General features: G+C 39.5%; 2 protein-coding genes and 1 non-coding gene across 3 annotated transcripts; all 3 read left to right on the forward strand.

Moving 5' to 3' along the window:
• The first annotated feature begins 5,953 nt into the window (after positions 1–5,953).
• rps20 (ribosomal protein S20) lies at positions 5,954–11,112 on the forward strand. The gene is made up of 4 exons (XM_072254778.1): positions 5,954–6,096; positions 7,839–7,938; positions 8,478–8,551; positions 10,890–11,112. The coding sequence occupies exons 1-4, from the start codon at positions 6,094–6,096 to the stop codon at positions 11,070–11,072; spliced, it is 360 nt and encodes a 119-aa protein (XP_072110879.1). The 5' UTR covers positions 5,954–6,093; the 3' UTR covers positions 11,073–11,112.
• LOC140206761 (small nucleolar RNA U54) lies at positions 8,346–8,409 on the forward strand. The gene has a single exon (XR_011888383.1). It is a non-coding gene; the product is annotated as a small nucleolar RNA U54 (small nucleolar RNA).
• Positions 11,113–17,478: 6,366 nt separating the features above from the next.
• Positions 17,479–55,220, forward strand: LOC140197261 (kinesin-like protein KIF20A). Its single transcript, XM_072257221.1, has 18 exons — positions 17,479–17,580; positions 17,676–17,780; positions 23,491–23,610; positions 24,532–24,670; positions 26,883–27,067; positions 29,194–29,302; positions 30,191–30,394; positions 31,476–31,587; positions 31,754–31,825; positions 35,332–35,478; positions 37,185–37,350; positions 37,659–37,850; positions 39,441–39,580; positions 45,962–46,127; positions 47,008–47,185; positions 51,834–51,916; positions 52,097–52,216; positions 54,927–55,220. The coding sequence occupies exons 1-18, from the start codon at positions 17,479–17,481 to the stop codon at positions 55,218–55,220; spliced, it is 2,634 nt and encodes an 877-aa protein (XP_072113322.1).
• The last annotated feature ends 16,869 nt before the right edge of the window (positions 55,221–72,089 follow it).

A 72,089-nucleotide genomic window follows, 5' to 3' on the forward strand; every position in this document is an offset into this window, starting at 1 on the left:
TTATTGTGCCTTTCACTGTGGTCCTAAACAATAACTACATATCAGCATTGGATGCATCAGCTGCCTATTTCTCTGGAGGTATCTAGTTAGTTCTTTTCAGATGGGAATGGATGTCTTAATTTTACTGGTTGGTAGCTCCTTAAGGAGGTTAGATGCATTGATCTTAAGAAAAGCAACTCTACAGAACTGACCATGACACTTGGAGGTTTCTTTTTGGGCAACATGACATCTAATTTCACAGGATCTCTACAGGATGAACAAAGGCCATTTGGTCTGAAAAGTCTTTACTAGCTTGTTCCATTTCCCTGTTCTCCCTCCAGTCCCATTAATCCTTTCTTTTCAAATACTTATCCAGCTCCCTTTTGAACACTGTATTTAAATCTGCCATCATTACTAATGGCACAATTTTTTTTGTCTCTAACTGTATGTAGTTTAAAATAGTTGACAATGGTCTGCAGCGGAGATCACTGCAATTGGTCAAATGGGGAGCTGATAGATCTTCACAATGGAGCAACTGTTATTGAAGGGAAGGTCCAAGCAGTCCAAGTCATTTTTTAAAATGTATTTGGATGTGCATGTGTGTCCTTAATTGTGATATTACTCTTAATAACTGTTGGACAACATAACCAAAGTCTCAGTGAATTTATTATCAAAGTACATGTATCTCATCATAAACTACCTTGAGATCTTTTTCTTTTCTTGCAGGCATTGACAGGAAATGAAGTAATACATACAATAGAAATTAGAACAGGGATGAGGAGGAATTTCTTCAGCCAGAGGGTGATGAATTTGTGGAGTTTGTTGCACGGGCAGCTGTGGAGGCCAAGTTATTGAGTATATTTAAAGCAGAGGTTGATTAGACAGGGTGTCAAAGGTTATGGAGAGGAGGCAGGAAAATGCATTTGAGTGGGATGGTAAATCAGCCATGATGGAATGGAGAAGTAGGTTCAATGGGCTGATTGGCCTAATTCTGCTCCTTGTCTTGTGGTCTAATTTATTTAAAACTATGCATAAAGACTTTCAAATAACCAATATGCAAAAGACAAGTTGTGCAAGTGAAATAATGGTGCTCTGTTTCATGATAAGCTCTTCACGGTGCTCAGACATAGCTTGCAGCAATCTTGTTTACCCCCATTCGGGAATGTCTAATGATTAAATGCCAACCATTCTACTTGCCAAAAGAGTTCTCTTCCAAGATCCTGATTGCACTTTACATAGTGCTAAATGCTGATGTTAAGCAATCACTCGAGGTATTGATTGCAGTGATTAGCAAGCAAACAAACAGCCACCAATGTCTTTCAAAACATGGTCGGGGACTTTAGTCAGACTTGTTTGAAGAAACCTTTTCCCAGTTATCATCATGTCTGAAACACATGGCCTCAACAGACTTGACCAAGATGATTAGGAATGCCTATGTTTCATCCTTTGATTATATTTCAGGAAATCTGATCATCTGGCTGTCTTCCTCCTACCTACATGCAGATCAAGACTGTAGAAATAAGGACAGCAAAGAGGTGGTTGTGGGAGGCAGAGGAATAGCTATGGTATTGCTTTGAGTTGGTAGACTGGGCCATGTTCAAGGATTCATTGGAGGATCTCAATGAATACACCATGACTGTCACAGACTTTATAAAAACTGCTGTAGATGAGTGTCCCCACAAAATCATTTGGTCTTCCCCGATCAGAAGTCCTGGATAAACCTCATTCTGCTGAGGGCTAGATCAGTGGCAGTTAGGTCTGCTGACCAAGAAAGATACAAGGCCCTGGAATGTCCTCCAGAAAGCTATTTCATGAATTGTCAATTCTGGACCAAACCTGAATCACAGAAGAATGCTCAACAACTGTGACATAGCTTGACTGCAATCACCAACTGACATTGATGATAACAAAGTTTTGATCCTAGATGAGTTCAAAGGCTTTACGCTCATTTTGACCATCGAAACACGGAGGCACCTTTGGGAACACCTACAGTCCTTGACAATGCTGTGATTTCAGTCTCTGAGGTTGATGTGAGAGCATCCTTCAGGAGAGTGAGCCCACAGAAATCAACCTGCGAAGATGGGATACCTGTCTCAGTACTAAAGACCAGTGCTGATCAACTGGTTGGAGTGATCACTGATATCTTTAACCTCTCACTTTGGCACTGAGGTACCTACCTGCTTCAAGCAGGCTTCAATTATACTGGTGCCTAAGAATGTGGAAGCCTCAATGACTATCATCCAGTAGCACTTAATCTATTGTGCTTAAGTGCTTTAAGAGTATGGTGATGAAATGTATTAACTACAGTCTGAGGATCAACTTGTATCCACTCCAATTTGCCTTCTGGCACAACAGGTCAACAGCAGATGCCATTTCATTGAACAGCACGATGGCACAGGTGAACCATGGTGTCATTTTGTCAGCTGCAGGCAGTACTTCTAAATATATTTTTAAACATGCCTCTTTTGAATTATTCTCACTGCAATCTGTAGCATGTAATTTCCCTCTAAGCAATGTGCTCTTAAATCAACTTGGTCTACAGAGTCTGTGGTTATCTGAAGGTCTTGGTGGGATAGCCAGGTACAGCACATTTACGCAGAGGAAGATTCATTGCCATGGCTGGAAGTGAAGCAGGAGGGGAGGATTCCAGCTGTGCTGAAATGCAGAGCGATGAGGCCACCTCTACACAGCATCTTGTTAGCAAATGAGAAGCTGCTGGAGAACAAAACGAGGACCTGAGGGCAAGAATACTGTATCACAGGGGAAAAAAGTGTCTGTTATATTCTGTATGAGCGAAACTTTACTGTCTCCCAGCACACCAGATACAGTGGTCAAACCAGAGGGCTTCTTGATTTTACTGAATAGGTCAAACCACTGATTCAGAAAAGGCAAAAGGAGGAGGTGTGTTTTTCATGATAAACTGTTCATGGTGCTCCAATGTGGAGGTTTTGTCGAACTCGTGTTCTCCCCACGACCCGCTATCAAGTGCTCTCTGTTTTACTTGCCCAAGGAGTTCTCCATAATTCTGACCAACTTGCATACCACCAGCAGTCAACTCTAATCAATCATGTGGGATAATTGCAGGTAAGAAATAGTTCATCCTGTGCATTTCAAATTGTAGTCAGGGAATTCAACCAGGCTTGTTGAAGAAAATCCTGCCCAATTACATAACCTGTAGCCCCAGAGGTCCTAAAGCACTAGACCATTGCTATACTAAAATAAGGAAAACCTATTGTTCTGTGCCCAGACCACTTTTCAGTAGATTGGATCATTTGGCTATCCTTCCACCTGCGTACAAGTAGAGCAAAGCTCCAGAGATTGGGACAGCAAAGTGGTGTTTATAGCAGGCAGAGGAATGGCTACGGGATTGTATCGAGTCAGTGGACTGGGCAGTGTTCAAGAACTCATCTGTAGATCTAAGTGAATATACCATGGTTGTAATTGACTTTATTAAAACAATTCTAGATGAGTGCATCCCCACAAAATCATTCAGTCTTCCCCAATCAGAAGCCCTGGATGAACCATGGCATCTGCAGTCTGCTGAGGGCCAGATCAGAGGCTTTTAAGTCTGGTGACCAAGAAAGTTACATGAGGTCTGGGTACAATCTCTGGAAAGCTATCTCATGGGTAAAGTGACAACTCTGAACTAAACTTGAATCAACAAAGGAAGCTCAACAGTTGTGGCAGTGCTTGAATACTATCGTGACTTGTAAAGTTATCATGGGTGACAGCAGGGTTTCACTTATAGATGAGGTCAAAGACTTCTATTCTCATTTTGACCAAAGCATGGAGGAACTATCAGAGACTCCCACATCCCATGCGCCTTCAGGAAGGTAACCCATGAAAAACATCCAGCCCAAGAAGAGTGTAGTGACCTGCCTCAAATGACTATCACCCTGTAGGACTTGTTGTACTTCTATAGTGAAGTGTTTTGAGAGGTTTGTGATGGAACATATAAACTCCTGCCTGAGGAGTGACATAAATCTACTCCAATTTGTCTACCAGAGCAATGAGTTCACAGCAGATGCCATCTCATTGGCTCTTCACTCAACCCTAGAAAATCTGGACAGCAAAGATGCATGCATCAGGGTGTTCTTTATTGACTACAGCTCAGCATTCAATACCAACACCCCCTCAAAACTAATCAATAAGCTTCAAGACCTCCATCAGTACAGGTGCACCACAAGGCTGTGTGTGTAGCCCTCTGCTCTATTTTACTCTATCACTTGTGGCTAAGTACAGCTCTAATGCCATATTTAAGTTTTCTGATGACACCAGTCATAGGCCAAATCAAAGATGGTGATGAATCAGTATGTAGAAGGGAGATTGAGAATATAGCCTAGTGGCACCATACTCAATGTCAGCAAGACCACGAAGCTGATTATTGACTGCAGGAACAGAATACAGAGGTTTATGAGCCAATCCTCATCAGGGGATTAGAGGTGGTGAGGGTTAGTAACTTTAAGTTCCTTAGTATATTATTTCAGAGGACCTCTCGTTGTCCCAGCATGCAAGTGCAATTATGAAGATAGTCATATATATAGCCCAGTCCATTATAGGTAAAGCACTTGCCTATTATTGAAATGTGCCTACAACCAATGGACTCACTTTCAAGGACTATTCATCTTGTGTTTTCAATATTTATTGCTTATTTATTATTTCTTTTTGTATTTGCACAGTTTTTTTCTTCTGCATTCTGGTTGAGCACCCAAGATGAGTGCTCCTCCATTGATTCTGTATGGCTATTATTCCATAGATTTATTAAAATACAAATTTACTTTGAAGTCTGAACTTTCTTCACTCAACCCAGAAACAATTGGACATTAAAGATGCACACATAAGCATGCTCTTCATTGACTATATTCAATAACGTAATCCCCTTAAAGCTAATCAATAAGCTCCAAGATCTAGGCCTCGATATTTCCTTGTGTAACAGGATCCTCTGTTCCTCACTTGTAGACCCCAGTCAGTTCAGAATGCCAATACTCCTCTACAATCACCATTAGTACAGGTTATGTGCTGAGACCCCTGCTGTACTCCTTCATACTTATGGCTGTGAAGGTAAGTACAATTCCAATGCCATCTTTGAGTTAGCTGAGACCACTACTGTCATCTAAGTCCATCATCCAGGTCATGCTTTCTTCAGGAAAGGAGGCACAGAAGCCTCAGGACGCTCACCGGCAGGTTCAGGAACAGTTATTACCCTTCAACCGTCTTGAACCAGAGGGATTAACTTCACTCATCCCAACACTTACCTGTTCCCACAATCTATGCACTCACTTTCAAGGACACGTTCTCAGTATTTATTGCTTACGTATTCATTATTTTGTGTCTTTTTTATGGTCTGTGAAGGACTAGATTGATCACGGAGTATAGTTTTAGATAGGTGCTAATGTCAGAGCACTATTCTGCTCTATTATCCGTAAGGTTTTGAGTGGCTAAGGGAGCCTCGGAGAACAGCTCTTTATTCACTGGGTCACTATTTTGGCGATAAAAGCTTTCGACCTAACCCTGTGCAGGCAGGAGCCCCAGCCGTGATAAACACGCTCCTGCGAGCGAATCCAATGAAAACACACATTCACACATATGCAATAGTTATCCTGAAAAAAAATCTGCGTCAACTTGTGTTAAATGTGGGATCTGACAAATGCTTTTTGCAGCATTAAGATCAGTTTTGGTGTCATTCTAACTAAAATCTCGGTCCGCTGAATCAGGCTTTTGCATAGCTCCCCTCCTAAAGTACCCATTGCTCCTGAGAATAAGGCCGTGCGCTGAGCCAAGATTGCCTTCGGGGTTAACTCAGGACACGGGTACATTTCCAAAGAGTGGAGTGTTGCCACGGCCTCCACAGCTCCATCAACCCCGGCCGTCCCGTCCCGTCCCATCCCACCCCACCCCGCTGGCTGGCGGCTCCACCCCACAGCTTGTTTCCTTCCGGGGCGGCTGCTGGAGCCCGATTTAAGCGGCGCCGAGGCAGCGCTACTTCCTCTTTAGCTGTGACCGAGGGTTCGGGCTGATCTGCTCGCTGACTCCTGACTCACCGCTGTTCGCTCACTTTCAGAGTTCCCACCGGGGAGGAGAAAAGTCGACGGATAAGTCGGTCAGGAAGTCACCATGGTGAGCAGCGCCGGAGGGGATCGCGGGTACCCGCTGGTTGGTGTGGGCCCGGGCCCGGGCCCGCGCCTGCGCCTGGATTTGTCCACGTGCCGCCCGAGCTGGTCCGCTGCCGGCGCCCCACTCCCGTCGCTGCTGTTGCTCTTGAGTTTGTTAGGGAAACGGGCCCTTTGGCCTACCGAATCCATGCTGATCATCAAGCTCCAACCTGTACTGGTCCCTTTGATATTCTCCTCCCAAAGTTCCAAAAACATCGCCCGGACTTTACCTTTCATCCACTACACCAGTGGTAATTTTACAGGTTAATGTGTTACCTTGGACAGTTCTGGGATGTAGATGAGATCTAGAGCACAGTGTGAATTACATGGTTATAGGAAGCACTGCAATTTGTACCTTTAGTTCAACTGATAGAAATATACGTGAGTAAAGATAAGTTGAAGGGTAAATATGCTTGATAATGGCAGTTAGTCTTCAAAAAATCCAGTGGGTTTTTATTTCTAGTTACTTGGGCCTTGTTTGACTTTAGGTTTTATTTCTAAATGGTGCGGACGATGCTAGTAGAAATTGCGTATATAGGTTTATCAGTTACGCAAAGATGGGTGGCACTGTGTACCGTTGACGGACACGTAGAAAAGGATGCTGATACATGAAGCACACGAAAAAAAGATGTTGAGTCTGACTAATGATTTTTCATGCCTTTGAACAGTTAGTAAGCATGGGACAGTGCAGCACAGGAACAGACAGGCCCCTTGAATTCTGTTAAATTAAGCTCGGTCTCTTCTGTCTCTACATGATCTATATCCCTCCACTTCCTTGCACATTCGTGTGCATGTTTAACTGTCCTAAAGTGCCATCACCATTACTCCTGTCTGATCATTCCAGGCATCTACCACTCTTTAAAATAAGCTCTGACCTACACGTTTACTTCAAATTCCCGACCCCTCTCCCCCCCCCCCCCGTTTTAAATGCATGTTTGCATGTCCTGCAGTACTTGATATTTGTATCCCTGGGCAAAAGATTCTGTCTACCTTGTCTATAGCTCTCGTAACTGAATAAACTCTACCAGATCTCCCTTTGTTACTTCAGAGAAAACAACATTAGCTTGTAAAGCCTTACCTTGTATCTCATTCCTTCTAACTCAGATCCTGGTAAACCACTTCAGCACCTTTTCCAAAGCCTCCACGTCTGTCCTGTGTTGAACAGAATTAAAAATAAACAGCTAAGTTCAATTGAGGGATATTTAAATACTAGAAATAAAATCTCATCTAAATTTACTCTAGAGAAGAGCACAGACAAGGGGTTTATTCATTTGAATGTCTTTCATTTAAGTAAGTAAAACTCCGTGCACTTCCCTGGAGTAATGTTGAATGGCCCATGTCAGTGAGACACTGTTTTCAAGCTTCAAGCTGAATCCTGAATCTAGTGGCAGAAAGAAATGGTTACCTCACCTCCAGCAAGTTGGACCTTGTTTGGCTATGTGGCCATAAGTTATCGTGAGGCGCAGATGATTGTCAGAGCATAATTCATATCATGTTTCTCTCAGACAGTAACTGAGTATTTCTAGCATTTCTTAAATGTATAGGTATGCAACAACTTGAATCAGTTAACTTTTTTATAATTGACTTTAATATGGTATCAAACGTTATAACTAAATCATTTTTAACGTTACTCAGGAGGCGAAAAATACAAGCTATGTTCTTTGAGAATCTAATTTTAATTTGCATCTCTACTTTCCACTCATAAAGGCATTTAAAGACGCTAGCAAAGCACCTGTAGAACAGGAGGTTGCAATCCATCGCATTAGAATTACTTTGACCAGCCGAAATGTAAAATCACTTGAGAAAGGTAAGCATATGTACAAAGTGGACTTAAAAAATTTTTTGTAAATATTGAGAGAAAAAACTTTAAAGTTCTTGATCAGTCAGTGGTAGATGTGCACACTTGAGTAATTGGATCAATGCATCAATGAGCAGCAAGGACATGTAGCTGGACAGTTTGGACTTGTATGGAAATTTAAATATAACCAAGCAAACTTAGTTAAATTGTTCTTGCTTCGAATTGTTTGAAAGCTTCAGTTTGATTTTTTTGATTATCAATGCAAATTTTCTCATTTGGAGGCTCAGTTTTTGAGTTTACAAGCATAAGATTTGTTTAAAAAGGTTGTACTTTTAAACAAAAGTGCTTCCTTAATAATAAATTTGTATAAGTAAAAACTTGTTTGTTCTATTGAAATTACAGGGTTTTGTATGTACTGGCAAGGAGGATATTCTGTAAATGAAACTACATGATTGATTTATACGCTATTCTGAGCCAGTTCTGAAGCTGACTGTAAATTCTGGCAATGTTTGTTTTTCTTCGTAACTACTTTGTTCCTCTATCTGCAGTTTGTGCAGATCTAATTCGTGGTGCCAAAGAGAAGAACCTAAAAGTCAAGGGACCTGTTCGTATGCCCACCAAGGTATGCTGCTTTATATGGATAAAGACAATTTTGTGCATTGATTTTATTTGCTGTGATCTTGTATTTGCAGCTTAAAGTTACAGCAAATCAGAAATTAGAATTTAGATTGGATATATAATTCAGACTAGCACTTGCTATGTTATGCAGAGACAGGTGATTTGAAAGAGATTGATGAGTGTTTATTGATCTTATGTAATATATAAATGAGCGTATCTGGTTACTACATTAGCCTCAACTTTCACAAGAAACTGGTCAGTTACTTCATTGTTACACCAAGATCACTGTATCACTTTAAATAATAATATATATAATAGCTGTGAACTAATCTGGGATGTGACAATTTCTTCATATCTGATCTGAAGGTCATATGTCCATATTCTATATTTAATACATGCAACACGCACAAAATGCTGGAGGGTATCTGTATTCTTTACTTTGGTTGCCAAGTATTTTCCACTGAACCACGAATTTGGCCAGCAGTTACTGGCAGGCAGGTGTGTAGCTTCAATTTAAATCTTTTATGGCAAGGACAATCAAAATTAGTATAGTTGTAGTACTTTGTAATTTGTGTGCATTTTAAAAATATTGAGATGTTTTTAGGATATAAACCAGGACAATTCTACCAGAGAGCCAGGACATAAAATTCAAAAGCAATAAAATGCAGAAAGTTAACATGCAGATAAAAGGAAGATTTGCTTGAATTGCAAGGGGAAATATCAGGTATAAGAATAAGAAAACTGTATAGTAATTGTGATGCTTTTGTGAGCTCATATGGAACATGTTTCTGTTCCGTGATCTATGAAGATATCTACTGAGAGGAAGTGCGACAAAAGTACAGAAAGTAATCTTACAAATGTCATGAAAGTTACAAAAATGTATTGCTCTTGAATTCGAAGAATGGGTGAGTTCTAAATATCAAGTGATTTTTAGAATGAATTTTCAGATGGGTTAGAATTGTTCAGATCTCTTCCGGCAGGAGAAGCAGTGTTGGCGTTGAATTCAGAGATTTGACCATCGAGGACTGGGGAAGTTCGGCTTGATCCTGAGTTGGTGGTGGAGGAGACAGGAGTTGTATCAGTAGATCCCATTATTACTATTGTTACTAGGAACCAGATTTGAAAATATACCATAACTACATTATAACTGAGTATTCTAAGAACATTGGAATTGGGGTTTGAGAGTATCCCAGTGCAGTGGAAGGTTCTGAATAGATGCGCTTCTTTTAATAGGTAATGTTTCGGGTAAACAAATTATTAATTTAAAAGGTAGTAGTTTGATTAATTGGTAACTAATTTAAGAATCTTGGTAACTAGGAATTGAACTTGGATTTTAAGTATGTTACTATACATTGCTTCAAAAATTTGGTAAATGCAATACTGACTACCAAAAACCTGAAACTGACATTAGGCAACAAAATCACAACTGATGTGACCATGCATATACAGGTTCAAATATGGCTGTATCGTTAGGCCTGTTTTGTTGCATAATATTGGGAAAAATTTATGTTATGTATGTATCTTGGTGCTCTCAGGCAGGTACTAACAGTGAGAGTTGATGCTGTCTTATTTGACAATTTTAAGTATCTGCATTAACACCTTTGACATTGTCACTGATATTTATACAACCAATGCTAGCATCTGATTCTTTTTTTTTGTATGGAATGGATGATGAAATTCCAGCTGCAATAAATTCTTCAGTAGTTCCACAAACTACTCTTCTCTCATTCACCTGCCCTGCATTTCACCTAGGGAAATGTGGAATTTTCACTGTTCGATGAATATACCACTATCAAAATGCACTTGGGACTTTCCTTACAATTAATTGCAAGTAGAATTTAGTGTCTTGTGGCATTACATGCTACTACATGCATTCAGAGACTGTCAGAAATATCATTACACTGTCAATGACCACCAAGAGACGTACTGAATTTCTCACACTCTTTAACAAATGCTAGAATACATCAGTTTCCTTAGTGTTGCACTGGGTTATTATTTTAGTTCTTGCTATTCTGCTTGCTGCTTCAACCTTGCAATGTTACTGGCTTCAGCTGTGAAAACTCACATTTTTTTTAGCATAGTATCATACTGCAGTTCAAAACCTCTTGGGGAAGTGAATTGCAGATCAATGGATCAATTAGTTAATTGATATTTCAGCATGAGAATATATCCAAACGTATTGGTAAATCATTCTTGAACATTTTGTACTTTTAATCAATCTGATGTAGCTCAGTTTACAGTTTTTCCTTTGTTAGTTCACTTTGTATGGTCATTAGTTAAAATTAACTAACTGTCTTGCAGGAGTTAATTTTAAATTCATGAGTTTATGTACTTTGTTTCAGACACTGCGTATCACAACAAGAAAGACCCCTTGTGGTGAGGGTTCCAAAACCTGGGATCGTTTCCAAATGAGGATCCATAAGCGCCTAATTGACTTGCACAGCCCTTCAGAAATTGTGAAACAGATCACCTCCATCAGCATCGAACCTGGTGTTGAAGTAGAGGTTACTATTGCTGATGCTTAAATCTTACGGAAATGAAATAAAAATTAAAATTCCACAGTGATTTTTCTTAATCTGAATTTATTTTTATTAACACAACCAAATAGATGTTTTATCCTCTAGTGTGACCAATGAAATTAAAACACTTTATAGATTGAGGATGCTTCAGCAAATTGCACTTATATTGTTGTAAAGGCATTCAAGATGCTCTCGCCAGTCTAGCAAACTAGAAATGGTAAATTAGGGACACCCCTGTGAACAAATTTTGAGCAGGACTTCCATGAACCACATACTCCTCAGTGACTGATTAAACACTGTGAAGTCTTTTATATTACATACCAGATATTAACCAGTTTGGAATAGTGGCTTCTAGTTAATTGAGATGCATCAGGACCAGTACATTTTGGCCCTATTAAGCAGCTGCCCTAAGTCAAAATTTCATGGAAATAGTTTAAAAAAGTATATTAAAAAAAACCAAGTGAGTAACAGATTATGTATTTAAATGTAATAGAACAGAACAAATTAGAACATAGCCACTGTAAAACTAATTATTGATGGAGGAATTCATCTGTTTTAGTGATGAAGAAAATCTGCTGACACCTAGTGCAGGTAATGGACTGCCTTCATACAATGCTGTCAATGATTGCATCCTCCAGATGATCATTTTTATTGCAACATTCAAGATGGTTGTTGATACCCTCAAATTTTTGATAGTTCCTTACTTAATGAAGCAGTGAAATAGTTTTTTACTCTCCCAGTTGTTTCTGGCATCTCCTAGCCTGAATGCTTGAAATCACAGTGAGCAAAACAGTTCTGAATTTCCTTACTGTTTATTTCTTGCCAACTATCTAACACAAACCACTTGAACACAAACACATAATTGATGCTATTTTAAAAACTTTGTTCTAAACAGTGTAGCATTTAATGGCCACAAAAGTGTGCATGGCTGACATTAATTAGAATTTGGCAAGTCTACCCCAATTAATATTGTGTCCCCAATGAGGAAATTCTCTAGATTCATTTTTTGCTGTAAGAGTTGTCCCAAATAAGTGGCTGCCCTGATTAATTGATAGCCCAATTAACTAGAATCCACTGTCTTCCTTAATTTAAAGCAGAGCCTTTTGATTTTTTTTTGTGTGAATATAAGAGGGTGTAACTTATTTAAATCAACTAGGACAATATATAGAACTAGGCATTTCCTTTATCTGACTCAATTAGAAATTCTGCTCCTAGAAATTAAATCACTTTTGTAATACAAACAGTAATTAGATTTTTTATAATTAGTTTGACATTTTTTCCATCAACCTCTAATGATTAAAGCAATGTTATGTACAGCTAATTGGCTTTTTTTTAAAAAAACAACAACTTGTGTTGAAAGTGCAGACTAATTGCTGCAAAGGCCTGTCTTGGGTGGACCCTGCAGGCATTTTTGAATAATTATACTCAGAATGTTGATCTTAAAGCTGTGTAACTTACAATATTTTAGTTTAACAGACTAAGTGCCCTTTTTTGAAGCACCTGTCATCCAAAGGCAATTAAACACATTTTGAAGTTTTACTTCTGGAAATGTTAAGTAGATGGAAGTCAATAGGAGAAACAACCCTAGTTATTGACCTACCATCAGAACTTAAAGTAGTTAATTTCAGAACTTGTATGTACCAGAATACCAGTGGCACAAATCCTTGGGGCACTATTACCTGAACCATGATTCTACTTGGAATGGCCAGGAGTGGGGCTGATAGTGGCAAATTGATCCTTTCTTAATTCAACTTCAGTGGAGCACACATGGATGACATCTAGGCTTGGGTTTACATGAGGCCAAAACTAAATGTATTAAGACTTTAAAAGTAATGGAATGTATTGTCATTAGGTATTATAAATAAAAATTGCCTAAGATATAATTGACTGCAAGGAGGAGGTAATAGAGTTAGGATGTGCATTGGAAGAGGTAAGTGGAAGGCAAGATAAATATTGGTGTTCCAAGCTAAAAAATGGACAATAGTGGATAGTTTGGCTGAAGTAATGAGTAAGGAGTATTAGGTATCAATGAAAATTAAACTTGGAGAAAAGAATTGATGGAGTGGAGTTTTGATGTGAAATGAGAGGAGTATTAACACTTTTGCAAAGCGCATGTTTATTTTGTGGGATTGGCTGAAGAATGAATTTAAAGTGGAACCAAGTGATCAGAAAAGGATGTGGGATTGGAAATAGATCAAAGAGACTTGGCCAGCGATTGGATTTGTCAAGGGTTTGTGGCAGGAATAGAGACTGTCTGGCTTAGTGAGATCATCTTCAGTAAGATGCAGCCAATCATCATTTTGAACAGAGAAACACACAACTGCCCCCTATTGACATTTGCTTCACCGCTTTAGTGCTGTCATGGGCCCATTGCTACACCTTAACCACAGACAGGCAAGTTATGCTACCATGTAGAACTCTGGAAGGTATTATCTCAAAGTATAGGTATGTGCAGAAATAAGACGGACAAATCAGGTGTGAAATATGTGGCATGATCACTCCAGGTCAATGCTATCTCTATGCTGTAGACTATGGTTGTATAGTAAGCTAATGATAGGATAATCATTGTTCTGGATTGGTGCAGATGTACCAAAGTCTGTGAAATTTCACTGGTAAGAGGAAATAGTCTGCTGAATTAGTATGCTCAATTAATTCAATTTCTACCTTTACGGTGAATAGTTGCAATATGCATAAATGGATTACACCAGGTAAATTATCTAGATTAACAACCCCTCCAAGCAAATTTTCCTGAAGTACTAGAACTATAATGCCATTTGAAACACTATCACAGACTGGTGTGGACATATGATTTCATTGCCATTCGCTCAGAAAATCATGAAACTTCATGATACCATCAAAGTCCTGAAACTGCAAGGACAAGCAGATCTGGGGCACAGACTCAGCACAGCTGGTGAAATTTAGCATTGTGAGTTGTGCCCATGTTCTAAAAACTACATATGTTTGCACTTATACAATTTGCTTCCAAGTAGGCAAATATAATTGCACCTAATCATGTCTTCACTTTTCCTTAATATTACAGTATTTTTAAAAAAATCCTGTTTTCAATGAGTTCACATCTTTATAGTCTTAGAAATAACCTTGCATGTGGACTTGAGAATTTGAGTGTTATTGATAGAGCTTGTAAGAATTGTTCATAATTTTAGTCCCTTTCACTCTCAAATTAGTTTCTGATTTTAAATTACATCCTGACTACAATTCAAATGTGTTTCATTAGCTCTAAAAACATTTTAGGGCCCTGAAAAAAAGAAAAAGTTGCTTTCAAAATGCAAGTGTCCAGTTTTACAAAACAAGACACTGAAATATATTAAATTTGTGTTGGGCAAAATGCTCTAGTTTTCTTTTTATCTAAGTGATCTAGTTAGTCTTTTACAATCACAGGCCCATGAAATAAATTGAGCATTAATAATTCAAGCTCCCACGTTAAGATGTTAACTCATTTCAAAGTAGACTTGACAAAATTGCCTGATTTTGCTTGAAGTTTGACCATTGTAAAATAATTTATGGAATGCAAATCCATACATTTTAATTTTTTAATATTCTTTCAAAATAAAATTTATTCATAAAAATACAGAAACATTACAGGTCTACTTTTCTATTTGCTTAGTCCAGTAGTTCACACTTATATTTCTAGGCATTAGTGGTGTGCGTATGTTCCGTGTGCAGAGCACCAATACCACCTACATGCCCCTCCTTTAGCAATACAAAACTAGCCCCTAGTGGCTGAAATGCATCAGAATGCAGTTCTTCCCCACATGCCTTCACTGCATTCCTCAGCAAGTACATCAGCTTGGAAAGTACCCATCGGCAGCATACTCTCAGATATCTCGTGCCCAATTGGAGGACAGGGCTGCCTGTGTTAGATTAGGTACAAATTGAATGAGCCATGGCCAAAGTTATCTAAAATTATCTGTAATTAAATTCAACACTTTTATTTGCTAGGTAGCTGATAAGAAAGGTCGATAACAGTTTTAAGGGATTGTGAAATAAACGAATGGACATTGAAAAGGAAGTATAATTTAGAAAGTGAACTTGATGTCACTACACAAAGGGTAGGAAGACTGGATTAATAAAAAGGAGAACAATAAGAACAATTAAACTACAAATTTAAAAATTCCACTTAAATAGCATCTAGAATGAATAAGCTCTGATGCGTTAGTTCACTTTCAACCGAAGTGGTTTCTCAGTATATAACATAATTAAAAGGGTATTTATTTATTGAGAAGGTGCAGAACAGGCTCTTCAGGCCCTTCGAGCTGCGCCGCCCAGCCATGATTTAACCTTAGCCTAATCACAGGACAATTTACTATGACCAATTAACCTATCATCTGGCACATCTTTGAAACGTGGAAGGAAACCAGAGCACCTGCAGGAGACCCAAGTGGTCATGGAGAGAATGTACAAACTCCTTACAGTCAATGGTGGGATTTGAACCTGGATCACCGGTACTGTAAAGTGTTCTGCTATCTACTACACTACCATGGACCCCTAACTGGACATGGAAACTCAAAACAATGTTGTGGAACCTTCATATCCATCACTCAATTATAGCAACACACACACACAATGCTGGAGGAACTCAGCAAGTCAAAGAGCAACTATGGGGGGGGGGGAGGTGGGGGGGAAGTTAAACAGTCTACATTTCAGGCCAAATCCCTTTATTATGCTTCAAATACAGCACCTTCATGCTATTTAATACATTTATCTCACTGCTTTCTCATGTTCAAGCATGCAGTAGTGTAGTGCATTTTAGACTATTTTATATATTTGCATTTAACTGCAAAATTGCCTCTCATCTGTGATTGCTTCACCATTTGTAATCAATGATATCAAAACCTAGCTAAAATTCTGACAACAAATTCTGATTCTATATATCCAATATCTGTTGGGCTAAATGTCTAATCAGTAATGATGCAGAATTTGTATTTTACATATTAGAAGTATTATTGAAGAGGAATAGTTTTGAAATATCATCCAACAATAGAATATTGAAATAAAGATTAAGACCATGAGGCATAGCAGAAGAATTTTATCTATCTCAACATCTTCAAGGAGTGATGGCTTTGAAATGTGGCATCCATCATTAAGGACCCCCATCACCCAGGAGATGCCCACTTGTCATAGTTACCAGCAGGAAGAAGGTACCAGAACCTGAAGGAACACACTCAAGGATTCGGGAACCGTTTCTTCTCCTCTACCATCTGATTTCTGAATGGACATTGAACCCATAAACACCACCTCAGTACATTTTTTATTTTGCACTACTTATTTAATTTAGATAATTAAATATATACTTACTGTAATTCACAGTTTTTTCTCTTTCATTATGAATTGCATTTTACTGCTGCCACATAGACAACAGATTTCACGACATATGCCGATGATATTAAACCTGATTATGAACCCCATTCATCTGCCTTCTCCTCATACTCTTTGACAATGTTACTGATCAAGAACATATCAAAAGATTAATGCTCTTGACTGGCTGAGCATCACCCTATGCTGCTCTTAATAATAATATTTTTTTTAAATTTACACCTATGAAACTAATGCAAAAAGTGAAAATGGAAAAAATATACTATTCATATTTTTCAATAAGCATTTTTAGCTATTGTTCACTGAAGGAACAAAGAGATACTATATATTACTTAGGATGAATTTTTATTCCACCGTAATCTTCTAGGTTGTGATTTTGTTTTAACTTCCTGGTTAGCTTACAATTGCTGCATTGCTTTCAATTTGTTTTAAAGGAAAAGTTCCTTTAAGAATAATCAATAGAGGTCTCAAACAGGTGTTCCAAACTCTCAATTTAAAGGGCCTCCTTTTAAACTAATATTTTTGTCTGTTAAAGAGATAAAGGTCAATCACCATGTTTTAAATATTTCTATTTTTAGCAGATTAGGACGAATTTTGTTTGTGTACTGTGCCATGTAGAAATTTGAGAAAAAACCTTATCCACTTTTCTATCCTTGGAACAGCCATTTGCTCCAAGTCCAAACTTACCGCGGTTGGCTTCGATCAGTTTGTTTTTCGCTCGTTCCGGACATTTGCTCTTTAAAAAAAAAACGCCTTTTAAAACGAACTTTAAATCTTTCGGTTGCTTTTGCAAATTAAGTCCCGGAGTTTAATTGCCTTCTGATGTCCCGTTAATTTGAATGTTTATAAAAAATGAGAAATCTTAATTTGTTCACCGAGCTTTTTAAAAAAAAAACACACACATCCGTGGCCAATTGGAACCAAATCAATTCGGTGTTTAAATAATTCAGCTCTATTGGTAAACGCGCTAATAATGATTTTGTTCTGAGCTACATCTGTGTCAGTCTGGAAGTGTGCACTGGATGGTACAGTGGACCAGCCTAAGAGTAACTTTATTTTCCTGGACGTTGCAGAAAAGATGGCCTTTGTATCCGAAATTCCTACCTTCAATGAAGGGGAAACTCCAGAGCAGACGCCGTGCGGTCACTTGATTGAAGCTTCTAAACGAGTATGTTTTGAGGTCGGTCCATCTTGGATTTGGTCTGGGATACTCCCTGGCTCTCTTCCTGGCTGGTGTTCTATCCACTGACTTAGTGTTCTCCTTATCCTGAACAGGACTATAATCAGGCGAAACCATTAGTGGCTGAAGATCAACGCCTTAAAGTGTATTTGAGAGTAAGACCGTTTTTAAATGTGGAATTGGCAAATAACGAATCCCAGGTTAGCAAATACAACAGATATGCTAAACGATTCATTTCATGATGTTTTGTCAAGTATTAGTAATTTATTTTTTGTTTGAATATAGCTCAAAATTAAAACCTTTTGTAATATCATTCAACATTGTCAAATTCACAAATAGACCCCTTTTATGCAGATTGCTGTTTTTCAGTAGTAATAGAGAGGTCATTATTTTGATTGGAAGTAGTTCAATAGGGAAAAAAACGGCGAGAATCTTTTTCTTAAAAAAGATGCATTTCAGTACAAAACATTCAGGAGTTGCTTCATGACTTGGTGCTTGATTCCGATCAGAATATATTGGGTAATAGAACACAAAACAATTACATGCAGAATGGAGGATATAGTGGCTCATCGGAGCAAAGGTTCCGATATGCCTGACGTTATGTTTATAATTGACCGTTATGATGAGAAGAAGCTTGAGTTTTGAGAGTCCACCATTGTCTACGTGCTGCTAATGAAAGCAAGTTTGGATGAGGGGGTCTGGCATGATGTATTGATTACAGGTTGAGAGTGTGGGGTGGAGGAGTGTGCAGGACATATCTTGCCCACAAAACTTACTTAAGTCATAGAAAAGCACAACACAGAAACAGGCCATTTGGCCCATCTAGTCCATGCTGAAACCATGAATCTACTTCCATCAATCTGCATGGGGACCAAAGCCCTCCATATCCCTACCATCCATTCATCTATCCAAACTTTGCTTGAACATTGATATCTAGCTCGCATACACCACTTGTCCTGGAAGTTCATCCCACACTCTCACAACCCTCTGAGTGAAGAAGCTTCCCCTTATGTTCCCCTTAAACTTTTCACCTGTCATCCTTGACACATGATCTCAAGCTGTAGTCCCACCCAAACTCAGAGTAAATGCAAACAGGCTTTTTCCCACTATCTATAACCCTCATAATTTTGAATACTTCTATCAAATCTTCTCTCAATCTTCTACGTTCTAAAGGAATAAAGTCCTAACCTATCCAATCTTCCTTTATAACTCAGGAACGGCAGCATTCTTGTAAATTTTCTCTGTACCCTTTCAACCTTGTTTACCTCTTTCCTGGAGAATGGAAACAGTTAATAACTAATTAGTAATTGTTTAGCTACAACTATTTAAATTTTCAGAAAACATCTGTGCCCATAGACTTCCATGAAAATCATGAGTGTAATATTTTAATCTGCTGACAGGCATATGGAAAACTGAACGCTGGAATCCTTGAATGTGAGAGGCCTAATGCTTTTCTAAATGCTGAGGAGTTCTCTGTTTTTGCTAGCGTAGATATGATGTGGCTTCCCGTCTGTCTCATTCCTACTGTTGGTGCAACATTATGTTAAAGATTTAATTTTGCTCCAACAGTATGGAGTCTGCAGTTCACGTGACTGCTTGGGTTTCATGTGGGTGCTCCACTTTCCTTTTATGTATATTACCTACTTTGGATCACCCCCTCTCCCAGTGTGTCAGTGAATTGTAGAATCTGGGAGGAGGAACTGAGATAAATGTAAGGTGAACAGGCTACAGGGAAAATTTACTGGGAAGATTAGTGCCAGAAATGGCCTCTTACGGCATAAGTAGATGTGAAATATAATATGGATTTTGGGGCTAATTTGCATGCCAATTTGTTTAGCATTGAAACAGTTAACAACAGCACTTAAGTGCAGTTTTTTTTAGTTTCTTAGCTACAACTTACAAACATTCCCATGCAAATTTAATATTTGAATGGGAATATAATAAATTGCAGAATTGCCTTAAGATGTCATAAACCTTGTATTCACTCTGTTCCATGGTGCTTAGTGGTTTCTAGGGTAAATTCATATACAAAAATGTTGCATTAATACAAATCCATTCATCAAAAGTTCTACAATAATTAGACTTTTGTGTGATTATGTTCTCCATTTCAAATATTTTCCAGTTGGAAATGAGCTGTCCATTAATAATAGCAAAATACAGTCTCAAGGCAAAACTCTTCACTTGTTCCAAGAAAAATTCCTTTACAGAGGAAATGAATGCTTTAGGTAGTTTAAACAAAACTGTATCTTTTCTTTCCAACATCCAGAAACCATTTCTAGAACAACGCACACACAATTCTGGAGGAACTCCTCAGGTCAGGCAGGATCAATGGAAATGAATAAACAGTTGACTTTTCGGGCTGAGACCCTTCTTCAGGACTTGGCCTGAAATGCTGACTGTTTATTAATTTCCATAGATGCCGCCTGACCTGCTGAGTTCCTCCAGCATTTTGTGTATGTTACTTCATATTTCCAGCATCTGCAGACATTCTTGTGTTTACCGTTTCTAGAAGTTGCAAATAACTGCATTTTTTTCTGGTTACAAGACATTCTTATCAACAATACCAAGAAATGCATCGTCCCAAACGCTCAGACCCAGAGATGAAGTTGGGAACCTGTTTTTTTAAAAAAAAATTATATAAAGTTGCAGACATCTGTATTAAAAGTTGAGCAAACTAAGAATTTTGTGTTTGAACTGATAGAAGTAAATAAAACTGAGGCTCGTAGACGTGGTAGATTGTCAGTCAAGAGATTCAAGATTGTTTAACATAACTTCCATCATACAAGTGTAAATTAGAATGAAATAATTGTAACTTTGGGTCTGATGCAGCACAAAAAATGTAATGAACACAATAATAAAAAATTATATATATCTATACATAAGATAGCTTATATACATTGATTGCATGTGTGTAAAGTGATGCTAAGTACAGAAATATTTATACATAAGGTGACCAACAGGAAATGATAAAGTAGTGGTGGTGGATGGATTATTGGATGCAAGTATTGATCCACCTTCCTACTTGGGAACAGTAACTATTTTTGAGTCTAGTGGTCCTAACCAGACCATGAATACTACGTAGCCTCCTCCTAATGGAAATAGGAAAAACCTTCCGTGAATTGGGTCTTTTTCTCATTGTGGAAATATCAAATACTAGAGGATATAGCTTTAAGGTGATAGGGGAAAGCTTAAAGGAGACAGTGTGAGGAGGAGGATGGGCAGGTGATGGAGAGGGAATGTGCTCAGACCAATGGATTGAGATGTGTCTATTTTAATGCAAGGAGTCATACGAACAAAGCGGATGAGATTAGAGCGTGGATCAGTACTTGGAGCTATGATGTTGTGGCCATTACAGAGACTTGGATGGCTCAGAGGCAGGAATAGTTACTTCGAGTGCCAGGCTTTAAATGTTTCAGAAAAGACAGGGAGGGAGGCAAAAGAGGTGGGGGCATGGCACTGTTGATCAGAGATAGTGTCACAACTGCAAAAAAGGAGAAAGATATGGAGGGATTGTCTACAGAGTCTCTGTGGGTGGAAGTTAGGAACAGGAAGGGGTCAATACACTACTGGGGGTTCTTTATAGACCACCCAATTAGTAGCAGGGACATCAAGGAGCAGATAGAGAGACACCTTCTAGAAAGGTGTAATAATAACAGGGATGTCCCGGTGGGAAATTTTAATTTCCCAAATATCGATTGGCATGTCCCTAGAGCGAGGGGTTTATTCTTTTCCAATATTTTTATTAAGATCAAAGTATTAATACTATGTTATGTGTAATATAAAGCTTTTGGGATTACATTGTTAATAATTAGCATATATAAATATAAACTCAGTTAACACACGGATATTAAACCTCCCAAAATCTTACAAAATACGAATATAATGTAAGAAAAAAATGCAGAAGTAGCATGAAAAAAGAAAAGAAAATAACAAAATACCCCCAAAAAAACTAATCTAAACAATACTAATCAACTAAACTAAAGAAAAGAAAAAGACATGGGCTGTTGTGTTACGTCAAATAGGACCATTAGTGTCATTAACTCTGCTCCTCTCTCCATATATTTGAAAGTAATAGAATAGGTTTGGAAAAGTAGAGCGAGGGGTTCAGATGGGGTGAAGCTTGCTCGGTGTGTTCAAGAGGGTTTCTTGACACAATATGTAGATAAGCCTACAAGAGGAGAGGCTGTGCTTGATCTAGTAATGGGAAATGAACCTGGTCAGGTGTCAGATCTCTCAGTGGGAGAGCATTTTGGAGATAGTAATCACAATTCTATCTCCTTTACCATAGCATTGGAGAGGGATAGGAACTGACAAGTTAGGAAAACGTTTAGTTGGAGTAAGGGGAAATATGAAGCTATCAGGCAGGAACTTGGAAGCATAAATTGGGAACAGATGTTTTCAGGGAAATCTACGGAAGAAATATGTCAAGTGTTCCCGGGGGATATTTGCGTAGAGTTCTGTATAAGTATGTTCCAATGAGACAGGGAAAGGATGGTAGGGTACATGGCGTACAAAGGCTGTTGTAAATCTAGTCAAGAAGAAAAGGAGAGCTTACGAAAGGTTCAAAAAACTAGGTAATGATGGAGATTTAGAAGATTATAAGGTGAGCAGGAAGGAGTATAAGAAAGGAATTAGGAGAGCCAGAAGGGGCCATCAGAAGGCCTTGGTGAGCAGGATTAAGGAAAACCCCAAGACGTTCTATAAGTATGTGAAGAGCAAGAGGATAAGATGTGAGAGAATAGGACCAATCAAATGTGAAATTGGAAAAGTGTGTATGGAACCGGAGGAGATGGCAGAGGTACTTAATGAGTACTTTGCTTCAGTATTCACTGTGGAAAAGGATCTTGAAGATTGTAGGGATGGCTCACAACAGACTGAAAAGCTTGAGCATGCAGATATTAAGAAAGTATACGCTGGAGCTTTTGGGAAGCATTAAGTTGGATAAGTCACCAGGATCAGATGAGATGTACCCCAAGCTACTGTGGGAGGTGAGAGAGGAGATTGCTGAGCCTCTGGGTGATGATCTTTGCATCATCAATGAGGACAGGAGAGATTCTGGAGGATTGGAGGGTTGTGTATGTTGTACCCTTATTCAAGAAATTGAGTAGAGATAGCCCAGGAAATTATAGACCAGTGAGTCTTACCTCAGTGGCTGGTAAGTTAATGGAGAAGATCCCGAGAGGCAGGATTTATGAACATTTGGAGAAGCATAATATGATTAGGAATAGTCAGCGTGGCTTTGTCAAAGGCAGATCGTGCCTTATCAGCATGATTAAATTTTTTGAGGATGTGACTAAACACATTGATGAATGTAGTCATAGTCATACTTTATTGATCCCGGGGGAAATTGGTTTTCATTACAGTTGCACCATAAATAATAAATAGTAATAAAACCATCAATAGTTAAATAGTAATATGTAAATTATGCCAGGAAATAAGTCCAGGACCAACGTATTGGCTCAGGGTGTCTGACCCTCCAAGGGAGGAGTTGTAAAGTTTGATAGCCACAGGCAGGAATGACTTCCTATGACGCTCTGTGTTGCATCTCGGTGGAATGAGTCTCTGGCTGAATGTACTCCATCAGAAATGTGATGTGTAAAATAAATTTGCTAATCAAAATGTCTTGGATTAGCTATGCTGATTGCTTTTGTCTGTAAAGAGATATAGAGTTCAGGGGTTTACTGGGTATTCTTGCACTTTGGTTGGAAGTAGCAATTCCCATATATGTTGTATATTTTGATCACCAGTTTTTTTTACTTAGAATTATCATTTTGGGTGCATGACATTCTCAAACCACTGGATATGAACTAGCTGCACTGCTGCACAGAGATCATATGATATATTGCTAATACTGATAGTTTTTGTGGGTTTGACTTTGTTATTGTTTTCACCTTTGAATGTGTGGCTTAGGACTGTGTGATAATAAAAGATTCAGAAACTGTTGTGTTGGCAGCACCTAAGCATTCAAGCACTCTGAAAAACAGTGAAAGAGGAATTGGACAAGCTGTGCACACGTTCACATTTTCTCAGGTGAGTAATATTTTGATAATATCTTTAGTAATCCTCATTCTGAAATCAGCTGCTGACTACCTCTGAGCTGGAGTTGTGTCCTGTTTTCAAATCTGGAAGTTATTTAATTCACTAGATTTTCTTTGAGTTTACTGCTCTCTTGCTCATCATTGCCACAGTTCAGAAGGTACACTTCTAAATTGTTTTATTTTATTATGGAATATAAACCTTTGAAAGTTTCTTTGGTATTCCTTTTCCTGTGGGTTCACCATTGTCCATTGTAATAATTTACTGCATTTATTGTAGCTGCACAGCGGTGGCAGTTGAGAGCAATGACATTACTCAGTCTGGAGATGCATACACGCAATATTACAAAGAACGGCAGAATTCCTTTCATGAAAGGCATTGGGAAATCAGATTTTTATGTTAACCACTTGTATGGTCACTGTTTTTGCAATGAATAATCTTTTTGAAATAAAACAAATGTAAAACCATCATCATGACTGAGCCTGTTTATTTGAATTGGTTTTGTCAAACTCAAAATAGCTGAGTAAAATGCCAAAAAAAAAAGTGTTGTTTTAAAATGAGTAACACACACAAGATACTGGAGGAACTCAGCAGGCCAGGCAACAAATATGGAAAAGACGCTTCAGGCTGAGACCCTTCATCAGGGTGGGAACAAAAGAGGAGAAGTCAGAGTAAGACTTCTTTATTATTCTTTCTTTATTAAAGTACGCACTTTATTGTCACTACAAGTGTGAGCATAGTCTTTCAATTAGATGTGTTCTTCTTGCATTCTGCTTTCAAATCTGGCATTATTTTAAATATTCTCATGCTTAGTCAAGTGGCATTTTGCTCCTTCCTTGCAGTAAAGTCATTTCCAGATAGTTCTGAATCTATTCTTCCATATAATCATGTGCAATATTTATTATCTTTTGTTAGATATTTGGCCAGGAAACCAGTCAGACTGAATTCTTCAATAGCACGGTAAAAGACCTTGTTAAACAGTACCTCCAAGGACAAAACAGTTTGGTATTTACTTATGGAGTTACCAATGCTGGCAAGACCTACACTATTCAAGGTATGAATTTGGGAGAATACAGGAAAAAGAGAAGTAAGTAAAATGTGCTTGGGATGGTGGAGTCATGCCAATCAAGTGAGTTGCTTTGTCCTACAATGAGCAAATTATACTCCTCTAGGTAAGTGTAGAGCATGGCTTCCCAAACTTGATTATGCCATGAACTCTTACCATGAACCGAGGAGTCCTGGAGTATTCCATAATGTCACTGATTCATGCAGTGTTCATGACAAAAAAGGCAGAACTGAATTGCCAGAGTATCCACTAGAAGGACTGAGGTGTTTTAAAAAAGGTGTAAAGGAAACTACAATTGTCTTTGTTTCTAATTATTACCTACTTTTTAAGCTAATTATGTGAATTTTGAAAATTAACTGGTTTTAAATGTCAAATGAAGTACTTAAACTATGAAAATCAAATTATAACACTTTACAGCTGGAAAAACACTTTTTCATCTGGATTTATGATATAGTCAGGCAAATAGCAAGATGGAGCTTCTCACCAAATATGATGAACAGGTGACTGTTATAATATCGAGGTAGCCTCCATGGATGGTCTCATCATGGACATCTCCTACCTAAATTCCTTTACGATTATACAGAATTATTTGTTGACTTATTGCCCTACAACAAAGTAATTGTGCACATTCATGTCATATCAGATGCTGCTTTTAGTTGACTATTGTTATCAGAAGTCTTTTTATGTGGTGTACGTAATTTCTAAAGATGTGCACATTCACTGTTGTGCACTTATCTCCCCAATGGAACAAACTCATAACTATATATGTTTTAAATTGCTTATAGGTAGTTCATCAGAAGAATAATGTAAAATTGATTTATAAAACTAAAATTTAATTATAAATCTATTCTCAACTATGTAAGCCCATATTAATAATTCTGCAAAATATGGCTCATTGCAAGTAGGTGTAACACAAGGCTTCTCCAGATCTAGAAAGTGACAAGTCTCACATTTTGTACAAAATTATAATATTTATCTATAGCCATGAATATGGTATATTACATTTTAAAATGTGAATTGGGAAGCATACTTCAACCAATACAGTGATGCCTACTCTGTAGTTATTTTTTTATTTAAAAATAAGTCCCCAAGCTTAATGAGTACAGTTTCTTTTTATTGATCTAAATGCTGCTCACCTTCAAACACATTATTTCAGTTTGCACCTCTTATTGTGGCTCAGATGACCTATTCCAAACTAGGAAGCCATTGCCCCTTGATGGTATCCACTGCAAGCAATTTAGCTGTTGTGGTGCATTGTCGGTGCAGGAGAGAGGCTATTATGTAGGGCGCTCGATGGCAGGATTTAAGATTCTAGATGACATGCATAAGATCTTCAGTCACTTCCATGTGCAAACAAATCCTTGCTCAATCTGAGTTTTGTTCAGGTCAGGTCAGTCAACAATGCTCGGAGGCTGTTTTCCAAGGTTTACATAATCCCTTCCAGATTAACAGGACCATCAAACTTGATTGAAGTGGTCTGGTAACAGCTCCCTGTGTTGAGCATACCTTCTGCACTCTCCATGAAGTCAGATCCAGTCTCTAGTTTTGCTTGATTTTCCTTCATGTCTAGATTGTCAGTCAAATTAAGCTGTGCCTGATTTAAAAAGCTTACAAAATGTTTATCTTTATTTTTGCCATTGTTATTTAACCTGATGGTATATCTGTCCTTCAGGTTAGAAAGCTGGCTATACATATCCCCTTGTCTGTACTTGCTCATTAATGAAATTTACTCAAAAAATTTCTTTGAATGCATTCAAATAATAACCAACTAATTGTGCAAATCACAACGGCATCCTGTTTGAATGGTCCGCTTGAATTTTTTCTGATAATTGACTTTGTTTACCTTACATTCACAATTGAAATTAAATTCTGTATAATATTACTGTTTTAATACTGAGTTACAAATTCATCCAAGGTAAAATGTAATTCTATTTCGCCAGTTATTCCATTTTCAAATTGTTTATGTTAGTTGCAGGAAAACAAAATGTATTTATTTGTGCAAACTCCAATATTGAAATCTTTAACTTTTCTAAAGCTAATGAAACGGTTGTTTCATACTTCATTTTCTGTATTCAGATTTATTCCAAGTTTTAATTAAAAAATTAAAGCATTTTCAGTGTTGAAGTAATGACTAGTATATTGTTTGCCTGTCTAAGAATATTGCATTATTTCAGATAATTGCACTCTTGATTAACCATAGGTACTGGTAAAGATGGCGGTATCTTACCAAGATCATTGGCCATGCTCTTTGATCACATAAAAGGCAGACAATATGAAAGTATGGATTTAAAACCACATGTCTGTGATGATGTGTTAAAACTGGATAGTAAGCAAATCCAGCAAGAAGAAACTATGAAGCCTGCAATCTTTTCTCCACTGAGAGAGGTGATGTTCAACAAAATCACATTTTTGTCATAATAGTAGTGCTTATTAATTTATTTTTTAATTCTGAGTCTTCAATCCTGCAGGGAGATGTACATTATAAAATTTTGTTTTAGCTCATATTGTAAACAATAATTGTATCTACCTTTAAATTTACTTTTTCAGGGTAACACCCAGATGTTATGAAGGTTTATGTGAATATATTTGCATTTCACATGGGGAAAAGGCACATGTTGTCTGACTGATTTCCACTTTTCATTCAGCTTGTTTATTTTAAAAGATTTGGAATTGACTTCACTTCTGTTTTTCTATTGACAGTGAATTTGTTTAGTCAAAAACTTCCAAAAATTTTAATACTGGTTGTGAGTGCTCAGCAGCACTCTCATCTGCTGTGATGAAGTACTATGAGAGATTGGTCATGGCTAGAATCAACTCCTGCCTAAGCAAGGACCTGGAATCTGCCTATTGCCACAATAGGTCTACAGCGCATTCAATCTTCATTGGCTCTCAAGTTGGCCTTGGATCCCCTGGGGAATGGTAATGCCTATGTCAGGCTGCTGTTTATTGATTACTGCTTCGTGTTTAACACAATCACACCCTCAGTTCTAGGCAACAATCTCCAAAGTATGGGTCTTTGTACCTCTCCTCTCCAACAGAATCCTTGACTTCCTCACTGGGAGACTACAGTATGGGCAGATTGAAAATAGCATCTCCTCACTGACAATCAACACTGGCACACCTCAGTGACGTGTGCTTAGCCCACTGCTCTACTCTCTCTACACCCCCAATTATGTAGCTAGATACAGCTCAAACACCATCTATAACTTTGCTGATGATTCAACTATTGTTGGCAGAAATTCAGATATTGACAAGGAGAAGTCACTGCACAGGATCAAAAAAAGCTGCAGAATGTTGTAAACTCAGCTAGCTCCATCGTGGGCACCAGCCTTCCCAGCATCCAGGACACGGGCAAAAGGCAATGTCTCAAAAAGGTGCCATGCATCACGTAGGACTCCCATCACCCAGGACATGCCCTCCCCTCATTGCTACCATCAAGAAGGAGGCACAGGAGCCTGAAGACACAAACTCAGATGTTTCAGGAACGGCTTCTTTCAAAGGTTTCAAAGGTACATTTAATGTCAGAGAAATGTATACAATATACATCCTGAAATGCTTTTTCTTCGCAATCATCCACGAAAAACAGAGGAGTGCCCTCAAAGAATGAATGACAGTTAAATGTTAGAACCACAAAGTCCTCCCCAGCTCCCCTCCTTCCCACACCTAAGCAGCAGCAAGCAACGATCCCCTCCCCCCGGCAAAAAAAAAGTATCAGCACCCACAACGGAGCACTGCGTGAGCAAAGCAACAGCAAAGACACAGACTTGCATTACTCCAAAGACTACTTATTCACCCGGTATTCGACATACCACTGGCTCTCTCTCTCTCCCTAATAATGGAGAAAGAAATGTCTCTGTTTTACAGCGAGAGCGGAGATATAACAAACAACTCATTGGCTTCCCCTTTGTCATTAGATTTCTGAATGGACAATGAACCGATAAACATTACTGAAGTATTTTTTCCTCTCTCTGCACTACTTATTTAATTTAATTTTAATGTATTTATTTATAGTAATTTATAGTTTTTATTATGCATTGTAATATACTGCTGACCCAAAACAACAAATTTCAAGATGTATGCCAGTGATATTAAACTTGATTCTGACATCCCTGCCTGTCGATATTATTAAATACAGGCTTTAAAATCACTAAGGAAAGAGCGTAATTAAACTATTCAATTACCTAGTTAAAAGATAGAACAGAATGAATGGTTTTGCAGTTACACCCTTGAGTATGAAGCTCTGTATTGCACATGCAGGAACTAAAATAAACACCGATCTTGTTGGCTTAATTTTGCACTCTTAACTATTATAGGATACTTATTCTGAGTCATGTTTGATAAATAATAATTTTTGTAGTAAGTGAAAGAGGTGAATTGATTACTACCAATACAGTGTGGCCCTGTGATACAAGTTTTATATTTTCGCTTGGATTAGTTATATTTTAAATCTAAATTACTCTGTTGGTTTTGAACCAGAATATAAATTCTAAAGATCATTTCTTTCCTTCCAGGAGATGGAATACCAGCTTTTTAGGACCACATGTAACAAGAATGTCCACAAAGATTTGGCCCAGTCAGGCTCTATCACTCTGGCAGACCACATTCCTTCTGATCAGCTAGGTATCTTTTATTCAAGGAATTTGTACAAATGGAAATGTATTAAGAGGTTTATTTTTCAGAAACGCAAACCAAATTTTTTTTCTTTGGTTGCAAACCACCAAGAATTATAAATTTTGTGGTAGAGCTATCAGATTAGCAAACTTTTAAAATGAAATGATTGAGATAAATAAACATGGGATCTAACTGCTTAATGATTAATTTCAGTATTTTGAAGACTTACTACTGCTAGCCTCAGTCCTGGCCACCATTCTGCTTATTGTTCCCACTTCCTCCTGAGTTGTTTTGCAAGTCATAATTGATGTTGATCCAACAGGGATTTGAAAAATTATTTTTGACACAATGAGTTTGTATAAAAAGGAGTAATGCTAGCACAGAAATAAAGAATTTAATTATTTTTCTGTTTTAATACTTCTCTTATAGTAATGGAAATTTTCCAAATCCATCCAATGCCACTGCTGAAAATCTGCCCCTTTTGCCATCTGTACTAAACTACAGTTAACCTAACTTTTAAATTAGGACAGCTGGAGGCACTGGCTAAAATCTGAAACTCCTTCCCTTTTCTATAATTCGCATTCACCTTAACATGCACACAACTTCAAATCGATTAGAAACTTTTAATCTGATTTTTTTCCCAAGTTCATCAAAAATACAAACATCAGAGATACTGCAAGATTATCTAGAGACATGCTATCCAAGGCAAGATGTTTGTTGCAACTAATTAATACTTGATTTTTAAATTAGAGGCATTCCCACATCACCCAAATCTAATCCCATAATCCCCTGCTTTGCTCACTCTCACAATTCCATTTTTATAGAAATTGCATTTCCTGTGATCCTTTATTTAAGAATGCTTGAGAAAGTTCAAATAATTTCATTTCTATTTCATAGCAAAGTATTCTGAAGTCATAACAGGTGCCTCTGAAATTAGCCTCGTTGATCAAAAGCAGCGAAGATTCTCGGTGTGGGTTTCCTTTTGTGAGATCTACAATGAATATGTATATGACCTATTGGATCCAATGCCTACTTCAAGAAACCAGAAACGTCAAAATTTGCGAGTTTGTGAAGATCAAAAAGGAAACAGTTATGTTAAAGGTGCAGCCTAATCTTCATGATCTGTGATGTAAATTATTTATAAAATCCAAGTTTTTTCATAAATATTAAAGGAATCTTCCTCTTGAACCCAGAAGCTAAAGGCTATCTCAGATGGTATGTGTGTGTGTGTGTATGTATGTATATATATATGTGTGTGTGTATATATATATATATGTATATATATATGTGTGTGTATATATATATATATATATGTGTGTGTGTGTGTATGTGTGTATATATATATATATATATATATACACACTGTATAAAGCATATTAGCATGGCACTTTTAAAGTTCCTCTTGCAAAGTTCTAAGCAATCTGCAGCTGATTGTAAGTGGTTTGCAATGTGTTTGTAATTGCAAAGTTACAGTAGTGACCTTTCACACAGCAAGTAACATTGTGCTAATGACCAGATCATTAGCCAGGGAGGTCCAAAGATTGCTTTCTTATTTATTAGTTAGGCAAGCAATGCAAATATTTTTCTCTCAAGTCTTGCCAAAAATAATCAAGTTGAATTCTTTGTTTATAATGGTATTAGCTAAAGGGTAAATGTTAATTGGGACTTGCAAAATCTACTTTCCTAACTTTTAAATGGGCAGGCAGAAAGGGACGTGTGCTTAGCATTACAAACATTGGAGAGATATCTGAGACTCTTCTTGGACTCTCAGCTTGAAGAATTGTAATCCATTTTCAGGAGAAAAAGAAGATTAGGAAAGTAAAACTTTTAAACTTTTACCTCCGGTCTGTTTTCCATATGCTGAATGACCGTGTGTCATCACAATCAGATTTCTGAATGATCCTATGAGTGTATGAACACTACCTCACAATTTTTGCACTACGTTATATATGTGTGTATATATATTTCTGTGTGAATAGATGTATACATATTTCATATTGTAAGTTGTAGCATATTTTGTGTATTGCACTGTACTGCTGCCACAAAACAACACGTTTCATGCTATATGTCAGTGATGATAAAACTGATTCTGATAGTCTAATCTTTTGAAAGTGGTTAATGATGACTGCAATATTAATTAATCTGCATAAAATGTGTCCTTAAATTATTTTGAATATTTCAGACCTCAAATGGATCAATGTTACCAGCTCAGATGAAGCTCTTAAAGTCTTAAAGATAGGAAATAAAAATCGAAGCTTGGCTTCAACTAAAATAAACCACCAATCCAGCCGAAGGTATACTCATAATCCTGTTACTATGTAATATTAGACAAGTTTATTGGTCAACATTTTTTCCCTCAGAAAATCAATTTCTCAAACATAATTTCCATAGCAAAGTGTTGAAGTGGATTTCAATTGTATGTATGAAGTACCTGATTAGTTTAAAATGATCTTTCTACAGTCACAGCATATTTTCCATTCGACTGATGGAAATAATTGTTGGGGAAAAGTCTCGTGTCTTCAGGACTTCTGAGTGAGTTATCATTTTGGGGAAAAATAAATATTTAGTTTCATGTTATCTATTATCACATTATATAAAGTTCAAGCGAGTCCAAAGTTATTGTTATTCTATGCCTCCATATTACTAAGTTTTGTTTCATGAATAGCTTGGAAGTCTTCCTCTTTACTCCTTGACAAAGATGATAAAAATAGATGTTCTTGAACATTGTTGTATGTATGTCTTTAGTAAATTGTACCTGTGTCAATCCTAGAAAAACTCTATTTGATTTGCATGCAAGCCTTTTCATCAGACCCTACAAGTTAGTAATTTCCTTGGGTATGTTTCTGATTATTCAGTAGCATTTCCTGTGGGATTGCTTTCCATTGCTTTTTTATAGATGATGCTCTGCTAACTTTGTTAGCAACCTTTATGAATTTTAAAGACCCAGAATGGATTCTTTTTTTTTTTTTTTTGGACTTGATTACCAACCAGCATTCAGGTATAATCCCTTTCTTTCTGTTTGCACGCTTTATAAAGTCTGTTGACTTTCTTAGCCAATGCATCCCGGGTATGATCAATAAAGTAAAAAGTGAATGAAATACCAATGGAAGTCAGTGGAAAGAAAGATCACCCATTTGGGATGAGCATTCCACAATTTCAGATGCTCCACTGCATTTTGTAGTTTTACTTTCTGAAGCGTAGTCAGTCAGAAGGAGGATGTATGTCTTCATCCTGGGTTTTGAGCTCGAGAGATGTCAATAAATTCCGGGTTTACATTTTTAAGACTATTGTAAGTCATAGTTAACACTTGACAGGTTATTTCCTAGCTTTAAGAATATCAGAAATAGAAACAGAAAGCATGAATTTGGCTCCTTGGGGTGTGCTTCATCTTTCAATTAGCATTACTTTGGAACTATTTCAATGAATACAAGAAAATGAAGCCATAATTCCCTTTATCTGAAAACCTGTTGAGCTCTCTCTTATACATAAAATGGGCATCTGATCCTCCATAATGCTCATTGATGGAATACTCCAAAATTGATTCTGTTCTGAGTGGTGTGTGTTAGGGTCAGGGGCAGTGATGGTAGATTCCTGTTGTCTCTCCTGTATGGACAAACACTATTCTGAGACTGATATCTGTTGGACATCAGCAAAACTTGCTGTATGTCAGGCTGCTGTCTTCCCTACTAACCAACAAGCTTCAAAACTTGGGCCACAGTACCTCCACATACAACTGGATCCTTGACTTCCTCATTGGGGACCACAATCAGTGCAGATTGGAAATAACATGTTCTTGCTATCAATCAAAAAGGATGCATGATTAGCCTGCTACTCTACTCTCATGACTGTCAGTTCAAACACCATCTATAAATTTGCTGATGATACTGGTGTTGCTGGTGGAATCTGAGATGTTGACAAGGAGGTGTACAGGTGTGAGATAAATCAGCTGGTTGCGTGATGTCAAAACAGCTTTGCACTCAACATCAGTAAGACCAAGGAATTGATTGTGGACTTCAGGAAGGGGAAGTCGAGGGAACAAACACCGGTCTTCATTGAGGGAAAGGGTGAGCAGCTTCAAGCTTCTGGGTATCAACATCTCTGATAGTCTATCCTGGCCCAGAAAATTGATGAAGTTACAAAGATTGGCTATGTTAAATTAGGAGTTTGAGGCGATTTTGTTTGTCACCAAAGACTCTGGCAAGCTTCTACAGAAGTTTGTATTGTACTGCTGGTGGACAACAACAAATTTCATAATGTATGTCATTGATAATAAGCCTGGTTCTGATTCTATAGGCACCAGCTAGAAGGAGCACCATACTAACATCTGTCCTGTCAAAATCTGGTTAGACTTCTGTGTGCTTCAATGAGATCACCACATAGTCTTCTAAACTCTTATGCAGTATAAAAACCTCAGTCAGCTCAGCTCAGGTTGGCAACAACGTCTCCTCCACAATCTCCATCCGTGCTGGTGGACTATCAGGCTGAGTGCTTAGCCCCCTATTCTACTCACTTTATACTTGTGACTGTGAGTCTAAGCACAGCTCCAAATGCCATACTTACGTTTGCTGACGACACCACTAGTTTTGGTCGAATCAATGTGGTGACGAATCAGCATATTGGAGGGAGATTGAAAATCTGGCTGAGTGGTGCTACAGTAACAACCTCTTACTCAATGCCAGCAAGACCAAGGAACTGATTATCGATTTCAGGAGGAGGAAGCCGGTGGTCCATGAGCCAATTTTCAATGGGGAATCAGAAGTGGAGAGGGTCAGCAACTTTAAATTCCTTAATGTTATCACTTCAGAGGAGCAGTACTGAGCCCAGCATGTAAGTACAATTATGAAGAAAGCATGGCTGTGCCATGGAAAATTCTACAAAAAGTAGGATACGGCCCAGTCTGTCACAGGTAAAGCCCTCCCCACCATCGAGGATATCTATACAGAATGCTGTTGCAGGGAATCAGCATCCATCATCAGTACCCCCACCACCCAGGCTATGACATCTTCTCACTGCTGCCTTCAGGAAGAAGGTACAAAAGTCTCAGGACCCACACCTCCAGATTCAGGAACGGTTATTACCTATCAACCATACAGCTCTTGAACCAGAAGGGGATAACTTCACGTGCCCCAACACTTATAGATTCACTTTCAAGGACTCTACACCTCATGTTCTCAATATTTATTGTTTAATTATTATTATTATTATTTTTTTCTCTTTTGTGTTTGTACAGTTTGTTGTTCTTTGGTTGTTTGTCCATCCTGTTGGGTGTAATCTTTCATTGATTCTGTTGTGCTTCTTGGATTTCTGAGTATGTCCATTAGAAAGTGAATCTCAGGGTTGTATATGGTGACATATATGTACTTTGATGATATATTTTCTTTGAGGTTTGAAGCTTATCTGCTTACACTCTCTTGTATGCTATGGACTTCATCTTAAGAATTAATCAGTCCCATATTTGCTGCACCCCTTCAAATGCAAGCATCCTGACTTGGGTAGGGAGACCAGAAATGTAAATAATATTTCAGTGAGCTTACATAATTGCAGCAAGATGTCTACCCAAATCGTCTTGCTGTAAAGACCAGTGTTAATATTTTCTGCTTATAAACTCTGTGATCTGAGCACACAGGGCTCCCACAATCCTTTTCACACTAATACCTTTCAATCTCATCATTTTAAAAAAACAGTAGTTTTACTCTTTATATAAAAGAGATCTCACATATCCTATGTTATTTTCTGTCTGCTGTGCCCTTACCAACTCAATTAACTGATCTTCATTAAGCCTCTCTGTATTATTCCCATAGCTCTCAGTGCCATTTAGTACCATTGCCCACTGAGAGAAAGTAAATCTTCCTCGGGTCTGAACGCCTGATGCCTTTAATTGTAACTGTGAACTCTAGCTTAAGGCATGCTTGCTCAGGAAAACATTATCTTTCTGTCATGTCCTGTAAGATATTTGTTTGTGTCATTAACATAACCACAGCAACATATAATTGCTCTTGGGATGTATAATTGTTTGTCAATCTTTCTGATGAATGTAGCCTGTGCTTGTGTGATTTGGCTGGGTTAGAGCGTAGCGGTAAAGCACAAACGTTTGGAAATCGACTGAAGGAGGCAGGCAACATCAATAATTCTCTTCTGATCCTTGGCAAGTGCATTTCTGCACTAAGGAAGAAGCAGCAGAATAAGTAAGTAATAAATAAATTGGATTAACTTGTTAACTATCAGTATTTAATTTTTCCTTGAATTTTGAAGCCTAAATATCTTGTACTTATCAGCAAACCATTGGTTAATGTTTTAATTTGGAGTAGGATGCTGTTGGTAATCCAAGGTCATTAGCTCAGAATTGAAACCTTGAGTTTGAATACTAGCAAAGCTACACTTTAAATTATTATTTCAATAAATCTGAAATAAGAGTTCTATCAATAATAGTGAAACTACTGGACTGATCCTAAGAGCCCATTTGTTTCAGTGATGGAACTCTACACCTTGTCAGGCCTGTGTGATTCCAGCTCTAGAACCATGTAATTGATTCCCCTCTGAAACAGTGTAAGAAGCCGCTCACTTTAAGCACTTGATGGGACTGATGTTTCATCTTGTGGGAGACTTTTGAGTCCTTGAATCTCCCTTCCTCTGAAGGGGAGCCCAAGGAGAGGTTATTTTGGCTGTTTTTGAAGTACGGATAAGTAAGAGAGTGGAACGTTAATGTGGAGTTGATGTTAGAATTAATGCAGGAATTGTGCTGTAACACAGGCTTGAGTGGCCAAGTAGATTATTGCTCCTCGCATGTATGTGTGGGGAGAGTGGTGGCAAAAGTCTGAGCAGCCTGCAAGATTAAATGCTGTTTCATCCTCTGTATTAATAAACCAGTTGTGTTCCCATGGGGAAGATGGATTTCTGAAACAACAACTATCAACGTTTCCAAAGGTGGTTTGAAATAAACCATTCATATTAAATAAAGAAAACAATCAAAACAAGTTTACTGTTTCAGAGTGATATTTTATTAAACTGTATGAACATCAGCTTTTGCTACAGGTGATTGAATATTCTGATCAATTTTTATTTCATTTTCATATCTGCAGAATTTTGTGTTTGGGCTTTTTGATGAATGTCACATTAGTAGTTCTACTTAAAGTTGTGGGAAGAAACAATGAGAGCAGAGAGTTTTCAGGAATAGCAGTCAATGTGAAAAGAAAGATAAATCCTTTTCATCGCAATAGGAAAGAAAGAGAATTGGGAATGTAGAAAATTTGGATGGAGAGTAGGTGGTTCTGTTGACATCCTCAAAGATGACCTGTTTCTGATTTCACTACTTGGATATGGGAATCGTACCGGAGGGTGCTGAGAACCGTTGCTATCCTGTCCTACTCTTCACCCCCCCGCCCCCGACTTCACCCCAAAATGGTGATCTAGCAGTCACCTTTCATCTACTGAAGAGAACTATTGAGATGCTTTTTCCTGGAATTAAATTAACTGGAACTAGAATTTTCTTTTGAATTATGATGAAAACTAGCCTGGAATTTGTTTTGTTTAGGCAAGTTGATTAAGTTCATTAAAAATAACTGATAGGATTGCTGGTAGATCAATTGATGTACAAACGTTACTCCAAAAATGTTTTATCACATAATAAAAAAATTCGCAGAATTGAATCTCTAATATTTTAAGGGAGAGAATAATTGTGGAATTGTTACCTGAAGAATAGAAAATGTAATGATAGCTTCATCATTCTAAAATTAGATTCCATAAGTAATGTATTACTTCTATATTATTTTTTTAAACTACACTTTTTTTCACCAGTTGTTTCACCTCTAATTTCTATTTGGCAAAAAGTCTTGGTATCAATGATAGAATCTTGTGTCTTAGTTCTAACATACTTATTTCTTTTGCCTATTAGATTAAAACAAATTATTGTCCCATTCCGAGAGAGCAAGTTAACCCGTCTTTTTCAAGCTTTCTTTTGTGGCAAAGGCAAAGCTTGTATGATTATTAATATCAATCAGTGTGCTTCCATGTATGATGAAACACTGCATGTAATGAAATTTGCAGCAATTGCTAAGCAGGTATAACGTCATTTATTATTTTAAAATCGTGTGGAATTTAATGAAAAGGTTAAGCTTTTATTCTTGAGTTTTTTGCAAAATTAAAATGAAGTATTAAAACCGAGCTATGTTGAAATCATAATTCAAATATCTAACAAAAGCATTGATTAATTTAGTGTGAGACTTCAACATTTTCTTTATTCTACACTGTTCAATCTGAAATTATGACAATAGATTGAGTACAGTGATCACTCTTGCCAATAATAACAGGTTGTGAAAAATAGTCACTGTCACCTTAAAAAAAAAAACCCTCTTCTTTATTTTTTCAGATAATTCAAATTATTCACCCAAAATTAAAACTGCAACTTGCTGACCACTTGGGTGGAAACGACGGCAGTATGATGGTGTGCACTGATCTTGGGGAATCACTCGCTGCCAAAAATGGTGGTTCTGAAGATCTAATTAAAGATGACAAGGAGGAGGAAAATGAAGATCTGGACCTCACCACCTTTGCCCATGAAGTAATATTAACATTTTTTTTTCTGATGCCCCATTTCAGGTTTGTGTGTCACAGCTGTAGTCCCTGTTTTTTTGTTAGTCTGAGATGAGCAGGATCGAAAGTCTATGGAATGGGTATGTTTGCAATTGAATAGCCCTGGATGGAGCTGATGGATTTTGAACAACCATTGTGACTCTTTGTGTCCTAACTAGCTTTCCTGACGGCCTTACTCTTTTGCCCTTTCTCCCATAACTTTGAAAATGCTTCCATTTAACATGCTTATTACAGCTCCTTTTTGAATACTTAATCTAATTTGATGCTTTTAATACCTGCTGCGGTGCACTCCAGATCCTAAACCCTTGTCTTTAATGAATCCATTAAGGTTTTATTTAATCAATACACATCTGTGCAATTTACAGTTATCTTAGTCCCTGTTTATTGTTTCTACCACCTGCCCTACCTGTGTGGTTAAGATGATTGGTTTGCATTTATTGATTGTATTCTTACACCCTTTGATCATATTTTGCACCACTCTAAGCTTAAGAGAGTTTCAAGATTATGGACAAGACATCTGCAGTTTCCTTGCTTGCTTTCCCAGGGTGCATCTCACCTGGACCAGGTGAATATCGATTTTGGGCCTGCATCATTTTTGGAACAAATGTTTTGCACTTGCTATTGCCCAATTAACTGGAAATTCTTCCCAACGAGGATTGAACAATTTATGGCAAACTGTTTGCATTTTTCATTGTGGTTGGTTAGCATCTGTCTGATTGAAGGACAATAGGTGACGATGATCATCATCACATGTCTGGGCTGAAGGTATGGAGATCCTGAGATGTCCAGTTGTCAAGATCCCCCTCTCGGCCTTGCCAGTGTAAACCAAAGGAAAACTATTGAGGCAATACGTTTGGCATCAGCTTTGCTGCAGGAGCTGCTGGGAGGATGTTCAATGACGTCCAGCCACCATAGGGGCTCCACTCTGGATTTGCTGTCTGGATTTACAACTGTGGCCTTAGCCCCGCTGCCTTGTGGGCAGCCTCGGAAGAGACTATGTACCCATAGCTGGGGATTTAGTTCACAAGCACTAGGGTGTGTCCACACACTGGTGGGCCTGCGTGTTACGTGTGCAAGGGCCAGACCTCCTCCCTATCCTCTAGTTCAGCCTGAATCCAAAAGGAATTCAGTTTCTATGTGTCGTCAGCGAGTTCGCAGTACGTGAGGCTTTACTTTGGGATGTAAGAGGAAACCCACGTGGTCACAGGGAGTATGTACTGGCAGGGAGAGACTTACACATTCAGTTCTCATTTTCACAAGACTGCTAGTCAGCAGTGGAAACTTAAAGTGAGAGCAATAACCACTACCCACTTCACTATCACACTAGACACATTATAACTACCATTTTGACACCATTTTTCATTGTACTTCCCTTATTGCTCTGCAGGATGAAATTCCATCTGAGCTTCACATTATCAGGCTTCCCAGATGGCTGCTGGTGCCTGCAACTTGCCAACCTTATCAACTATAATTTGTTTATTTATCCACATTTTTATCTGCCCTACTTGGCTGATTTTCAACTTCTGTTCTGATTTGTTGTTTTCTGTTTTTTTTTCAGGAATTATTGAGTATGATAGAAAACCTAAGGCACAAATTGATTGCTGAAAGACAACAGAAACTGGTTTTGGAAATGCAGGTTCGTAATGAAATGGGAGATGCCATGTTTCAGCAACTACTCCATACAGAAGAAGTTTGGAGGTAACTTCACATTGCAATTTGAGATGAACAAGTTAATGTTGCTGTGTGATGCTCAGATTTCTTTGTCAATTTATAATTATGTGGATATTTCTGAAGCTCTCCATAGCCAAGATTGTAACTCTTTAACTAGAAAGTCCGTAAAAGTTTTGTATAATGTGGAGTTGGAAATTTTAGAGAAATAGGCACTTCTGCATTCTCTATGAATTTATTAACCTTAAAACCAAAGTTCTTTGAGAAAGTTGTGCCCCTCACAGGCATTTGTATTTTGTTGTTCAAGGATAGGTTAAAGTTAGGTCGATACTATGAATTATACATTAATGGTGCACGCTATTGGTTTTAGTATCTGACTACATTCAGTTTGTAGGCAGCACTGGCCTATTAAGCAACTTGATTATGGCAAAGCCAATAATTATCAAACAATAATCTGTAGCTGTGTAAATATTCATTGACGTGATTGTTGTTCAGACTTCAAAATTAATATTTTGATTTTTTTCAAAGATTTTATGGGATAAATGTTTAGATACTCCAATTGTTAAGCTGATGTGGATAACACAGATACTGAAGCGATATTCCATTGATAAAGTTATAATTTGTCCATGTAGTGCTACCAGAGAATGAAAGTTATTCAAAGATGTTCAACTGCCTGGGTTTGCTCATTCATTATTTAAATTTTTAAATAACAGTTTTGAAATAAGTCATCAACTGATATTAAAAAACTCATTGTTGCTTATCTTGGTGATACCGCTGACTATTTCTTGTTGCTACTGCCTGGTGTGACTGATAAATCTTGCAATGGAAGCCCTTTGTATGCAGTAGCTTTAAAGTACCTGAAAACTGGGCTCTCAGTGCACACAAGCTAGAGGATTGCTTTATTTTAAATGGCAAAAAATAGTGTAACAATTTTCATATTCTAACTGTTTACTAGTTACCGCTGAAGTGTAGGCAAATGTAGCAGCCTATTTGTGCAAAACACGAGTTTACAAATAAACAGCCAGAAAGATCATCTCTGTCAAGGTGAAGTATTGGCTTTGAAAAGGGGATATTTCTGCTATACTGCTTCGCTTGATATTACAGATTCTACCACATGCACATGAAGAACAGTGACTTGATTAAATGTGTTCCTTGCTAATGCAGTACATTGAAAATTCCACTTGGTATCATCAGTCTTTACTTTGGGATGTAGGAGGAAACCCACATGGTCACAGGGAGTATGGTACAAACTCCACACAGGCATCAGCTGAGGTTAGGATTGAACTTTGGTCTCCGGTGTTGTATTTTTCTGATTATGAAACTTAGGATAGCAGTGCCACATCAGTGCCACCACATTGAGTTACAATGAAGGAAGCAATCACTGGTGTAGTTCTACCCTTTTTCATTTGTGCAATTAGTACAAAGGTAGCAACTTGATATTGGAATATCAACTCACTGTTCTCTTTCAAGTTGCACTCTGGAAAAATATCTTGCCATTCCTTTGCTGAGTTTAAATCCTTGCTGTCCCTACTTGACACTGTATCTTCACCATCAACTAACACAGAGTCAGGAATGTTAACAACAGGAATTCTGCAGATGCTGGAAATTCAAGCAACACACATCAAAGTTGCTGGTGAACGCAGCAGGCCAGGCAGCATCTGTAGGAAGAGGTGCAGTCGACGTTTCAGGCCGAGATTTTGATCCCTTACTCACTCTTCCTTCAGTTAGTCCTGACGAAGGGTCTCGGCCTGAAACGTTGACTGCACCTCTTCCTAGAGATGCTGCCTGGCCTGCTGCGTTCACCAGCAACTTTGATGTGTGTTGTCAGGAATGTTGCTCACCACTATTTTTCTTCTATTCTGAATCCAAATGTATTATTACTACTACTGTAACTATTACTACCGCTGCTATTACAGCTACTTACCAGTTGTACCACTACTCCTGGTAATTGGGGATGAACAATAAATGTTGATTTTATTTGGATGTGTCTAAAATAATTAGTTGATTTACTATTCAGTGCTGAGTGCCACGATAGGACAAGACAATATATGCTAAAATGTGACACATCTTATGGTTCATAGGGCACTCCCAATGCCAATTTAGTGAGGACTTGCATCTAAATTTGTGTGCTGTCCAATGGACATGTTCAAAACACCCCTAACCATTGCTCATTGAAGGAATCTGGCTGTTAATGGCAGTTTTGAAAACCTCTGATTTAGAGGACTTGAGATGTAAAGGACACCAGAGGGACTCATTATATTTGAATCCAGGGAAATAAAAGTGTATGGTTCTGGTGGAAGTGAACTGAACCAGCATGGAGCTTGCTGGCATTTGAAAATGAGAAGCACAGCATTCTAAATGGAAAGGAGAGCAGCCAGAAGTCATGGTACATAATAGTACTAATAATATACAGTAGAAAGGAAAAGGGAGGAGGTCCTGAAGAGCGAATGTAGGGAGTTAGGTAGAAAATGGAAAAATAGGAACTCCAGGGTAATAATCTCTGGATTGCTGCCTGTGCCACATGCCAGTGAGGTTAGGAATAGGATGATTTGGAAGATGAATGTGTAACTGAGAAATTGATGCAGGGAGCAGAGCAGGGTTTCGGATTTCTGGATCACCGGGACGTCTTCTGGGGCAGGTATGACCCGTACAAGGAGGAAGGTTTCCACTTAAACTCAAGAAGGACCAATATCCTCATGTGCATGTTTGTTAGAACTGTTGGGGAGGGTTTAAACTTATTTGGTGGGGGCATGGGAACTAGAGTGATAGGGCTGAGGATGGGGCAATTGGTATGCAAGGAGATGTGGCATGTAGTGAGATTGCGAGGAAAAACAGACAGATAATAGGGCAAAATTACAGTCAATGGGATGAGTTGATGTGTAACATGGGAGCAAAAGTGTAAAGGATGATGAATACAGGACTGAAGGTGTTACGTTTGAATACACACAATAAATGGAATAAGGTTAGATGATCTTGTAGGTATGATGTGAGCATCACTGGGTCATGGCTGAAAGAAGTTTGTAGTTGGGAACTTAACATTCAAGGATACAGATTGCATCGAAAGGACAGGCAGGTAGGCAGAGGGGTTGAGATGGCTCTGTTGCTTTTAAAAAAAGAAATCAAATCCTTACAAAGAGGTGACATAGGATCAGAAGGTATAGAATCTTTGTGGATAATACTAAGAAACTGAAAGGGTAAGGAGACCATGGTGGGAGCTATATACAGCTCTCTGAACAATAGCCAGGATGTGGGAAACAAATTAAAACTGGAGATAGAAAGGCATGTAAAAAAGGGCAATGTTGCAATAGTCATGGGGGAATTTAATATGCAGGTTGGTGCTGGATCACAAGAGAAGGAATTTGTAGATGCCTACAGATGCCTTTTTAGAGCAGCTTATGGTTGAGTCACTAGGGGAAATTTGGTGTTGTGTAATGAGCCAGATTGGATTAGGGAGCTTGGGAGGCAGTGATCAAAATATGACAGAGTTCACCCTGCAGGTTGAGGGGGAGAAACTAAAGTCTGATGTATCAATATTACAGTGGAGAAAAAGGAATTGGAGGCATGAGAGGGGAGCTGGCCAAAGATGATTGGAAGGAGATGCTGGGAGCGATTACAGAAGAACAACAATGGCTGGGAGCAATTCAAGATGTATGTAATAGATGCATCCCAAAGCTGAAGTAGTATTCTGACAGCAGGATGACACAGCCATGGCTGACAAGGAAGCCAAAGACAGCATAAAAGCAAAAGAGAGGGTATATAAGGTAGCAAAAAATAGGGGGAAGTTAGACAATTGGGAAACTTTTAGAAACCCACAGAAGGCTACTAAAAGAGCCATAGTAAGAGAGATGATATATGAAGGCAATAATATAAAAGTGGATACCAAATTTTTTTCAGATATATAAACATTAAAGGAGAGTGGATATATGACTGTTGGAAAATGATGCTAGAGTGGTAGTATTGGGGGACAAAGTAAACATTTTGCATCAATCTTCACTATAGAAGACACCAGCAGTATGCCAGAAATCCAAGAGCATCAGGGGGAAGAAGTGAGTGTAGCTGCTATTACTAAGGAGCTGAAAGGGACCAGATGGGCTATACCCCAGGGTACTAAAAGATTGTAGAGGATTTGGTAAAGACCTTACACGAATCACTCGATCTGGAATAGCTCTGGAGGACTGGATAATTACAAATGTCACACCACTCATTAAGAAGGTAGGGAGGCAGAATAAAATATATTATAGGCCAGTTAGCCTGACTTCAGTGGTTGGGAAGATGTTGGAGTCCATTCTTAAGAACGAGGTTTCAGGGTACTTGGCACACGATAAAATAGGCCAAAGTCCACATGATTTTCTTTAGGAGAAATCTTGTTTGACAAACCTTTTGGAATTCCTTGAGGAAATAACAAGCAGGATAGACAAAGGAGAGTCAGTGGATGTTGTTTACTTGGATTTTCAGGCAAGGTTCCAGACATGAGGCTGCCTGATAAGATAAGAGCCCATCGTATTACAGGAAAGATACTTGCATGGACAAATTAATGCTTCCTGCCTGTCAGCCAAAGAATTAGAAATAAGGGGACCTTCTCTGGTAGCTGATGGTGACTAGTGCTGTTCTGCAGGGGTTGGTGTTGGGACCAGTTCAGCTCACACTATATGTCAATAATTTGGCTGATGAAATTGATGGCATTGTGGCCAAGTTTGTGGACAATACAAAAATAGGTGGAGGGGAAGAGCAGGTAGTGTTGAGGAAGCAGGGAGTCTGTAGAAGGTCTTAAACAGATTGGGTGAATGGGCAAAGAAGTGCCAGATAGAATGTACTGCAGGGAAGTGTATGATGATGCTCTTTGGTAGATTTTCTAAACTTGGAATAAGTTCAAAAATCAGAGGTGTAAATGGACTTGGAGTCCTCATGTAAGATTCCCTGAATATTAACTTGGAGGTTGAATCAGTGGTAAGGAAGGCAAATGCAATGTAGCATTCATTTTGCGAGGTCTAGAATATTAGAATAAGGATGATGTAATGCTGAGGCTTTGGTCAGACCACATTTGGTGTATTGCGAGCAAATTGGTGCCCCTTATCTAAGAAAAGATGGACTATCATTGGAGAGGGCCCAGAGGAAGTTCATGAGAATGATTCTAGAAATGAAAAGGTTAACATATGAAAAGCATTTCATGGTTCTGGGCCTGTACACATTGGAGTTTAGAAGAATGAGGGGGGTTCTTGTTGAAAGGTATTGAAAGGTCTAGATGTGGTGGATGTGGAGAGGATGTTTTCTTTAGTGGGGGATTCCAGGACCAGAGGGCACAGGCGGAGAATAGAGGGACATCCATTTAGAACCGAGATGAGGAGAAATTTCTTTAGCCAGGGAGTCACAAACAAGAGAAAATCTGCAGAAGCTGGAAATCCAAGGAACTCAGCTGGCCAAGGAGAATCTATGGAAGAAAAGTACAGTCAGAGTTTTGGGCCAAAACCCTTCGACAGGACTGAGGGTGTTTTAGTCAGAGGGTGGTGAATCTGTGGGATTTATTACCACAGATGACTGTGGAGGCCAAGTCATTGGGTATATTTAAAAACAAACAAGAAAATCTGCAGATACTGGAAATCTGAGCAACACACACAAAATGCTGGAGGAACTTAGCAGGCCAAGCAGCATTTAGGGAAAGAATTTTGGCCCAAAACGTCAACTGTTCTCTTTTCCTAGATGCTGTCTGGCCTGCTGAGTTCCTCTAGCATTTTGTGTGTGTTGCTTGGATATATTTAAAGCCAAGCTTGTTAGATTTTTGATTAGTGAGGGTATCAAAGGTTATGGGGAGCAGCTAGGAGAATTGGGTTCAGGGGAATTACAAATCAGCCATGATGGAATGGAGAAGCAGACTTAATGGGCCAAATGGCCTAAATACGCTTCTATGATTTATCTGCTCCTTTTGCTTTCTTGCATGGTGTTGGAGAGGAAATGTGAGTCTCTTAATAGGGAACCGTTGCTCTTTAACCATTCATTCCTGGAATAATGTCTCTACCTCTCAGCTTTTGAAGCCCAAGATCGAGATCTTAATTGGTCTTGCCACTTTAAAACAGTCTTCCTAAAGCTACTTAAACCCCATGGGCCAAAGGGCCTGTTCCGATGTTAAAGATATTTCATTTAATGCATCACACACACAAAATGCTGGAGGAACTCGGCAAGTTAGAAAGCATTTATGGAAGGGAAGGAATGGTCGACATGTTCAGCCAAGACCCTTCACCAGGACTGATTCAGCATTTTATGTGTATTACTCAGGCCTCTGCAGAATTTCTTGTATCTCCCGTTTGACTCGTATTTTCTCTCTATTAAACTTTACCATCTCAGGATTTTATCTGGTTTGGAAATCATCTGCTGAATAAAATTTATAGATGTTGACAACTTATTTAAACATTGCAGTGAGCGATTTGAAGAACTAAAGGAGATTTACGAAGAACAATTGGACAGTAACCTCCATATGTATAAGGAATCAATTAGGCGGCATGCATACAAGTGCGCTATGGAAGATGTTAAGGATAAATTTGTTTCAAAAGAAGAGTTCACTGCTGAGCAGCACAAGACAATGGTAATTTTCAAGGCAAGATGCGTTGTAGCCTTTTGCTATTCTAATAAAATGAATGGTGCTGAATTGAGCACAGGGTGAACTGTCTTCCAGTCTAGATAATTTTGGGCTGCGGGAGTATAGTTTCAGCACCTTGTAATGGATCATGCTTGACCCTCGCTTGTCTTCTCAACCCTGGTATATGGTACCAAGATTTAGACATCATCTTGGCCTCTTAGGACCACATAGTACAGGGGTCTGGCCCCTGATGTGGTCATGGTCTTGTAACAGACAAAAGTGGAACTGAACTTGGATCCTAACTGTCAGCTTCGATAGAAGGCGGTGTCTCTGGGTGCTTGCTTTTAATCTTGCAGTCTTCTTTCAGTGGAATTCTAGGGCATATAATCAAAGATTTAGGCAGATTTGGAAACCTGGAGGGAGGCAAAGACTTTAGTGAGGAAATTTTCCGTGCTCAACTTTGACAGCTATTGTATTCACAGCAAATGGTGAGGAGAGTCCAGTCGGGAATAGTCAGGAACATGGATGCATTGAGGTACTGGCTGGAGAGGTGAAATGGGGAAGGATGAGGTGAGGTCGTGGAGGGATTTGTAAATAGATGACAATTGCTGAATGAGGCTTTGATTACCTCTGCTGATAGAAGTCATCGAGCATGGATGAATCCTCTGCAGCTTTCGTATCTCATTTTTAAATATTTAGAGTGTCTGTGACTGTTCTGTGAACAAGTTTAAAAATGTACCCAGTAAACCAAACTTGACATTTTGGGATGTTTGCATTATGAAATCCAAAAATATGTTGCTTTGCAAAATGCTAACTACTGTTAATAGACGTTGATTAGCAGTGTAAATTTAACTAAATACCTTTCACTATTTCTGCCTTTCTCGAGGATGCGGACTTGAAAGTGAAGGAGCTTGAAGAGGCATTAAGCAAATGCCAGAACCAATCTGCCACTGCTGAAAATACAACAGGCCTTCTGGAGGAGTTGGCATGGTTCAAAGAAGAAGTTTCGAAAATGCACCTTCGGCTACAGAACCTTCAATTAGAAGCTCTTACAAATGGCAAGGGTAAGTGTTACACCTACCAGATCTGGAGCATTTTTTATTGTTTTTGGTAGGGTATTATATGGTGATACACAAATCCTAATACTTTTCTAACTTAATAAACACGTTTACCCAATTTTCATGAGTCTGAATATAATATACTGTTTTCATGTATTGCACAGTTTCACATACAGTAACATTTCAGAGCTGCTTTTCTTTGCTTGTTTATCCCTTACTCAATTTTCTGTAGCTTTTGGTATTCCTTTGTTTTATGATTCTCTTCTTAGCCACTATTATAAATTATATGCTGTCTTATTAATTCATTTGATGTGTATGTAGAAAGTAGCTGCTGTATTCAAGATTCAGCATGGTCTAGATGGGCCAAAGGGCCTGTTTCTGTGCTGTAGTGCTCTAGGACTCTATATATAATCCTCCATTACAATTTGAAATTTCCCAGTATGATAAATAAAAATCCAGTGGTATTATTTCTCAAAATGACAACACAAGTTGCTTTCTCAAGCAGAGCAGTAGAATGTTATTTTATTTTCATATCTGAAAACTTACAAGTTAATTTGCAAGTTTTCAAATATGAAAATAAAATTTGAGGTTTCCTACCATGATAAATGATTTTTTTTCCCCCAGGAAGTTTCAGGGTGAAGTAAGTTTGTTGAAAGAATGTCATGACCAAAGAAAGAGTGCACACCTTTAGACTATGTGTACCTTATTTCAAATTATTATCTTGCAAATAACTATAAATTTTCACTTCCATGAGTTCATTCCATTTGCTTGTTATGCATGTTTCTTTAAAGTGGGTGTCATAAAATTTTAGCATCCTTTTTCATACACAAGGCTGATTGTTGCAATTCTAGGAATGTCATCGTACTTGTGGCATCATTGTTTTACTGTTTGTGGAAAAGGGTTCAGAAATGATGCAGGTAACCATATGACAGCTTATTTATAGCCACAGTATTTGTAACAACCCTCATCTATTCTTAACTATTTCACAAACAGTGTAATTTGTATGAAAAGTTTTAGTCTCAGAAACCACTTCCAGTGTAGGGGTGGTATCACTGCATAATTACTTGTAAAGAGTGCTGAATACTTGGCAACAACACTTCCTCAACAATCTCCATCGGCACAGGTGCACCGCGAGGCTGTGTGCTTAACCCCCTGCTCTACTCGCTTTACACTTATAACTGTGTGGCTAAACACAACTCCAATGTCATATTCAAGTTTGCTGACATGGTGATGAAGCAGCTTATAGAGGGGAGATTGAAAATCTGGCTGAGTGGTGTCAGAACAACAACCTCTCACTCAACATCAGCAAGACTTCAGAAGAAGGAAAGCAGAGGTCCATGACTCAGTCCTCATCAGGGGAATCAGAGGTGGAGAGGGTCAGCAACTTTAAATTCCTAGATGTTATTATATCAGAGGACCTGTTCGTAAGTGCAATTAAGAAGGAAGCTCACCAGCACCTCTACTTCCTTAGGAATTAGCAAAGGTTCGACATGACATCTAAAACTCTGACAAGTGGGGAGTATATTCACTGGCTGCATCACAGCCTGGTATGGAAACACTAATGCCCTTGAATGGAAATCCTGCTAAAGGTGGAGGATATGGTCCTGTCAATCATAGGTAAAGCCTTCCTCAACATTGAGCACATCTACGTAAAATGCTGTTGCAGGAAAGCCGCATCTGTCATCAAGGACCCCCACCACCCAGGACGTCCTCCGGACTCTCACCACCAGGTTCAGGAACAGTTATTACCCCTCAACCATCAGGCTTTTGAACCAAAGAGGATAATTTCACTCGCCCCTTCATTGAAATGTTCCCACAACCAATGGACTCGCTTTCAAGGACTCTTCACCTCATGTTCTTGATATTTATTGCTTATTTTATTATTAATATTTCTTTCTTTTTGTATTTGCACAGTTTATTGTCTCATGGTTGTATATGGTGACATGTATTCACTTTGATAAATTTACTTTGAACTTAAAGGTAAAGCAGTAGTTGTGATTTTGTTTACTGTATATATTTGTACTTGAAAGCTCTGCAAAATAATTTCATTGTCTGTTCAGAATTTGAGTTTGGATTAGGGTGTTTTGAATGAGTCTTTAGCAGTTCAGTACTGTGGTTTGTCATTGATGAATAAAATGGGCATGAATGGCAAAGTGGTAAATGAATATGGAGCTCAGCAGACAGCCACCTGACATAAGTTGTCAAAAAATGGTCAGCCTATATGTTTAGAGACAGACCGGTTGGTTCCTTAAGGTATATAGGTAAAATGATTTGTCCGTTATTGACTCTGACAGGAATCGATAAAGTAGTTGTGAGGGAGGGGGCTTCATGATGGAACGTGACAAACAGTTCATGAGCAGAGTGGGTCGGATGCTTTATGATGTTGCTGGCCTTTTTCCAGCATCTTTCTCTATGGGAACTGTACCTCCCTTAATCACAGGACTCTGCAGAGAGTGGTGTGGACAGCCCAGCGCATCTGTGGTTGTGACCTTCCCATGATTCAGGACATTTACAAGGACAGGGGTGTAAAAAGGGCCCGTAGGATCACTGGGGACCCAAACCATCCCAACCACAATCTATTCCAGCTGCTACCTTCCAGGAAGCGGTCCTGCAGCATAAAAGCCAGGACCAACAGGTTTCGGGACAGCTTCTTCCACCAAGCCATCAGGTTGATGAACTCACGCTGATTTGAGTGTACTCTATATTACATTGACTGGTCTATTTATTATAAATTATTATAAATTGTTATGATTGCACATTTAGATGGAGATATAACGTTAAGATTTTTACTCATGTATGTGAAGGGTGTAAGAAATAAAGCCAATTTCTCTCTCTCTCTCTCTATACATAAATATATACATACATCTTTAATCCAGATAGGCTGGTGTTGGTGATGTGTTCAGCAGTTTTGAACACCCATTGTAGATCCTTCCTGTCTGCCATCATGCAGTTTCCATATCATGCAGTGATGCTGGCTGCTAGGATGCTCTCTACTGTGCATCTATAGAAGGATGTGAATATTAATGTGCATAGTCCAGCTCCCTTCAGCCTCCTCAGAAAGTAGGCACATTGGTGAGGTTTCTTGATTACGAAGAATGTGTCCTGGGACCCTGAGAGTTTGTGTGTATGAGATGTGTGCTCCCAGAAGTTTGAAACTGCTTGTAGTTTCCACTGCTGTGCTGCTGATTTAAAGGGAGTGTGAGTTCAAGTTCTCCTGATATCAATGACCATCTCTTGTGGTTTTATTGAGGAAGAGGCTACTTGCCTGACATTAGACCTCGAGCACTTCTACATCCTCTCTGTTGGCATCTCATCATTGTTGGTGATGAGCCCCACCACTGTCGTGGCTTTGGTGAACTTGACAATGTGATTACTTTAGAGATTGGCCGTGCAGTCGTGCGTGAGCAGAGTGTACAGCAATGGGCTCAGCACACAGCCCTGGGGGGAGCCTGTGTTGAGGATGATGGGGAGGAAGGAGCAGTTGTGCATCCTGACTGTCTGAGGTTTGTTGGTTAGGAAGTCCAACACCCAGTTGCACAGTGTTATATTTAGACTGAGGAGTAGGAGTTCATTCACCAAGGTCTGTGGGTCAGTTAGTATTGAGTGGCAAACAGAAATCCAGAAACAGCCTTCTGACATACTGTTCTTGTCTTCTACGTGTGTATATGTATTGTATATGTGTATATAAATATTGCCTGCAATGAAGTTTGTTAGTAAACTTTTAAAATTCAACTTTTTAGGATTAGTAAATGAGTGTGTCTGATTCAAAGATTCAGAGTGCACTTATATCAAAGTATGGAAACAGAATACAGCTCTGAGATTTGTCCTCTTACAGGTAACCATGAAGCAAAGAAACACTGTGGAACCCATTCAAGAAAATATCGAACACTCAATGCGCAAATGGCAAAAAGCGAGTGAAGAACACATAGGATATTAAACATCAAACCAGGAGTCCAGTAGTATTCAGTTTGGTGCCACGCCACTAACCCACTGGACACAGAGCCATTCTTTGCATGAAGGTGCTCCAGTCCCCATAAACTTCCCCGATCAAACCACTGAAAAACAGCAAAAAGAAGAGTAACCTGAATCTAGAAATATATGCACTATGGACCTCAAAGTTCCCCAAAGTGAGTCCACAGCCTCACCAATCAATCCTTGTGGAATGCAACCCGAGGCTCCTGCATGTTCCTCTGACAGGAGCTAGTGTGAGGGAGTGGAAGACAGTGCCGAACACCCACCCATCTTCCATTCTCACCCTCATTGGAAAGAAGCAATGGAGTCAATCATGGGCTTGAGTCCCATGTCTGGGCTTCCAGGCTGCACACTCACCAAACTCCCTTAGACACAGCAAAGTGCCAGATCGCTCAATCGGCCCAAAAGCACACCACCTTACAGGTTCCAATCACACGTTACTTAGCAGTGGAATCATATTTTAAAGAAGAAGTAGTTTGCAAACTGTTTGCAAGACATCATTGATCACAAAGTTCTCTGGTGCCACTTTTCAATATATTGTGCTTCATGGACATTAATCTGGACTTTTTTGTTTAGCATTTCACATATTAATTTTAATTTGTTTTATAATTATACAGTGTATAACTAGATATTTGGGTCAAAATTATGCAAAAAAAGGACTAAAAAGCACATTTTTCTTCAGAGTTGAGGAGATATCAAGAATTGTACAAGAGTAAAGTCTTATCTGAAGAACAATCTGCAAAACTGCTTGAAGAAAAGGATCAGGTATCATGTGATGCACGCTTCCAAGTTATATTTTTGTATGGTGTTAAATACCAGAGCTCTGTTTTTAAATGAATATTAAAGCACAGTTTTATCTGAGCATAAGCTCTGTGATCAGTTATGCATTTTAGATGTTATTTTAATAGACAAAGCGTCTGAATTTGATAACTCTTCCATCGTAAGGCAAACAAGAGTTTAACCAAGAAATTAAATGACATTCAAGTGATCCTGCAAGAGGCAGAGAGAAAATTTCAAGAGAGTAACAAAGAACTGCAGAAATGTTATGACATAATTGCAAAGCAGGTATGTTTTTGAATCCTGTCTACACTTGAAGTATGAAATTAACACCATAAGACATAAGAGTAGATTAGGCCATTTGACCTATCAAGTCTGCTCCGCTGTTTCATCATGGCTGATCCAATTTTCCTATCAGCCCCATTCTCCTCCCTTCTCCCCACATCCCTTCATGCCCTGACCAATCAATAATCTATCAGCTTCTGCCATAAATACACATACAGACTTTGCTTCCACAGCTGCCTGAGGCAACAAATTCCACAGATTCACCACTCTCTTGCTGAAGAAATTACTCCTGATCTTTACCCTAAAAGAACGTCCCTCTATTCTGAAGCTACATCCTCTGGTTATCCACCATAGGAAACATCCTTTCAACATCAACTCTGTCAAGGCCTTTCAGCATTCGATAGATTTCAATGAGATCACCCTTCATTCTTCAAAATTCCAGTGAATACAGGCTGAGAGCCATTAAATGCTCTTCATTTGATAAGCTGTTCAAACCTGGAATTGTTTTCGTGAACCTCCTTTGAGCCCTTCCCAGTTTCAGCGCATCCATGTTGTTCTCAACTACATTACTCAAATCTCTTTTCCCTTGGTGTAATAGTATGCAAATCATAATTTAAATGGATAATTTATCATTTAAAAATGCTTATTGTGCTGGAAAGTAACCAAATTAGAAAAAAAAACTAGAACTGAGCGAGAATTTTGGACATTGGACAAAATACTGGACTAGATAGTGCAATTGTAATGTTTTCCTCTTTTTTTTCAAAGAAGTACTTTACCACAACATTTAAATCCTTGGAATATTAAACAATGTTGTAGCTCCATGGATATGAAACTGATTAAGAGCCAGAAAGTAGTATTGTCGTTAAGCTTTAACAGAATGGTTTTTGCAGAGAATCTTCAAGTATTAGGATTGGTTGGCATTTTTCCCATTGCTTTCTTTCAAGTTGTTATTAATACAACAAAGATTTCAAATTATGTGAAATTCTGAGATGTAACAGAAGGATAGTAATAGACTTAAAGGTAACTTATGAACAGGCACGTAGCAAATTAAATAGAGAAGTGTGGAATGATGCATTTTAGTAGGAAGAATTGATGAGGCTGTGTAAGCTAATTGAGATGATTTGAAGAGGCTGCAGGAAAAGAGCTGTGAATGAACAGGTATATGCACAAACCTGGGAACGGAGTATGACATGTTGAGAAGGTTACAGTCATATCCTTGAGTCTTATATTAAAAGGCAGCATTGCAGACTGAGGAAGCAGATTAAATTTTCTGTGAGCATTGAAACACCAACCTGAAGTATTCTGTTCAAATCAAACAGCCACACTTGAGGAAGATTTTGGGGTCCAGAGATCTATTACTGAAATATTACCCAGAATCTTGTGGAGAGTTTGGACAGGCTTGGGTTGTTCTCAGAGAAGTTTAGGAGATTTCATAGATCTATCTAAAAGAATATGGTAAAAACAAAATACTGAAATTTTTTAGCAGTTAGGCAGGATCAGTGGAGACACCAGGTTAATGTTTCAGGTGAAATCGCTTGTCTAGGAATGGAGAATGTGAAGGAATAATTAAAATAAAACTCTGTACAATAAGTAACTTGCCCTAAAGTTTAAATATTTGAGTACAGCATTCTTAGAGCATAGGATGCAGTATTTGTAAATTAATTTGGTGAAAACTGTTATGAATATCTTTTTAAATTATGTAACTCTCACATCGGCTAGCAGCTTAATATAGGGGTTGATGGCCCCCGGCCCGGCCAAACATAAGAAATCTCGTTTGGGTGGATGCTGCGTGATGTGTCCTGTATTACAAATCAGTACCCCGAAATAACAAACAGTACACAATATGCGATTAAACAATTAAGCATTATAGTTCTTACTTTGACTATCTGGTTAGTAAGGAAAACGAAAAAAAAGAAAATAGACTTATGAAACAGTCTATTGCACAATGTTGGAGCTCACTGATAAGCCGGTCGTCCAACATCTACCTCCTCCGATCGTCACTGACCCTCGGACCCTCACTTCAAGTCTACTCCGTCCGGCGGTCTACCAGCTCTCTCCATTCGTGCCTTCTGTCCTCATCCCTCTCCAGCCAAAGACCACAAAAATCTCTCTTCCAGACTCACAAGAAAGAACAGCAGCATTCTAAACCCCATTGTCTGTAGTCGTAACCCAAACATTGCTGCTGCAGAGAAACCTTTACATTATCAGTGAACCTTTACAGCATGTTACAATTAATTGGTGCTTGGGGCAATATAAAGTGCATTTCGTTTAGGTGTAGTGTAGATCCTGTAAGATCTTCTTTGCTGGGTGCATGCTCAATAAGTTCAACTCTGGCAAATTGGATAGTCCATTTGATTAGTGAGTTGTATAGCTTCTGGGTGCAACGTAATTAGACCATTCAGCCAACACTGTTAACTTCAGGGTTGAATTATCAAAGCCAATTTAGTTGAGCTACCGCAGTTAGAAAAAGTTTGTTATGTCTTTTCTAAAGTGTGCTGTTCATGTTTTATATTTTAATGTTTGAAATGTATCTCATCCAGGCAATTATTTGAAGGATTTTTATTGAAGTAAATCTGAGTAAAAACCAGAAAAATTAATTATAATTCTAAAGGACTATTCTGCCTCCGCCTAGAATTGTTCTGGTATCCAATATTTCCATAGAACTGTTTCCGAGTAACACTTGGTTTCTGTGTCACTTCATTTTCTCATTAAGGAAAAAGTGATTAAGGATGTTAATGAAGAAAATGTTGACAAAATCAATCATCTGGAAAATCTGGTGTCAAAACTGCAAGAAGAGCTTGCTCTCTTAACGAAGCCGCCTAATACTGAAAAACCACCACAAATGAAGAAAAAGCTGTTTTCAAGTTTAACAGGATCCAAACTGGCTGTTGGCTCTCCTACAAGACCCAGTTTGTTTAAATCCAGGGAACTGACTCCTCGACTGAAAGTTAAAAAGAACGTAGTGTCTGAAAAACTGCCATCACCATCAAGTAATACCAATAAATAATTCAATATTAATTTGTTTGGTTTAATTATACATGCCGTATTAATACCTAGTCTTATTTTAAATGTAAGCAAATAAAATTTGACCTTTTATTAAATGACAACCTCCAGCTTGTAGTATTTAATATAGACTTCAAATACATTAGCATGCTGTCATAGTATTCCATATAGTATGTCTAGAGGCTTAATGAAGGTCATTTGAGGCCAGGAAATGTTTTATATTAATAAAAATGAAATATAAAGTGCATGTAGGATTATCTACTTGTTGATGAATGCTTCAAATCAAAAATATAATTATCTTTATTGAGATGTTCTACTCAATCTTTTTGAAAAATGATGAAATTAGTATGGAATACAAAATCCTACAAATATGTACGATCTCTGAATGTTGCCAGTTAGCACTTCTGATATCCTAGTGTCTGCAGTTTCTGGTTTTCACTACTGTTGAATTCACTGCCTCTTTTCTTCTGGGAGTGCCAGCCTTGAAGATGCCCCCTCACTCTGGCAATCTTTCTGCCTGTCCCTTTAGCTTAGTGGTCCCTTTTTCCTTACTGATATTCTTTGATAAATATTGACAGTTTGTTGCTTTTTCTCAGTTCAGATGACAGGATCTGAACCTGAAGTATAAAGTTGTTTAGGGCTCGAGTCATTAAAAAAAAAATCACCAAAATAAGATTGGCAAACATTTGTAAGTTAATATGAGCTCTGCCAACAGGTTTCAGTATCTGTCACACACACAGATGCAATTCACTGCATGATTAACTTTATAATATGATCATGCCAGCTATTTATTCTATCTGACATCTGTGAAAAACTGTGACTTGTAGCCTCTTGCGTATTAGAGATCTGAGCAAGTGACACAGCTGACAAGTTGCAATGTGTCTGGGATGTGTTGTGTAGTTAAGATGTGGTTCTCAATTTCACTGCATTAGAATTATGAAAGATGAATTGTGTGAAGTTCTTTTCTTATTCAAGAGGTTAATAAAGTAATTATTTCCAAATGCCGATACCAAAATTCATGCCGCTGGTTCTACATTCTGGATTGTACTGTTAGTATAGATCTCCCAACGTGAACAAGAGTTCAAGCCAAGGTGTCATTCATTGATAAAAGGCAGTAGATGATTTGATGCAAGTAGGTGACCCAAAAGCAAGCATTTAATTGTGCACCAGTGGGAGGTGATGTGCAGGTAAGGAGATGAGTCCCACTGAAGGGTCTCAGTCCAAAACATCAACTGTACTCTTTTCTATAGATGCTGCCTAGCCTGCTGAGTTCCTCCAGCATTTTGTATGTGTGTTGTAGATTTAATTGCGCAAAAGCCCTGTTTCATCAGATTGTAATTAAGATGTTCTTGAATCAAGAATTGTAGTTTGTCTGTAAATCACCCAAAACCATAGGACATAGGGGCAGAATTAGGCCATTTGGCCCATCATGTCAGCTCTGCCATTTGGCCATGGCTGATCCATTTCCCTCTCAATCCCACTCTTTTGCCTTCTCCCCGTAACCTTGCACACCTTGACTAATCAAGAATCTTTCAACCTCCGCCTTAAGTAAAACCAATAGCCTGGCCTCCACTGATTCACCACCCTCTGACTCAAGAAATTCCTCCTCATCTCTGATCTAAATACGTTTGTAGATGTCCCTCTGTTCTGAGGTTGTGCCCCTGATTCTAGACTCCCCCACTATAGGAAACATTCTCTCCACATCCATTCTATCCAGGCCTTTCAACATTCTCTGAAACTTTTCGATGATTTTAAGTTCCCTGGCCCCCACCGCTTTATTTTCACCATGGATGTCCAGTCCCTATATACTTCCATCCCCCTCCAGGAAGGTCTCAAAGCTCTCCGCTTCTTTTTGGATTCCAGACCTAATCAGTTCCCCTCTACCACCACTCTGCTCCGTCTAGCGGAATTAGTCCTTACTCTTAATAATTTCTCCTTTGGCTCCTCCCACTTCCTCCAAACTGAAGGTGTAGCCATGGGTACCCGTATGGGTCCCAGCTATGCCTGCCTTTTTGTTGGCTTTGTGGAACAATCCATGTTCCAGACCTATACTGGTATCTGTCCCCCACTTTTCCCTCGCTACATCGACGACTGCATTGGCGCTGCTTCCTACACGCATGCTGAGCTCATTGACTTCATTAACTTTGCCTCCAACTTTCACCCTGCCCTCAAGTTTACCTGGTCCATTTCCAACACCTCCCTTCCCTTTCTAGATCTTTCTGTCTCTATCTCTGGAGACAGCTTATCTACTGATGTCTACTATAAGCCTACGGACTCTCACAGCCATCTGGGCTATTCCTCTTCTCACCCTGTCTCTTGCAAATGCCATCCCCTTCTTGTAATTTCTCCATCTCCGCTGCATCTGCTCTCAGGATGAGGCTTTTCATTCCAGGACGAAGGAAATGTCCTCCTTTTTTAAAGAAAGGGGCTTCCCTTCCTCCACCATCAGCTCTGCTCTCAAACACATTTCTCCCATTTCATGCACATCTGCTCTCACCCCATCCTCTTGCCACCCCACTAGGAATAGGGTTCCCCTTGTCCTCACCTACCACCCCACCAGCCTCTGGGTCCAACATATAATTCTCCGTAACTTCCGTCACCTCCAATGGGATCCCACCGCTAAGCACATCTATCCCTCTCCCCCCTCTCTGCTTTCCACAGGGATCTCTCCCTACGCAACTCCCTTGTCCATTCGTTTCCCCCCCCCCCCCCCCATCCCTCCCCACTGATCTCCCTCCTGGCACTTATCCTTGTAAGCGGAACAAGTGCTACACATGTCCTTACACTTCCTCCCTCACTACCATTCAGGGCCCCAAACAGTCCTTCCAGGTGAGGCGACACTTCACCTGTGAGTCGACTGGGGTGATATACTGCGTCCGGTGCTCCCGATGTGGCCTTCTATATTTTGGCGAGACCCGATGCAGACTGGGAGACCGTTTTGCTGAACATCTACGCTCTGTCCGCCAGAGAAAGCAGGATCTCCCAGTGGCCACACATTTTAATTCCACATCCCATTCCCATTCTGACATGTCTATCCATGGCCTCCTCTACAATAAAGATGAAGCCACACTCAGGTTGGAGGAACAACACCTTGTATTCTGTTTGGGTAGCCTCCAACCTGATGACATGAACATTGACTTCTCTAACTTCCGTTAATGCCCCACCTCCCCCTCGTACCCCATCCATTATTTATTTATTATATATATTCTTTTTCTCTGTCTCCTTTTTCTCCCTCTGTCCCTCTCACTATACTCCTTGCCTATCCTCTGGGCTTCCCCTCTCCCCCTTTCTTTCTCCCTGAGCCTCCCGTCCCATGATCCTCTCATATCCCTTTTGCCAATCACCTGTCCAGCTCTTGGCTCCATCCCTCCCCCTCCTGTCTTCTCCTGTCATTTTGGATCTCCTCCTCCCCCTCCCACTTTCAAATCTCTTACTAGCTCTTCTTTCAGTTAGTCCTGTTGAAGGGTCTTGGCCTGAAACGTCGACTGTAGCTCTTCCTAGAGATGCTGCCTGGCCTGCTGCGTTAACCAGCAACTTTTATGTGTGTTGCTTTCAACATTTGATGTATTTCAGTGGAATCTCATCCTTCATTCTTCTAAATTCCAAGTACAAACCCAGAGCCATCAAATGCTCCTCATACAATTAGCCGTTAATTCTTGGAATGATTCTTGTGACCTTCCTCCGAACCCTCTCAAATGTCAGCACTTCCTTTCTTAGATAAGGGGCCCAAATCGGCTTACAATATTCTAAGTGAGGCCTCACCAGTGCCTTATAAAATCTCAGCATTACATCCTTGTTTTTATATTCTTGTCCTCTCAAAATGAGTCCTAACATTGCATTTGCCTTCCTCACCACTGACTTAACCTGCAAGTTAGCCTTCATGGAAACCTGCACATGGACTTCTAAGTCTATTTCTGCCTTGGATTTTTAAAGTTTTCTCACCATTTATAAAATAGTCTATGCCTTTGTTCCTTCTACTAAAGTGCATGATCATTGACTCCCAACACCGTATTCCATCTCCCACTTTTTAACTCATTCTCCTAATCTGTCTATGTCCTTCTGCAGTCTGTCTGCTTCCTCATCGCTACCTGCCCCTCCACTTATCTTTGCATCATTGGCAAATCCCACCACAAAGCCATCAATTCTACTGTCCAAATCATTGATGTACAATATTAAAAGAAGTGCCCAACTCCAAGCCACTTGTCACCAGCAGCTAATCAGAAAGGGTTTCCTTTATTCCCACTGATTGCCTTCTGCCAATCAGCCTATGTACTAATCTATACTGTAATGCCATGCGTTCTTATCTTGCTAGGCAGCCTTGTGTCGCACCTTGTGAAATGTCTTCTGAAATTCCAAGTACACAACATCCACTGATTCTCTTTTGTCTCTCCTGAATGTTATTTCCTCAAAGAATTCCAAAAGACTTGTAAGGCAAGATTTTCCCTTAGGGAAACCATGCTGACTATGGCCTGCTTTATCTTGTGCCTCCAAGTACCCCAAAACCTCAACCTTAACAATCGACCAACTTTATTTTCTTCTGCACTCCCCCCCCCCCATTGAAGTCTGCAGTGACATTTGTAATTTTCCATTCCTCTGAAACCATGCCAGAACCTACTGATTTTTGAAGATCATTACTAATGCCTCTGCAATCTCTTCAGATACCTCTTTCAGGATCCTATTGTATAGTCCATCTGGTCCAGATGAGTTATTTACCTTCACTTCTTTCAGCTTCCCAAACACCTTCTCCCTAGAAATAGCAACTGCACTTTCTTATGACTCCTGATACTCTTGAACTTTTGACATACTGCTAGGGTTTTCCACAGTGAAGACTGATGCAAGATGCTTATTCAATTTGTCTGTCATTTCCTTGTCCCCCTTTGCTCATTGCAGCCAAATTTCAGCATCAGAAGTTTGCAAAGGAACATCTAAACAAGCCTGATTCATTTTGGAAACAAGTCCTGTGGACTGATGAAGTTAAAGTAGAACTTTTTGGCCGCAATGAGCAAAGGTATGTTTGGAGAAAAAAAGGTACAGAATTTCATGAAAAGTACACCTCCCCAACTGTTAAGCACGGGGGTGGGTCAATCACGCTTTGGGCTTGTGTTGCAGCCAGTGGCACGGGGAACATTTCACTGGTAGAGGGAAGAATGAATTCAATTAAATACCAGCAAATTCTGGAAGCAAACATCACACTGTCTGATAAAAAAAAAAGCTGAAGATGAAAAGAGGAATGCTTCTACAACAGGATAATGTCCCTAAACACACCTCAAAATCCTCAATGGACTACCTCAAGGGGCACAAGCTGAGTTTTGCCGTGGCCCTCACAGTCCCTCGACCTTCGAGGAGAAGATGGCGGCGCGACGCAGCACACGCGGCCTCTCCGGTGAATGATATCTGTAATCTGTCAAGTAGGGGACCATGCACAATTCTGATTTGATGGAGACAGATGTGAGAGTACGGAGGAACATCTGGAGAAACTTCTGAAATGCCTGCTTCACTGCCACTGCTACTGTGTAGTAACCGGAATCTCCAGAGCAGAAGGCCCCGAATCCTTGGCTTTGCTTGTTTCGGCGGCCGGGCCTAGATCGAAGGCGCTCAGCAGAGGATGGTGCTCAGGAAGCTGTATTGGAGGGGCTGGTCCGAGGCTCAAAGTTTTCAGATGGATGGACTTGGTGTTGGCTGCTTCCAAGGCATCGGCAGTTGTCGATGCCTTGGAAGTTTATGGCAGAGAGTTTCTCCCTTTTGCTGCCTGCTATCAGGGACTTGGGACTTGAGACTTTTTTTTTTACCATGCTCATGGTCTGTTCTTTATCAAATTATGGTATTGTTTTGCACTGCTGTAACTATATGTTATAATTATGTGGTTCTGTCAGTGTTAGTCTTTGGTTTGTCCTGTTTTCTGTGATATCACTCTGGAGGAACATTGTATCATTTCTTAATGCACGTATGCATTTCTAAATGACAATGAAAGAGGACTGAGTGTTAATCTAAACATGATCGAAAATCTGTGGATAGACCTCAGAAGAGCAGTGCATGCAAGATGGCCAAAGAATCTCACAGAACTAGACGCCTTTTGTAAGGAAGAATGGGCAAAAATCCTCCAACCAAGAATTGAAAGACTCTTAGCTGGCTACAAAAAGCGTTTACAAGCTGTGATACTTGCCAAAGGGGGTGTTACTAAGTACTGACCATGAAGGGTGCCCAAACTTTTGCTTTGGGCCCTTTTCCTTCTTTGTTATTTTGAAACTGTAGAAGATGGAAATAAAAAAGTAATCTTGCTTAAAATATTAAAGAAATGTGTCATCTTTAACGTTATGCCTTTGGTAAATCAGGTCATCTGTTAGTCACTTAGCTATTCACAGTAACAGAAATTTTGACTCGGGGTGCCCAAACTTTTGCATACCACTGTATGTCAAATAATGTTTGGTATCCTCTTTGATATTATTGGTTAGCTTACCTTCATATTTCATCTTTTCCTAACTTGTGGCTCTTTTAGTTACCTTCTGCTGGTTTGCAAAAACTTCTAGTATTAACTTCCCATTAATTTTTGGTCTTTATATGTCTCTTTTTTGGCTTTTACGTTGGCTTTGACCCCCGCCCCCCCCCCCCGCCACCCCCGTCAGCTACGGCTACATCATTTTGACTTTAAAATACTTGATCTTCTTTGGGATGTATCTGTCCTGTGACTTCTGAATTGCTCCCAAAAACTCCAACCATTGCTGTTCTGTTATCAGCCCTGCTAGTCTCCCCTTCCAATCAGCCTTGGCCATTTCCCCTCTCAAGCCTCTGTAATTCCCTTTTCTTCACTGTAGTACTAATACACCTGACTTTATATTCTCCTTCACAGACTGCAGGGTGAAATCTATCATATTATGATCATTGTTGCCTAAGGGTTCCTTTACTTCAATTTTCCTAATCAAATATAGTTCATTACATAACACCCAACTCAGATTGCCTTTCTCCTTGTGAGTTCAACCTTTATTCCCACTGCTTAACCACAAGTTGCTCTAAATGCCATCTTGTAGGCATTCTACAAATTCCTTCTCTTGGGCTGAAACACCAAACTAATTTTCCCAATCTACTTACCTATTGAAATCCCCCATGACCACTGTAACATTGTCCTGATTACATGCTTTTTATATCTCTCAGTGTAATTTGTATCCCACATCTTTGCTACTATTTGGGGTTTATATATACCTTCCACCAGGGTCTTTTTACCCTTGCAGATTCTTAACTCTACTCACCAGGATTCGAGATCTTCCGATCCTATGTCACCTCCTCCTAAGGATTTAATTTCATTTTATACCAACAGAATTACCCCACCTCCTCTGCCTACCTGCCTGTCCTTTTAATACAATGTGTATCCTTGGATGTTAAGTTCCCAAATATGATCTTATAATGTTGAATCAGGTTTGCGGGTCTGGCGAGTGAGACAGGAAACATACTGAATTCGAACAGGTATATTAATCATTTACTTACAAACAGTTTAAAAAAAAATTGACCAAGCATTCATGTTCCTCAAGTTACAAATCTGAAAGATGAATACTCAACAATCATTTGTGCATTCAACAAATTCACTTAGTTAAAAGTGTGTGCAGAGCATACCTTCCCAATTGTCATGTGCATCCTTGCCTTAAACAAAGGAAGAAGAGAGCAAGCCCCTTCCATGTGCTATTTGAAACTGGACACCAGGTATCTATCAATGGGAAAAGCAGCTGCAGCTTCCAAGCTAACCAATTACGATGGCAGCAACTTCCAACAATCAGAATAAGGCACACCCTCCCAGGATAGACCTTCTTTCAGCCACAGCTTGGTGATGCCCACAACGTCATACCCGCCAATCTCTAACTGCAGTACAATATCATCTATCTTATTCCACATACCGAGTGCATTCAAATTTAACATCTTCAGTCCTTTTCAGTTTTGTCTCCCTGTTACTTTTCAGCTCATCCCACTGACTGCAATTTTGCCCTGTCATTTGTCTGTCCTTTCTGACTGTCGCACTACATTTATGAGCCTCTGGTAAGGCCACAATGGCAAATTCTGAACAGTCCTTTGAATTTGTCTACCCAAACAGCGGAGTGTGAGAAACTATTTCAAAAATGCACCCTTAGCAAAAGGAGAACATCATAACATTGTTTTTTTTGCTTCTTCCTGTTAAATCCACTTTTATTGTTCTTTCCAAGAATCTATTCAATTAGTCAGTTTTCCAAAATGTATTTTATAAGACTTGGAGCGGGAAAAGGCCATTTGCTTAAAAAGTTTGTTCACTGTTTTTGAAGATAAAGACTGAATATCTGTCTTGGTGCCCTGTTCTTACACCCTCTCCACTTCCCTTTATTCTATTAATACCTAGAAATTTTGATCCATTTAATTGAGCTCAATAACCTGCTTCTTTTTGTCAACCACTTTTTAAGATGATGCGCTGTGATTACTGATCAATTACTCAATATAATAATTTCTTTTGGTATCTTCTCTCTATCTTTTTTCTAGTTGATTTTTAAAATCACCATAGCCTAAAAGGAAATTTGTAAAATCTTGCACAAACTCCAGACTGGAACAGGTAGTCCCAGGGAAAAGTATCTTGCAGGCCTTGAGTTTGGAGGATTATTGGAGCAAGAAAGTCCCATCAGATCATCATCAACCTCCTTTCCCACTGCACACAGAGGAAGGCATTGACTGCATGAACAATTTCCACATGGAACTCAATCTATGCAGAGGGACCTACTCCATCCTCTGAACAACTGCCTGGTTCAACTGTAATTAGCTGACAGGACCTTCACATTCTGCTTCTCAAAACACTAGCATGGATCATAAGCACATTCATGAATGTATCTCTGATTATATTTAGTGAAATAGCTATTTTCAGTGGTGGGCAGCTCATCTGGTGTATCTTGAGAGGATCTGATTTTTTTTTGTGCTTTGTGATGATCTTTTCCACCTATCACCTCTCAGCTTCTTACTTCATCCCACTCCCCCACCCACCTGGATTTGCCTATCACCTTCTTGCTTTTGTATTCATTCGCTTCCCCCACTCTCTTATTCTGGCTTCTTCCCCCTTAATTTCCAGTCCCGATGAAGGGCCTTAGCCCAAAATGTCAATAATTTATTTATTTCCATAGATACTGGGTGACCTACAGAGTTCCTCCACCAACGTGTGTGTGTTGTTTGTCCTCAGACCAACCACGTTCATCAGATGATCTTCCCTTTGCGATTGGTAAACCTGGCATGGTAGACTTTCAATAAGCTGAGCAAATTGTATGCATACACAATTGTGTTTGATGTATTTTTGGCATCAAGAATTCCTTCAATCTTCACAAATTTCTCAAGCTCATCAGTATACAATGTTTAACACAGGGGTTCCCAACCTGGGTCCCATGAACCTCTCAGTGGTAGGGATGGTGTCCATGGCATTAACATGGTTGGGAACTCCTGGTTTAACATCTATGTGTCAACAATGAGCTGTTGCAGAATACACAAGAATCAACAGAAATAAGCTTATTCAGATTCTTGTTGAGCTGAATAAATAACTTTTCTATTTCTCTGTTAGCAAAGTTAAAAATTAGAATACTCCAGAGTATTCTCTAACCAGGCAGTGTGTTCAAGCTGCTCAGCTGGTGTTTCCACTGAATGAATCCAATCTGGCATTGCTGACTTGGTCCCTTGAGACATGAAGTCCCTGATAACACAGAGCTGCCACTTCTAACAAAATCACAATCGGGTTTATTATCAGTGACATATGTTGTGAAATTTGTTGCCTTGAGGCAGCAGTACTACACAGTATATAAAAACACTATATATTACAATAAGAATATATATAAATAACATGGTGCAAAAAGTCAGCAACATGGTGAGGAAGTGGTCATGGACTATTCAGAAATCTGATGGAGGAGGGAAAGAAACTGAGTATGCATCTTTCGGCTCCTGTACCTCCTCCTTGACGGTAGGAATGAGAAGAGAACATGTCCTGCACATTGAGGGTCCTTCATACTCCCTTCTTCAGACTACTCCCCCATGATGGAGCTGGTTGAGTTTACAATCCTGTGCAGTGTCCCCTCCGTACCAGATGGTGATGCAACCAGTTAGAATGGTCTCTGCCATATGTGTAGAAATTTGTCAGAAACTTTGATGGCGGACAAATCTCCTCAAAACCCTGATGAAACAGTGCTGCTGTGCCCTCCTTGCAATTGCATCTATGTGTTGGGCCTATGGTTCATGAATCAGCGATGTTGGCACCCAGGAACTTAAAGCAGCTCACCTGAGTGTGATCTTCTGACTTCCACTTCCTGAAGTCCACAATCAATTCCTTGGCCTTATTGGCATTGAGGGTAAAGATGATGTAACCCAACCAGCTGATCTATCTCACTCCTGTAAGCCTCCTTTTCACCATCTGAGATTCTGCCAACAACAATTGAGTGGTGCCTAGTCAGAGTCATGAGTGTGCAGAGGATAGAGAAGTGGGCGAGGCACTCATTCTTGAGGTGTGCCTGAGTTGCTGATCAGCAAGGAGGGGATGTTATTTCCAATCCACACTGACTGTGGTCTCCCGGTGAGGATATAAAGGATCAACTTGCAGAAGGAGGTTCAGGTTTTGATGATAGTTGATTAGACCTGAGGGGGTGATGATGATGAAAGTTGCTGCTGTGTATTGATCACATCTCCTGATGTAGGTATTGCTGATCTCCAGATCATCCCAAGCCAAGTGAAGAACCAGTGAAACTGCACTCACTGTAGGTCTGTTGTGTCAGTAGTTTAAAACAGCACTCAAAGATATTCAAGCAGCAAAGTCAACAAGTGAAGGGGAAAATCTGAATCATTTTCTTCTGCACATGTTCAAAAAGCAAAAATCAGTTTTAGTGCAAGTTTTTTTAAAATCAAAGTCAGTAATTACCTGTGAATCTAATCCAGTTTTCCATATAGACTCTACTTTTAAATATCTTCAGTTTGCAATAATCCTGAGTAATTCAAACCTGGAGGAGACCGCTCAAGTCAATGTGTGCTGCGCTCTTTCTAATGGGGACCATAGCAGATTTCCTGTTCCCAGCCACACCTGGCCCCACCTCTTACCCCATGATATCCAGCATTTGCCTCACTGATAAGAATGCAGGATTTGCTTTATTTATCACATGTACATTGAAACAGACAATGAAATATGTCATTTGTGTCAACGACCACGGACTGGTGAATTGCTGAGGTCAGCTCACAAGTGTCGCCATGCTTCTGGTGCCAACATAGTATGCCCACAACTTACTAACACTAACCTGTACGTCTTTGTAATGTGGGAGGAAACCCCGAAAAAACCCGTGCAGTGACAGGGAGAATGTACAAACAGCAGTAGGAAATAAACATGCAAAATTGTGGACCTGAGGGCAAGATTGCTGTATTGGAGGGAAATGAGAACCTGTTGAATTCTATGTCTGACTTAAGACAAGGTTTTCTCCCAGCACACCAGATACAGTGATTATCCCTGAAGGCTCCTCGATTTACAGAATGGACTGAACTGTTGATTCGGAAAAGGCAAAAAGAGGAGGTATGTGTTTCATGATAAGCTCTCGGTGGTGCTCCGATGTGGCAGTTTTGTTGAACTTATGTTCCCCCAGACTTAGAACACCTAATAGTCAAGCGTCATCCTTTCTGCTTACCTAGAGAGTTCTCATCTGTGATCCTGACCGCACTTTACATGCCACCAGCGGCTGACCATAATCAAGCACTTGCACTACTGTATGATGCCATCTCCTAACAAAAAACAGTCCATCCCACACATTTCAAGTCATAGTTGGAAACTTCAACCAGGCGTGTGTGAAGAAAACCCTGCCCAATTACCATCAGCGTATAACCTGTAGCACCAGAGGTCCCAATATACTGTGAGCAGGTTTGGAATTCAGAGGTATGAGTGGTGACCTCATTGAAACCTATCGAATGGTAAAAGGCCTTGATAGAGTAGAGGTGGGGAGGATGTTTCCTGTGGTGGACCAGAGGACACAGTTTCAGAATAGTGAAGTATCCTTTTACAATGGAGATGAGGAGGAATTTCTTTAGCCAGAGAGTGGTAAAAATGTGGAATTCTTTGCCACAGGCAGCTGTGGAGGCCAAGTCTTTATGTACGTTTAAGGTAGAGGTTTATAGATTCTTGATTGGTCAGGGCATGAAGGGATACGAGGAGATGGCAGGAGATTGTGGCTGAGAGGAAAATTGGATCAACCATGATGAAATGGCACAGCAGATGTGATAGGCCAAATGGCCTAATTCTGATCACCTTATAGTCTTGCATTGAACCACTGTTGCACCAAGATAAGGAATACCTACCGTCCATGCTCAGACCACATTCCAGTAAATTGGATCACAGGCAGAGGCTAAAGAGCAAAGCTCCAGAGATTTGAAGGTGGTCGTGGGAGTCAGAGGACCGGCTATGGGATTGCTTTGAGACAGATGACTGGGCCATGTTCAAAGGCTCTTCTGGGGATTTGAAGGAATACACCATGGCTTCAGTAAAATAGTTGTAGACCAGTGTGTTCCCACAAAATCATTCAGAGTCTTCCCCAATCAGGATCCCAGGATGAACGATGAGATCTGAATTCTGCTGAGATTCAGATCAAATGCATTCAAGTCTAGTGACCAAGAAAGTTACAAGAAGTCCAGATATGATCTTTGGAAAGCCATCTCACAGGTGAAGTGGCAATTCTGGACCAAAACTTGAATCAACGAAGGATGCTCGACAGTTGTGGTGGGGCTTGAATACTATCATCTCTTATAAAAGTTAAATCAAGCCACGTAAGAGAGAATGAGATTTCACTGCATGGAGGAACCATCACGAGCTCTCCGATGACCTTCTGATTTAAGTCTCTGAAGCTGATGTGTGAACAGCCTTCAGGAAGTTGAACCCATGAGAAGCATCCAGCCCAGATGGGGCAGTGCTGACCAACTGGCTGGTGTGTTCACTAAGAATTTTAACCTCTTGCTTTGGCAGTGTGTGGTTTCCCCTGTTTCAACCAGCCTTCAATAATACCCGTGCCCAAGAAGAACGTTGTGACTTGCATCAATGATTATCACTTACATCCACAGTGATGAAGTGTTTTGAGAGGTTGGTGATGAAGCATATCAACTCCTACCTAAGAAGTGGCTTAGATCCACTCCAATTTGCCTACCGGACCAACAGGTTCACAACGCTTACCATCTCATTCGCTCTTCACTCAACTCTGGAACATCTGGACAGCAAAGATGCATACATCAAGATGGACTTTATCGACTAGAACTTACCATCATCCCTGTAAAACTATTCAATAAGCTCAAAGATTTTGGCCTCAATACCTCCTTCTGCAATTGAATCCTGCAATTTGCTGACTTGCAGACACCCTTCAGTTCAGATGGGGACAACATCTCCTCCACAAACTCCATCAGCACAGATGCACCACAAGGCTGTGTGCTTTGCTCTCTGCTCTAATCGCTTTACACTTATGACTGTGTGGCTAAGCACAGCTCCAGTGCCATATTCAAGATTGCTGACACCACCATTGTCGTAGACCAAATCAAAGGTGGTGACAAATCAGCATAAAGGAGGGAGATTGAAAATCTGGCTGAGTGGGGTAATAACACAACCTCTTTCTCAAAGTCAGCAAGACCAAGCAGGTTACTATAGACTTCAGGAGAAGCAACCCAGAGGTCCAGAACCAGTCCTCATCTGAGGATCAGAGCTGGAGAAGGTTAGCTACTTTAAATTTGGTGGAACTCTCCTGGGCCCAGCATGTAAGTGCAATAATGAAGAAAGCAAAACAGCATCTCTACTTCCTTAGAAGTTTGAGAAGATTCAGCATGCCATCTAAAACTTCAACAAACTTCTGCAGATGTATAGTGGAGGGTATATTGACTGGCTGTATCACAGCCTGGTATGGAAACACCAATGCCCTGGAATGGAAAATCCTCGAAAATGTAGTGGATTTGGCCCAGTCCATCACGGGTAAAGCCTCCCCCATCATTGAGCACACCTACACGAAATGCTGTTGCAGGAAAGCAGCATCCATCATCAGGGGCCCCTATCACCCAGGCCATGCTCTCTTCTCACTGCTGCCATCAGGAAAAAGGTACAGGAGCCTCAAGACTCACACCACCAGGTTCAGGTCCAGTTATTACCCCTCAACCATCAGGCTCTTGAACCAGCAGCGATAACTTCACTCACCCCATAACTAAGCTGATCCCACAAGCAACAGACTCACTTTCAAGGGCTTTTCATCTCAGGTTCTCAATATTTATTGTTTATTTATTACTGTTATTCTATTTTTTGTATTGGCACAGTTTGTTGTCTTCTGCACTCTGGTTGAACGCCCTAGTTGGGTGGTCCTGCATTGATTTTGTTTTGGGTTATTATTCTATAGATTTATTGAGTATGCCCACAAGAAAATGAATCTCAGGGTTGTATATGGTGACATATCTATAGTTTGATAATAAAATTCACTTCGAACTTTGATTGGATATGTCCAGCACTTCCGCAGAAGGGTAAAATCCAAATTCTGGCTTGAATTTTAAAGCTCTAAAGTTACATGGAACCTCTAAGAAGCTACAGAGTGTACAATTGGAGAACTGTGCCCAAATCACATCCTGTCCCTTGAGGGCACAGATATACTTTAGTTAGGGTGAGGTTATTTCAGTAGACTGGATAATTTGGGATTCCTTTTCATGGAAGGGGGATGGTTGAGAGGAGACTTGGCAGAGATCTGAAAACGCTTGTTGAATTAAATTTTTTTCAATTTATTGAGATACAGCATGGAATAGGCCCTTCTGGTCCTTCATGCCTTGATGCCCAACAATCCCCCAATTTAATCCTGGCCTAGTCACGAGACAACATGCAATGGCCAATGAATCTATCTACCGGTACACCTTTGGACTGTGGGAGGAAACTGGAGTACCCGATGAAAACTCTCACATTTATGGGGAGAATGTACAAACTTCTTACAGGCAGCAGAAAGAAATGAACCTGTGTTGCTGGTGCTATAAATTGTTATGTTAGCCACTATGCTTAGGGTAAAAGTGAGTTCCTCCAAGAAGTCCACAATCTTGTTATAGGGGTTGGAGGCTTGCATATCTCAATAACCTCAAGAGCTATGTTGGCTGAAGTCAGGGCCTTGTGCTTTGACTCTACCAAATAGGTCAAAGGGTAGAGGCCAGACCAAAAGTGGTCCGCTGGTCCTCCAGGTTCGGGGCGTCAGTTCAGGGCTAACAACCATGACGGGTAAAACAAAATTGTGACAGAAACAACAATGAAGAATCCTCCTACATCTGTGTGTGACGGTATTCCTGGAGTCTATGCTCAGAGGTTGTGTGGCTGACAGTAGTGAACACTGACAGGAAGCAACTGAGATGAAGGAAGCCCTGAACACCACCAAGACCAAGAGCAAAATTTGTTTTGATGCCCAACGACAGACAGAGAAGGAGGACCTTCATTGCTGTCCTAAGTGCCAGCAGTGTAACGGGCAGTAAGAAGTTAGAAGTAATGCGGGGTGGGGGAAGAGACAGATCTTTTTACCTCAGCAGGGGAGCCCAGGACCTGAGAATAAAGTTTTTAAATGATTAGTGAGGGATCTGGGGGCAAAGTGAGCACACAAATGTTATGCGCTGAGTTTGATTTGGAATTCAGTCCCTGAAAATGTGGTGGATATAGGTTCTGATGTGATTTCCAGCAGAGAATTCAGGGAGAAAAATCATGTTTTTTTTAAGAAAGTCATGGCTGTGGGGAAAATATTGGAGTGATGATACTGATTGGATTGTTCCTCAAGGATTCCACTAATGATGAGGGATAAATGACTGCATCTCCTGCTGATAAAATTCAATGAACGGGAAAAGATTTGCTGCTGGTTTATTAGATGACTGGAGCAGATGTGGTGGTGGTGGTGGGGTTGGTTTTAAATGTTTCAAGGGAAAGTGGGTGGTGAAAACAAAGAGTACTAGTGCTCAGGTTTAGTCTGGAAGGAAGACTGGAGAGGTTGATGGGAGTTAGTCAGAATATCAAGGGTAGCAATGAGGTTATGAGGAGCAGGTACAGAGTAGATTGATAGTGTGTGTTAATGGGGTGTAGGATGGTACGGAGAAAGATCAGAGAGGTAGTGGAGGACTTCAGATGGAAGGGGATTGAATCTGTGGATTATGGCAGGACAGGTTTGGGGGCTTTCCTTTCCTTTCTTGTAGATGGAACAACATTTACAGGTATGTCTGATTTAAGGTTAGTTATCTAGATCGATGCTCTTGAGGAACATGAACATTTCTTGGTAATGTTACTTTAAATCTGTGAAGATGGTAGCTTGTTATGTGATCCATTGGTCAACAGGGTGTCACTATAGCTTTCTGCAGAGTACCTAAAACGCCAATTAGATGTCCGCAGTGGACATGTCCATTTTACATCCAGGAAGCTATATGGTTGTGTTAAACCTAGAGGTTTGACTGCATCACTTTGTCTTTAGGTCTTAAACACATCCATGTAGCTTTCCAATATACTAAGAGAAGAGCTGGGGGTTTCTTTCAATCTCTTTGGATGGAGAGCAGTTGATTAAAATCCATCCAAATAATTGCTTGTATATGTAGCTTCATCATGCTGAGTGACTTGGGGAGCAATGGTACTCCAACAACCTTGCACTCAATATCAGTAAGACCAAAGAGCTGGTTGTGGACTTTAGAAAGGGTAAGATGAGGGAACACAATCCTCAAAGAGGGATCAGAAGTGAAGAGAGTGAGCAATTTCAAGTTCCTGGGTGTCGAGATCTTTGAGGATCTAACCTGGTCTCAACATATCGATGCAGCTATAAAGGAGGCAAGGCAGTGGCTATATTTTATTAGGAGTTTGAGGAGATTTGGTTTTTCATCTAAGACACTCAAAAACTTCTGCAGA

This window comes from Mobula birostris, chromosome 1 (genome assembly GCF_030028105.1).
Source record: "Mobula birostris isolate sMobBir1 chromosome 1, sMobBir1.hap1, whole genome shotgun sequence".
Lineage (NCBI taxonomy): Eukaryota > Metazoa > Chordata > Chondrichthyes > Myliobatiformes > Myliobatidae > Mobula > Mobula birostris.

Coding starts and splice junctions, on each gene's coding strand:
- rps20 (XM_072254778.1), top strand. Junction 7,939..8,477: donor TGTAAAATCACTTGAGAAAG/GTAAGCATATGT, acceptor CTCTATCTGCAG/TTTGTGCAGATCTAATTCGT. Junction 8,552..10,889: donor CTGTTCGTATGCCCACCAAG/GTATGCTGCTTT, acceptor ACTTTGTTTCAG/ACACTGCGTATCACAACAAG.
- LOC140197261 (XM_072257221.1), top strand. CDS start 17,479: ATGGCCTTTGTATCCGAAATTCCTACCTTCAATGAAGGGGAAACTCCA. Junction 24,671..26,882: donor CAAGACCTACACTATTCAAG/GTATGAATTTGG, acceptor GATTAACCATAG/GTACTGGTAAAGATGGCGGT. Junction 47,186..51,833: donor AGCTCTTACAAATGGCAAGG/GTAAGTGTTACA, acceptor ATTTTTCTTCAG/AGTTGAGGAGATATCAAGAA.